The sequence below is a fragment of the Heloderma suspectum genome, chromosome 10 (genome assembly GCF_057233095.1).
Source record: "Heloderma suspectum isolate Gila_16-S chromosome 10, 16-S_ref, whole genome shotgun sequence".
Classification (NCBI taxonomy): domain Eukaryota; kingdom Metazoa; phylum Chordata; class Lepidosauria; order Squamata; family Helodermatidae; genus Heloderma; species Heloderma suspectum.
The window spans coordinates 35,917,477-35,988,812 of NC_139467.1; the positions used below are offsets into that span (position 1 = coordinate 35,917,477).

The following is a 71,336-nucleotide window of genomic DNA, read 5'->3' on the forward strand; positions in this document are numbered from 1 at the left end:
TGGAGATAAAGCTTTGAGCGATGAGGAACCTATGCAATGTCATCTCACGGTCTTTGAAGCTGCACAGCTTTGAAGCTTCAAAGATGCTAGCAGCCCCCCCCCCCCGCAAGCCGAGCGCTGGGTGCCGTCGCCACTGCCCCTCTTCCTTGAGCTGGCTGCCAAGGGCTGGTGTGGGGAAAAGAGCATCAGCAGACACCCCCCAGCCTCTTGCCCTGGCCTCCAGCAGGTGGCAGGGGGGAGAAGAGGGTAGGTGCCTCCTTCTTCCCTCCACCCCCATTAGCTACAGCGGTGGCAGCAAGGGACAAGCTCTCACCAGGCTTCGAGCCCCAACAGGATGCTTGCACCATCCTATGCACGCGCGCGTGCGCGCACACACACACACACAGAGGGATAGAGGAAGAGAGGGATGGTGGGTGGGGAATCAGCAGAAACAGGGAGAGTTTCTGGTCCTTCAATGAGAGCCGCCATCTTTAAGAGCAGGAAAACAGCACCGCTCTCGAGCGTGAACCAAGCTCGTGCATTCGATCAAGAACCGCAATGGGGAAAATGGATGAGTGTGGATAATCATGTTTTAATGCGAGTGTGTTTAACCCGTCAGGACCTCGACTTTGTTGCGATGGCAGGCGCAATGTAGATCGGCCCATTATTGTATGATTGATAGGACTGCAACCTGATTAAAGAACAGTTTAACGAATACTGCTTTGTAGTGGATAAGTTTAATGATTAAATCCGCATCAATTAGCATATGAGAATAAACAATGTTTTTGAAAGATGAGGCACACGTATCGCAGCTGACACCAACTTAAAAGGGGCATCATTCTCTTGTGTGTGTGCATGTGTGTGAGAAGGTACTTTCCATCTACAGATTTTGTAATACCTTCTATTAAAAGTATTGCATGTTGTAAAAAACCAACTTCCTAATCAGGGACAGCTTTTTAATTGGCCGATCGATTCATCTAAGCAATTAATCAATTAAATGTTGGCACCCTAATGAATGTGTGTTCTGCTTCAAAGCTATCTTGAATGTTTGTTATGACCCAAAAAGGGGATATGATTTTTAAATCGATAACTACAGCGGAGTGTGATTTCAGAGCACATTGATGTGCTCACCCACAGCCTTCCATGTTGCGTCACGAATGTAAGAAACCATGAGCCACACAACCAGTGGCCAGAACGTAGATGCTCAATAGTCACATGGACCATGAGGGTGCAGAAAGCCTCAGTTACAGACTGGATGAAGCCATCACCCTTCTTCCTAGAGGCTGTGCTGAGCACCTTCTTTAGCAGCTCTATCACTCTGGGGAGAACATGGGGGGCTGAGACTTGAGGATGTTGATGACAAGCAGATGCCTACATCTCAGGTTCATCTGTGGAAAAAGAGGTGGCTCTGTTCAAGTACCTCAGAGGTCCAACAATTTTTTCTCTGTGGATAAGCTCTCTGCCAGCAGCTAGCTAGCACTTGTCAGGAGGCCCTAGCCGGCCTCTTTCAGTCTACTCCAGTAGCCAACTCCAGACAAAGGCAAAGGATTCTTTTCAAGGCTTTACTCCTTTTACAACTTAATAACTCTATCACCAGCAACTAAGCTATGAACAGCAGAGTAATCTATGCCCCAGGTTGGAAACAGTTGTTCCCCGTTTGAATGAGAATCACTTGCAGACCCTGAACTTAGGGGCTAGGGAGAGTCCCTCCCCTTTTCCCTTGGGTCCTCTGGACGCAACCGTTGCTTGTGCGCCAAACGGGCGCCACGCCTCCTTTCCGTGCCCTCCATAGCTCGTCGCTCTCTGCGTCTGTGTTGAGCATCCAACCAGTCCTCCTCCCACGCTCTTTCACTCCCAGGACCACTATCTATCTCTGGAATGCCGGCAGGAGGAATCTCTGCCAGCTTCAGGGCCTGGGAGGGATGAGCGCGCTCCTCTCCCACAGACGGCTGTTCCTCCTCAGAATCAGAACTGCTCTGAGGTTCTATGGGCTCAGTGTCCATCCTGACAGCACTGACCACAGCTCTCTTGTTAGAGATGAGGATCCCAGACTCGTAACTGCAATGGAAAGAAAGAGACAGAACCTGCCACATATGACTGAGTCTAAGCTCTGGTCCATCTAGCCCAGGACTGGCTGGCAGTGGCTCTCCAAGCCCTCCAGCACAGGTCTCTCCCAGCTCAGTTAAGGAGAAGGGAGGTGCTGGGGATGGAAGTGGGGAGCTTCTGAATGCAAGGCAGGTGCATTCCATTTTCAGAGGTGGCACCATGTCCACCTCTTGCCAGTCAGATGCAAACACAGCCACAGAGGCTGGCCAAGAAGAAATGCTGCTTCCACTGGATGATCCATTAAATAAAAATGAATGAATAAATCCCTACTTGAGCCATCGGGAGCAAGCACAGCGATTGTGCAATCCAGTCCACCCCCCACCCCACTTTTGGATCAGAAATTCCCAGTCCTGGCCATAGCCACATGGGAGCACTGTGTTGGTAGCCACGTGAACCAATATCAGGTTGACTGAGTGGCCTCCTAATAACTGGGGTTTGAAGCCAGTGTCTCCCACCAGGCCCTGTTAACCATGGCTGAGGAGTTGCATTCTTATACCTCTGTACTTCGAGGATCAGTTACCACCTTTGGATTGAAAAGAAGGCAGGTACTCCTTTGAGGCTGAACTGTTGCACCCTCAGGCGCGGATGGTGAAGCCATTGCAGGAGAAAGCTGGTGTCCTCCAGGCGCCTCTCCTGCTCCGCCTTACGGTTCAAGAGCACCTAAAGGGCCCAAAGAAAAAAAAATCTCAGAAATCACATAGGTAGAATGGTGGTGGTGGTGAAAGAAGGAAGGAAAAAGAGACTTGATGTACACTTCACTTCTCCCTGCAGGTTAGTTTACCAACAGAAGATGATCAGGTTCACCACCCTATGTGATTTCAGAGGTCTCAGCTACACCACAGGCTGAAAGTGGTTCAAAAAGGGAAATTCCTCGTTCACACAGCCTAGTTTCAAACACACCCCTTCCCCATCTTTTGGCCTGGGATGATGGCAACAAGCTGTGTGTTGATGAAACGGCCCTTTGGAGAAAGACAGACTATGGGGCTGAGGGTTTTTGTGGAGCCCTGGAAGCATCTTTAAGATGCTGGCTGTTCTCTTTCGGCATCTAGTGTGGGAAGCCATGGATCTGGGGACATCTGCTTGAAGGTGAAATCTGTAACCTCCACCAAAATTCAACATGCTGCCATTCCAAGATAAGGAAGAAAGGAACTCATCCCATGGATGGAGGCTGGCCACCATGGAGGAAGGAACAAAGAGCTTCTGCTTTCCAAGCTCCACTCCTGGAGATATTTTACTGACCCTTAGACGTAGCCAAGGCAGACATGAGCATGGAACTTAGGATCCAGAATTGGGGACTCTCTGCTTTCAGTAGTAGAAAAGCAATGACGGAAATTTCTGTCTGGCAAAGCGGGGCTGGAGCAATATTAAAACTCACAGCCAGCAGCTTGAATGGTCAGGCATGGGCTTCGTTGCTCTGCTTATATTTCAGTTCTTCCCCTACAATTCCAGTAGCCCTTACTTCGATGTTCGACTACGGTGATGTCATAAAGGCCTGGATGTTCCCCACTGGCCAAGATTTCAGTGAGGTACTCTTCAGTCCCTGGGATCCAGAATCGGGGGCCGTAGTGCATGAGATCCCTGTAACTGATAAGAGGAGCTCTTGGATGAAGCAAAGGGCACAACCCGAAGTGGTGCAAGAGAAAGAGATGCATGCTCAGACCCAGGTCCTGAGCACTTCTCACTTCTCATCTGCCTTAGCAAAAGCAATCTCTCCCATACCTCATCAAGTTGGAGACCCCCTTCCAGAACTGCCCAGGACCGCAGCCCTGAGACCAGTAGAGTATTCCCCCGTTCCTGCCTGCAGTGATGTTCAGAAGGACATCTAATGTTTGGATGATGTCTCTGTAAACAAAGAAAAGCAGGGTTGGGGGACGACATAGCTCAGTGCTTTGCATGCACAACATCCCATGCTCAACCTCTGGGATCTTCAGTTCAAAGGGTAGCAGGGCTGAGAATGACCACTACATGGGATGCTCCTCACCACTCAGAGTAGTCCTCAACTTCAACTGAGGCAGAGACCTGCCACAACGAGTTGAGGAGCAGCTCTGGGAATCGCTCCTTCATGGCAGGCATGAAGGCTTCAATAAGGAGGAGGTGGTACATTGCTGTGTTGTAGCTCGCTAGAAGAATGGGAAACAGAGATGTGACTTTCCTCTTAGTCCTGGATCTGGACACCACGCACCGAATGGCGATGTTCTGTGTGTGTGGAATTGCACTCTCCACACTACTCTCTCCAAAGCAGGGGTTGTCTCTTATGGCAATCCCCCTGACACCCCTTGAGGATCAGGCTTGAATTGTCCCCAAAGTTTCTTTGCTCTTAACTACTCACAAGTTTGGATCCTATTAGTGTATAACAATATTTCACACTAGTTCCTTAAAATGAATGCTGAGATTTTCCAGGATCAGGTATTTTCACATGAATTTTGCAGGCAGTACCAAATTCTTTGTTCCCTACTTGGGGGGAAACAGGAATAAACCCCTCTCTGGGTAGGATGATGCAGGGGTAAGGAACTGTAAGTAGAGCAGTGCCAAATATCCCCCTTTCACATTTGTAGGGATATTTGTGACTGGTGAAAGTAGTAAGGTTTTGGTGATTTTTGGGGGGTGGGGAATGCCAAATTTGGGGGAAGGGATTGTTTTTACCAGTCCTGATTAGCTGCCTTCCCACCTGATGCCTGATGCTGAGGGGTCCTCAGAGCAAGGCATTGGGTGGACTGCCACTCCTGACTGATCCAGGGCCTTAATATTTTCCAAACTCTCCTGGCTCATTGTCCCAACAAAGTAGGAGGCTCCTTACCCAGCAACTTCCTGTAATTCTCCAGCGTTACCCCCTTGTAAAAGGTTCTTTGGTCTGCATCCAGCAGGGCCCATTCCTCCTCAGTGAAACGCACAGCCATCTCTTCAGAGGTCACCAAACCTTGTAAGAACACAAGAGCCTCTCACTCAGTCTTGCCCTATCCCAGAAATCTTCTCCATAGTTCATTCACACAGCATAACAGGGTGGGAACGTGAGCTGCTAAAGGTGGTCTTGCAAGAACATAAGAGCAGCCCTGGTGGACCAGTCAAAGACCTGTCTAGTCTAGTATCCCAATTCCCACAGTGGCCGGTCAGAGGCCTCTGGGAATCCCAGAAGCAGGACATGGGAGCAATAGCCCATTCCCACTGTTGCTCCCCATCAACTGTGCCCAGGTTACACTTATCCATCCATAATAATCTTGGCACCATCTAGCAGCAAAAGTGCCACAGTCATGGAGGAAATGCCATCAGACACAAGATTACATACAAAGATGTACTTTTCTGTATTTCTCCTCTGTTGCTTAAAAACCAAAACAGAGCTGTCACATGAAAGATGTGGAATATCTGATTTGCTACATCTTGAACACATTTTTCTTTTCCTTAAATGAAACCTTGGCCAAACGTTTAACCTTACCTTTCTGCAAGGTTGGTAGGGCTGCCAAGGGTCAGCTAATCCTCTTGTAGGGACCAGATCATCCCTCCCAGGCCCTGAAGCTGGCAGAGATTTCTCCTGCCGGCATTCCAGAGATAGATAGTGGTCCTGGGAGTGAAAGAGTGCGGGAGGAGGACTGGTTGGATGCTCAACACAGACGCAGAGAGCGACGAGCTATGGAGGGCGTGGAAAGGAGGCGTAGCGCCCGTTTGGCAGGGCTGCCTCTCGATGGGCCCTACCTTAAATGGTCTCCTGTCTCATTAAGCGACTGCTGCCCAGCAAGTAAAGCAGAGGGTAAAGGCTTCTGCACCTACCTGGAGGAATGGAATAACCGCCACCAGGAAGAAACAGGTTTTCTGAGCGAGCCCCATAGATCCCCAGTGCTTCAGCCAAATGGGTATGAGCCCCCTACCTGAAATGATGTTCGAGGAGAGAATCAAACATCTCCTCAAGTTGGCTGACTCAACCACCTCAATAGCCCGTGCTGCCACACTTTCATTTTCTGCTGCTCTCCTCCTCGTGCTGCCCCAGAATAAAATTGGAAGTAGCTCCTCCACCTATTAAATAAGAATAACATGGCTTATCTTGGAAGCAGGGTTGGTTCTGTGGATTTTGCTATCCTAGGCAGAGTGAAGGTAAGAGCACCCCAGAACTCCTGTCTTCATCACAGAGAGTTGTACGGGAAGACTCTAGATTGTGCATGCCGCTTACAATGCTGAGAGCAGCATTCAAACCCAAATTGGATTTGCCAATCTTTGGCCTTTTTTCCCATGACCTGCCATTTCATGCCATTTGAAATGAACATTTTATGACATTTGGCCACTGTGACATTGCAGAGGACTGTGGGGCACACTCTCCGTTCACTCAAGAAACTGAACACAGCTTTAGGCTCCCCTTGAACCTAGCCTCGCTTTAGGGTAGAGCTGGCCCCATTCAGCAGAGATGTGACCCTGGACTTTTTGGGGTGGTTCTCACCCTGTCATTATCAGGCCCCTCTGAGTAGGTAGTGATCAAGCATACAGGCTCTGTAGGGTAGATGTGCTAATGTTGGATCTGTAAAGTTGGAACTACCTTTGACTCAAGTCATGTAGGCATCTCGGTAAAACAAAACCCAGAGCCCACATTTAATGTCTGGCAAAAACTTTCCCAGTGCTTCATATTTAATATTACATCGTGTGTGGATGTCCGTCATTTCTAGTGAACATAATAATGTCCAGATATTGGACATCACAAATACTCCTTGTGAAGAAGAAAGGCATCCACAAAGGGACACAAGAAAGATAGTGAGGCTAAGGCTTATTTGAAAGCTTATAGGCCAGAATTTACAAGACTGGTAGAGGCCTGTATGGAATTCGGTTTCTCAGGACAACTTGGGTCAACAAGATGACATAATTCTACTATGTTTTATCTAAACAAGGACTTTAAAATCTATTTATTTATCTTTTGGTAATGCCATTCCTAAAACAGGTCCATCTTTTAAGGTATAACAGGCTGCCTTTTAAGCATACAAATTAGTGCTAAGCTTAATTGGCTCACTTGGCCACCTTGTTTTTGATCTAACAATGCACCAGAATGACATCTTGTCAGGATGTTGCGTCACAAGGTAGAGCTGTGCATGGGAGGCATGGTGGGGAAGAGATGGCTGCTGAGCTGATCATGGGAGGGTCACAGGATGGGCCATGTTCAGGGTGCTGGGAATGCCAGCCTTGTCAAGAGATCAGGGCCAAGACTGAGATCCTTCTCTACTAGCCTTGCAGTAACCTACTTTGACAGCTTTGCCGCTGATCGCTATCAGTTTTCGGACAAGAAAGTACACATCTGAAAACTCAAAGCTGTCCTGTCCTGGTCCAGCCAGGAACTTCATGGCCTTGAGGCTGTTTACTGGACAAAAGCACACCGAAGACCTGAAACAGCAGATGAAGCATGTGAATGAAAGCACTGCTGGTGTGCATACACTGCCCCCTGTTCATATGCCTGGCCCAAAATAGTGGCAGAAAGAACCCTGGTCTGGGACAAGGGCAGAGATGCTCCCATGGATCAGCTGAGGGAACTGCTCTATACGAAGCCAGAAGACACAAGGATGCAAAAATGGCCCTGGTCGATCAGGCCAAAGAGCCATCTGTTCCACTATAAGCTGGCCTGATACTTCTGAGAAACTCAAGAGCAGATTGGGAGGCAAAAGCAGTCCCCTGAGATCTGTTACATCATCTGATACTCAAGGGTATATTGCTTCTGAACATGAAGGCTGACCATTATGTTGATCTCCAGGTACTTTTATGCTGCTTGTCCATTTAAAAGAAAAGGTCCAGAGTGTCAGAATCTACACTTACAGTATTTTCTGTTTCCAAAGAGTTTTAGCTGCCTTCAATGCACATGACGCTTCCCCTGTGTCGTTTCGGTGCCACTATTTTCAGTCGACTTTTAACCATTTTCATTACCCTCACATAGCGTAAAATAATAATAGAGTGCCATTCATGCGTTCCAAGTTCGCGCTTTGGTGACCGTATTTGGGCGTGGGCTACTCATAACCCTGTCCTTATATGGATGAGTTCGTATTTCCCCACTGGCCCAAACACACCACACAGCGCCTCCATTCTGATCTTTAGGCGGCTTCTTACATCACTAGCTCGCTTCCCCACGTGTTCTCCATGAATTCTCTCTCCTCTCCCTTGTAGTTTTTTAAAACCTTAATTATTTTCGAATCTTCGAAGGATCATAGGTGCTGAGGGACAATCAGACTGTATCGGCATGATGGCTTGTTTGTGAATCCACATGGTAAGAATATTTTTTATTCTCCTCCCTGGCCCTTTGAAATTCATGTTACGATACCATGTATCGTTCCATGTTTTTTTCTTCAGGTGTTTTTCTTAACAATGAGTTTTTTCACATTCCTCTTCTTTGTACACTGTTTCCACCTTTCTTTTTTGAAAATCCCTTTCATTGCATTAGTTTCAAACACACCCCTTCCCCATCTTTTGGCCTGGGATGATGGCAACAAGCTGTGTGTTGATGAAACGGCCCTTTGGAGAAAGACAGACTATGGGGCTGAGGGTTTTTGTGGAGCCCTGGAAGCATCTTTAAGATGCTGGCTGTTCTCTTTCGGCATCTAGTGTGGGAAGCCATGGATCTGGGGACATCTGCTTGAGGGTGAAATCTGTAACCTCCACCAAAATTCAACATGCTGCCATTCCAAGATAAGGGAGAAAGGAACTCATCCCATGGATGGAGGCTGGCCACCATGGAGGAAGGAACAAAGAGCTTCTGCTTTCCAAGCTCCACTCCTGGAGATATTTTACTGACCCTTAGACGTAGCCAAGGCAGACATGAGCATGGAACTTAGGATCCAGAATTGGGGACTCTCTGCTATCAGTAGTAGAAAAGCAATGACGGAAATTTCTGTCTGGCAAAGCGGGGCTGGAGCAATATACTCACAGCCAGCAGCTTGAATGGTCAGGCATGGGCTTCGTTGCTCTGCTTATATTTCAGTTCTTCCCCTACAATTCCAGTAGCCCTTACTTCGATGTTCGACTACAGTGATGTCATAAAGGCCTGGATGTTCCCCACTGGCCAAGATTTCAGTGAGGTACTCTTCAGTCCCTGGGATCCAGAATCGGGGGCCGTAGTGCATGAGATCCCTGTAACTGATAAGAGGAGCTCTTGGATGAAGCAAAGGGCACAACCCGAAGTGGTGCAAGAGAAAGAGATGCATGCTCAGACCCAGGTCCTGAGCACTTCTCACTTCTCACCTGCTTTAGCAAAAGCAATCTCTCCCATACCTCATCAAGTTGGAGACCCCCTTCCAGAACTGCCCAGGACCGCAGCCCTGAGACCAGTAGAGTATTCCCCCGTTCCTGCCTGCAGTAATGTTCAGAAGGACATCTAATGTTTGGATGATGTCTCTGTATAGATATAGTTTGTATATCTATATTTGTATATAATGTTTGTATAGATGTCTCTGGCCCTTTGAAATTCATGTTACAATACCATGTATCGTTCCATGTTTTTTTCTTCAGGTGTTTTTCTTAACAATGAGTTTTTTCACATTCCTCTTCTTTGCACACTGTTTCCACCTTTCTTTTTTGAAAATCCCTTACATTGCAACTCTTTCCATGGCTGTGCTCTCGGTGTTTTCCTGCCAGTATTATTTTCCTGCTGTAACTGCAGCCCATGGCTTGTGTTATAATGAGGGGCTTGTATTCTGCCTTCATCCAAGACTAAACTTTTTTCCTTTTTGCTCACCACATGTTCCCCCCAAACCTGCACCCTCGGAAAAACCAACTTTGCATTGAAAATAAGGATTGTTGCCAACATATCTTTGTTTCATTTGCATTCATGTCACTCTTACAACATTTTGAAATCCGCCTCTCTCCTTGTCCTTTGCTCTTTTCCCTCACATTGTGGGCTCCTTCACACTGAGCTTTTATCCAGTTGAGATTGTTCCTTCACAGAAGTTTGCAGGCTCTTTACATGATGCAGTGATCATTCAAAGCGTCTCCTGCACTAAATGCCCTTTGTTCTGTTTTTAAATATATCGCTGATAATGAGCTATCAAATTGCCCTGTTGTGTTCTGCTTCAGTTTCCTCCATGAAAAGAGTAAAAGCGGCAAGAAGAGGAGCGAGATCAATGAAAGATAATGGAAAGCTCAGACACGGGGAGAAAGAGGGGGAAGGGGGTGGGGGGAAAGGAAGCACGTGAAAAAGGGAGTCGTTGTGATCCTGCATTTAAAACGGAAGCAGAAAGCCCCATTTTAAATGCAGGATTTTAGGCTGGTGTAGAGATGCCCTGTGTTCCGCCCGCCATGTGTTATACTGAAATATGGTGGCAGATGTTTTCTCCCTTACAAAAAAGAGAAATACTTTATCTTATCTGAGAAACTAAATTTTTTCCACAGAACCAATGTAACACACTGCAATTACATATATATGTCTAGCTTGGGGGCTGAAAATCTGTACGGAAAAGTAGGATACAACTACTGTTGATATATGTGTATTTTCAATGCGTGTAACACCTTTTCTAATAATGTTTGCAAAGACCGTTCTGAAAAAGCAGTCCTGCCCGTTCATTGCAATTGCATCTCCCAAAGCACCCTCACTTGTACTGTGACAATTAGATTTCCCCAGTAGGTTTACACACACACACACACACACACACACACACTCTGGTTCCACAGTACCGTGTGTGTTTGTAAACATAAGTGGCTGGTAAGGCCAGTCCTTGGGAAAGAAAAGAAAATTCTCTTGCGTTCAAGGGCATGTGTGGCCATTGGAAACATGCTAAAGGTCAAGTGCGGGCATGATTACATTCTCAGCTGCTCTCTGTTTTTCAGAGGATCTTTCTTTCTTTGTATGAACCCATGCAAGGGGAGTTCTGGACAGTGGGTGCTACACACGTCTAATTGAGAATAACTAGGGTTAACTAGTTAGGGGCCGCGGTGGCTTAGTGGTTAAGACGCTGAACTGCAGACCGGAAGGTCGGCAGGACGGCAGTTCGAGACCCGAGTGCCGCGTGACGGAGTGAGCTCCCGTCTTCAGTCCCAGCTCCTGCCAACCTAGCAGTTCGAAAGCAAGAAATTGCAAGTAGATAAATAGGTACCGCCTCGGCGGGAAAGGCAACAGCATTCCATGCACCTCAGTGTTCAGTCATGCCGGCCACATGACCACGGAAGCGTCTTTGGACAGCGCTGGCTCTTCGGCTTAGAAACGGGGATGAGCACCGCACCCTAGAGTCGGGCACGACTGGTTGGGGACACCTTTACATTTTAGGGTTAACTACATGACTTCCAGTACTTCATTGTTGCTTCTTCTGAAAGAGATGGATGTGTTTTGAATAGATTACTATTCAGGATGGGAATACAGAATGGATTTCCAGTCACACATCAACCGCAGTATGCCTGTTGGTAATGTTAATGCCAGTGCTTAGTATTGTAAGTGGAAAGTTTAAGTAGTATGTGAGAATACAGTTCGTGCAGCAGTAAGTTCAGCTAACAGTGCCCCAGGGTTTCTTTGTGGTTTTCCTAGCTTGAAGTTTATCCTATTCCCAAGTAGGGAGTACTTGCTCTGAGCAATTCCAATGAAGACTTTCTTCGTTGCATACAGATCGTTCAAGGGAAGAGTCACTCTCTTGGTCAGTGCAGTCAGTGAATCTCTTCCTCAGCAATCAACAATGTCATCTTCCAGTAAGGGCAGAGGAGTATCCTGGAGGCATAATGAGATAGAGGGCTTGCTGGACATTTGTGGGGAAGAGAAAATTCAGGAACAACTTTGTAACACTCACCGCAACTTTGACTTCTTCGAGCAGATTTCTAGACATACGGCCACCCAAGGACACAACCGCAGAGCCATTGAGTGCTGATCAAAGACGAAATTAATGCAACTGGAGTACCACAGAGTGGTGAACCACAATGCCAAGTCTGGCAACAATGTGGCAACCTGTCCCTATTACACTCAGCGACACAGTATTCTACGTGGGGATGCCACTATTCAGCCAAAGTGTGTATCTGGAAGTCTGCATATCACGCTCAGAGTGGCACAGTCTGACCCAATGGAGAGCAACATCTCTGGACCAACTGGGTATGATCCCTCAAAGCTTTACGTAGACAACAATCTGATTATCCAGGTTAAGACACGATACAACTCCAGTATCACAGAAGTGACATGTAGTGCATGAGCATCCTTTGTGTCCCCTACTTACCCCTAATGCTCCCAAAATATTGAGCATAGACCTGCCTTTGTATTACATAGGAAATGAGAATGTGCGCCAGGAAGAAGTCCCAGAAAGAAGAGTTGACTGCCCAGATGCGAACAGTTCCTTGGGGAAAGGAAGTAGTAAGTGACACTGCTCTATCTCTTAAGTTCTACCTTCTCCATGCATTTAATACAGCAGTGCGCTCAAAATATTGTGCATTAGTTTTGGGGGATAACATGCACTCCATAGTGACAGACTCCATTACAGCACATGCTGATCTTTCCCCAACCATTTTGCAGAGCTCATTGTTCTCTGCCACTACAGAAAGTAAAGACTATGCAGGGCATTGCATTACTAGTGCTGATATAGTTTTACATCCACCAGTGACAACTGAATGTCCTCTTTGCCTCAGAGGAAAGGATGGAACAATTATGAAACTTATAGTTTTGGTATACAGTGTATTTCCAAAATGACCTTTTTAATATCAATACTGCATTTTCAGTGGAAACAACTTCCATGAGTGGATCCACTACAAGAGTAACTGTGTTGGAGGACAAAGAAAATACAGGTAGGCAAAGAAATTGGTTTCATGAAAATTGCGGAATGCTGAGAAGCCGGAAATGTAAGTAGTCTACAGTGACTGTTACGGTAGCCCTGTATGTATTTTCAAGCAGATGCTACAGAAGGATCAGTTCCTCAAATGTCCCCCTGTCAAGAAACAAATACAGGAGCAACAGCGGACATGTATTACTTACTGCAGATGTCAGCTCTACATTGATCGGTTTACTGCATCCAGATACTGCTTAATGCACACATTAATTAGGATTGCTCATTTTGAAGTGCAGGTTTAAAAATTCTGTCTTATGGACTCCATGCTGTCAAGAAGTCCGTACACCATTAGTGTCAGGAGCGCCCTTGCTGCCTCTTACAGTCACCTCCAATAGCCAACTCAAGACACAGACGAAAAGGATTCTTTTCAAGGCTTTATTCCGTTTACAACTTAATGACTCTTTCAGATGCTAATCACCAGTGACTAAGCAAGGAATAGCCCTGGGGAAAGATAGCAGAGTAGCCTAAGCTCCAGGTAAGGCAGTTAGTCCCCATTTGAAGGAGAATCACGGGAAGACTCTGAACTTATGGGCTAGGGAGAGATCCTCCCTCTTTCCCTTGGGTCCTCGGGACGCGACCGTTGCTTGCGCGCCAAACGAGCGCTACGCCTCCTTTCCACGCCCTCCATCTGTCGTCGCTCCCTGCGTCGGCACCGAGCATCCAGCAAGCCCCCCTCCAGCGCTCTCTTGCTGCCAGGGTCACTATCTATCCCAGGAATGCTGGCAGGAAGAATCTCTGCCAGCTGCTGTGCTTGTGAGAGAGGAGTGAGCTCCTCTCCCACGGATTGCTGTTCTTCCTCAGAATCAGAACTGCTCTGGGGTCCTATTGGCTCAGTTTCCACCCTGACATCTAGTCACTTGGTGGACTCCACAATACTTGTAATGTGTGGTTTGAAACAGCAATGTCTGGACTATTCCTCCAGCAATTACAAGTCCAAAACACCACAGCATGCAAATAAGATGAGATGCAAATAAGGATGAACACTGCTACCTCCTCTAACAAAAGCAAAATGAGTTTCAAGAGATACCAGGGGAGCATGCTGAACCTACCTAAGTGAGCCACTGAGATGACAAGGGACAACTGTGGGTGCTGTAGCTATGAATCGTGTTATAATGTTGCATCTCTAAATCTGCTTATTGTGTTCTGTTCTGTTCTGTATGGAAGTAGTGGTATTCAGATATTCCTAATGCTTCTTCTAACACATTCTGTCTGTAGTCTGCCTAGCCAAGTACTAACATTGGAGTACACATTAACAGGATGTAATATGTGCTAGCAATCAGTATCGTGCTGACACTTCCTTTGGCATCACAAAACAAAAAATTAAAAGTCAGCTGTGCATGCAACCACTGACAGAACTGCTGCACACTGAACAATTTGAAACCAACTGGAATAATGGCTCACTGCAATCTTTTACTCTTGTTGGAACTGTCAATCGATATCTACTGGGAGTTATCCGTTGTATATGTAACACCGTCTATGCTTTATCTTTCAGACACTGGGGTTCCCAAAAGACAGGCCACGTTGTCCCCAGCTATATGGTTGGCCCAGATAAGAAATAGGAAGACTCAGAGGGCCGCTAATGATATTGCTGAACTCATAATACGTCATGCCAGAGCGGAGAATGACTGTATCCTTGCAGTCTTGGAAAGAGATGCTGAGGTCTTCAGGGAATATGTTAGAAAATCAGCTTTGGATGATGAGGTGGCTAGTAGGGACAGACAGGCACTTATTCAATCCATTGACAATGCTGCCATTTTTAAATAGATCAGAGATAACGAGCTATCAAATTACCCCGCTTGTGTTCTGCTTGAGTTCTCTCCATGAAAAAGGAAAAGCTGCAAGAAGAGGAGCAAGATCAATGAAAGATATGGAAGACTCAGAGAAGGGGGAGAAGGAGGGGGAACGGGGAGAGTGAAAAGGACGCATGTGTAAAGCGAGTCCGTCGTGATCCTGCATGTAAAATGGAAGCAGAAAGCCCCATTTTAAATGCGGGATTTTAGGCTGGTGTAGACATGCTCACGGTGTCAGGTTAAATATCAGGGCCGAGCACATGTAAGAGACTTGCTCTGTTGGTGCCCATTCACTTCTGAGCATACTTCAAGGAGCTGGTTATAGCGTACCTGAACATAATACACTCCTGTCTATTAGGTTCTTTGGAAGAGGTGCAGTTCTGGGTGCTCTCTGGTCATGACATAACATCTGTTAGGGCACAGAATGTACCCTTTCCAATACCTCTGCAGCTTTGGACTTCGATTGGATCATCATCATCAGATGTTCCCCAAAGGTGCAGAAGGTGCTACTCGGCACAGATTTTAACACTGCGCTTGTCCTCTGTCTTCTTTCTTTCTTCTTTAATAAAAGCAAAATTCTAGCCCTTATGGCTGAAAAAATGTGCTTGGAACTTGAATGTGCATGAGGAACCCCTGCTGAAATCTCAGATGCCAGAACATGGCTGAAGGAGGTTTCCAGTCTTCAGGGGAGGGCCCTCGCCTCCTTGGCCCTTGCCATGATTGGCAGAACTGCAGTGAATTGTGCAAAACAGTTGTTTAAAAAACCCTTGTTTTGCATAATTGCACAGACAATTCAAAGAGTCTTTAAAAATGAGATTATCAGAAAGATGCACATGAAGAGGACATTGGTTTTGTTTATTTAATAATAGGTGAGGTGGGAGTGATTTTCATCAGTACCACATGGGTCCCACACTGGGGGAGGGGGAGGTTTAATCCTTCCCTCCCCAGCCAGGATATCAATGAGAATCATTCCCCCTTTCTAAACTGCCATTAGCCTAAGAAAAATAGCTCTCATGAGTACCAATCCATAGCAATAATAAAGAGTCACAGAAACAAAGTAGATAGATACCTGGTGGGGGTGGGTGGAAAGACAGAAAGACAGGCAGGCAAGTGTGGGGTTTGGCTGCTGGGGGGAGAGGCAGGAGGAGTGGAAGCAACCATCTTGGCACCATCCTGTGCTTCTGGCAGGAGCAGATCCTTGCTGTTGCGGAGGGCCGGATCCTGCAAAGAAGAAGAAGAAGAAGGAGAGAAACTACAGTGATGTTGCATTTCATTGTTGCCTGGTACTTCATATTTTGCCACGATGTTAATTGTCCTCTTAGTTGTATGTTTTCTGTACCAGTGGTTTGTCATTTCCTGTCCATTGTACTGATTTCTTTCTTCTCCCCTTTTGTAAGTCAGGAAATGTTTTGGAAGTGCCTCTTTCGGGGCCGTGGGAGAGTTTACCCCCACCCCTTTGTGGGACTGGAGACCCAGGCTCTGCAGGAAGGTGGGATGCAGTAAGCAACGGGCAGAGCCACATCAGTGGTCTGGAAAGGCCCGCCTCCCCGCCTCCTCCTCGCCCAGAGGTGTGCAACTTCTGGCCCTCCAGATGTTTTGGCCTGCCACTCCCATCAGCCCTTGCTAGCATAGCTGAAGCTGAGGGATGCTGAGAGTTGTAAGTCACAAGATCTGGAGGGCCACATGTTGCCCAGCCCTGGCCTGGAGTGTTTCTCGGAGGAGCATCGCCCCCCCATGCCCCCGGTCACAGCATGAGATCAGCCAGTCACGGGCTGAGTAGGAATTTGGGGGCATCTCTCACAATTGGCCTTGCGAGGACACCTTTTCCCGCCTACTTCATGCTGTAATGATCTAGTGGCGCTACAGGGGAATTCGGGTTGACTGGCACAGCCGGCAGCTTCGGTGCGGGAGGGAGGGAGAGAAGCAGAGGCTCCCCTGGTGGGCATATTTTCCCATCACGTTAATTCTTATCTCAGTTGCCTGTTTTCTGTGCCTCTGATTTGTAATTTGACGTTAGTTGTAGTAATCTTTTTTCATAATGTAAAACACGTTGTGCTGAAGAATGAATGTTTTGCAATCTTTTCCCTCTGTTTTGGGGCAGTGGGTGAATTTGCGGGAATGGAGACAGAAGTCCTGTGGTGCCCAGTGAGGTGCAGCTTCCAATGGGCAGAGAGGCTCAGGTGCCCTGAAAAGTCTGGCTGTGCCCTGCTCCTCCTAACACATCTCTCAGAGCAGCAGCATTTCCCTCACTCCTGCAAAGATTACAGCATGGGATTAGCTAGCTGCCATACAGGGGCAGTGGCAGATTCAGTGTGGGAAGGGAGGGAGCCCCCCAAGGCATCTTTTGGGGGATGGGGTGCTCACCCTCCAGTCACCTGATGTTCTGATGGCCTCACTGAGGCTTTGTAAGCCAGTTGCTCACATGGTTATTGCCCATTGCATATCTTGGTCAATAATAAAGAAGCTGCACCTTTATACCATACAACGTCTCTCATCCGTTCTGAAACTCATGGTGGCAACAAAGTTTGCAGTTTGCTGCTGAATTTATTTATTTCATTTTTATACCGCCCAATAGCCGAAGCTCTCTGGGCAGTTCACAAAAATTAAAACCAAACGGCACACAATAAAACAATATAAAATACATAGAACACTAAAACCACAATATAACAATACAACCACAATAAAACCTAGCAGCAGTGCAGAAATTTAAAATACAGATTTAAAACAGCAAAGCTAAAAGTCTAGAAAGCTAAAAATGCTAAAATGCCTGGGAAAATAAAAAGGTCTTCACCTGGCGCTGAAAGGAATACAGTGTAGGTGAATTTCGAGGGTAAACCTCCATGGAACCCTAAAACGAACAAATTTAGCTTGTTTTGGAGCTAAACCTGGCTGTTTCCATCTTCCATAGCAGTTTGCTGCCAAAAACCACCAGGAAATCACCTCCCAACCACCACCTCTGCTGTCACATTCTGCAATGTGGCAGCATAAGCGAGCCCGTGTGTGTGTGTGTGTGTGTGAAAATGGCCCCTGGACGCCCCCCACTGAAGTTTCCCACCCCTGTTGTAATACTGTGGATCTCTGCTGATTATTGGGGAGGCTGGTATACAATGGTTCATGTCCAGGCCCTCCTCTGGGGTCAATCCTATGAAGGTTTTCTCCAAAGTAAGTCATCATGTATTCAGTGTGGGGCTTATTCCCAGGTCAGTGTGTAAGCGAGGTGTGCAATCCCATACATCCTTCCCTGAGAGTAAGCACCACACGGAATATAGTGACTTACTCTAGAGTAAACATACCTGGGCTTAGGCTGCACCACACTCTGCATCTATGAACTCAGGATAAGTTGTCTCTTTTTCCTTTAATTATTTATCTAGAGGATGAGTGGCCAACCAATTGAGAGCAATGATTGGTTCTCATCCTAATAAGAGGGTGTGGCTCACCAAGCTTTAGATCTTAGGTCAGATTAAAAAGGACAATGGAGCATATTATTATGATTGCCTGAGCTTTCTTTTCTAAGCCTTTCAACATAGGTGAGTATTTAATAGTGTTAATGCTTTTCTACTATTAAGGTTTTAGCTGGTTACTTTTATCATGCATGTAGGCAGTAAGAAGAGGTGGATTTTTAAATTAAAAATACAGCTCTTTAATTACCATCCTAAAAGGGGATTCACCTGTGAGTTTGGGAATCTTTAATATATGCTGCATTGTGAAATGAAGAGGTGACTTTATAAGAGTCCAAAACAGTGGCTCTTTCCTAGACCAGGGATGGATAACAAGGAAGATAGGGATCTCTTGGTAGATCTCTGGATGACTTGCAGTAGATAAGCAATAGCATGAATAGCTTACCTCTTGGCTTTTCCTCACCTGTAAAACGTGAGTATTAATTAGTTGACTCTGACCAGCTCTTTATGCAGCTCTAGAGTTTTGTGTTAGAATCCCTGATCTGTCAGAGCTTGGATGTAGACTGGTACTTTGTGTATGGCTCATGGGATAGAATGTGGGTGGGATTAGATTTGGTGGTAGAGTACTTCTTTGCATGCTCAAAGGTCCCAGATTCAATCCTTGGCATCTCCAGCAGAAAGGGTTGGATAGCTGATGATGGGAGACGCCTCTGCTGGAGAATCTCTGCCAGCTAGACTAAACAGACCAGCCTTCCCCAACCTGGGTCCTCCAGGTGTTTTGGACTTCAGCTCCCATCAGCCCCAGCCAACCAGCATGGCTAATGGTCAGGGATGCTAGGAGTTGCAGTCCAACTGATTGGGAAGGTCCTAGGCTGGGGAATGCATCTCTTGCACATTAGCTTATGCAAAAAGCATACATCCCATGGCAATTCCTTGCGGCAAATGCATTGAAACAAAAGGCTAACATCTTAATCTGACTGGACACCAACTTGTGCTTAGTCAACCTTGTGTGGTGTTGGCTGGAGGCTTTCAGACTCAAGGACTTGCCATTTACGTTACTCACTTGGTGCTTATGTTCTAAAAAACTGGGACAAACTCCGGCCTTGTGGGGGTTACCAACTGGCTCCCCAAGAAGAACCCAGCATTGCTTCTCTTGTGTCTTGAACAGCGGTATTGCCAGAAATTGGTAGGTGAAGCTTTTTATGGCATGGAGCAAAAAATTATCTCCTGCTTTTAACAGCATTGTTACAGAAGCCATTTTGAAAGAGTTGGCCATCTCTTTCATTAAAATGTTTCTGTACTGTTACCCCCCCCCCACACACACACACACACTCAAAAGCGGTGTACAACCAGTCCAACCACCACCTGTGCACAATATTTAAAAATACATTATTGTGCAATATTCGAAATGCCTTGGAAAACCAGAATTTCAGTGAAACTCATGATGAAATAGATGTTTTACAACCCTTGTGGAAGCATAGTAGAGAGGAAGCTTTCATCTTGCCTTCTGGGAGGCGATTCCATAGTTTAGGGGAAGGGTTCAACCCCAGCTGGACCAGTTGAATAGATAGCATGGACCAGCCCTCCCCAGCATCCTCCGGATGTGTTGAACTACAACTCCCATCAGCCTGGGTCACTGGTCATGTTGGCTGAGCATAATGGTGTAGAGACAGTGTGGTGTAGTGGCTAGAGTGCTGGACTGGGAGTCGGGAGATCCGGGTTCTAATCCCCACTCGGCCATGGAAGCTCACTGGGTGACTTTGGGCCAGTCACAGACTCTCAGCCCAACCTACCTCACAGGGTTGTTGTTGTGAGGATAAAATGGAGGAAGGAGGAGGATCATGTACGCTGCCTTGAATTTCTTGGAGGAAAAAAGGCGGGATATAAATGCAATAAATAAATAAAGGAAGGAAGGAAGTTAAAGTCCAACACATATGGCACCAGGCCGGGCAGGGCTCGCACAGACAGTGGGGTCAGCTGACATGACTTTAGCTCCTACTGCTGAAGAATATGGGTTTTCTCTTGCTTTGAAATGGTCAAATGAGTCAGTTTTGCATGTTGGGTTGTCAGTATTCAGACTGATGCTCTCTTGCCTCTTCAGGCTCCTTGGGTTGCTGCCATGGGGAAAGAAAAGACCCATATTAACATTGTGGTAATTGGCCATGTGGATTCTGGGAAATCTACGACCACCGGACACCTCATCTATAAGTGCGGAGGCATTGACAAAAGAACCATTGAGAAGTTTGAAAAGGAAGCAGCAGAGGTCTGGGGCAGCGATGCTCTTTTACTAAGGCTGGGTGGAACGGCATCTTCCTAGAGTGAATAATGGGTCCAATTGGCCCAAGGTTTTCAGCTGTCCTCGGAAAAACCTTTACAATTTCCTCCAGTGATTAATAGCCCAATCCTCTGCGGTGATAGGAAAGTCTAAGGGCATTGACTTCGATTGGGTATTGCATGCCTGATTCTGCACTGGACTGGGCTATAAATGGTCAAAGAGTTGGTTGCTACTTCTTCAGACTGGGACCCCATTTCATCCATCAGGATACATTGATGGTGTGAATCACCCAGTGCCAGCTCCACGTTTTGTAGGGCCCTTGGGCAAGACACCCCCAATGGGCTCACTCCGTCTGGCCATCCACCTTCTCCCCAGTTGCTCTTGCTCCTTATCCTTGCTGCAATTCTGACCTTCTAGACACTTGCCTTGCTGGTTTCTATACTTGGGCTGGTCCTGCAAAGGCCCAGTTCATGCAAGTGGCAGATAAGGTGGTAAAGTTCTTCATGGGTTGCATGAAGAGATGCTGCCCCAGTCCTGCAGGTGACTGAAGACTTCTGCTGGTGGGGAGCCTTGGCAAAACCATTAACTGATTAGAAGCTAGAGCAGCCAGTGACAAGTTTCCAGCCCCTCCTCTCCCTCCCCGCACCCTGGTGTTTTCCTAATACGGGGAGCTTTGGGAGAAATGCATCAGTTTTTGGAGGCATGTCTGCATCCCTCTGAATCCTGAATCTTTAGGAGTGCTCAGATTCAGTCCACATCAGAGCAGCCCTGCTTTGATTCAGACATCTCCCAAATCTGTCCTAGTAAAAAAAAAAAAAAAAAACTTTCTCAAGATGGATTGCCATAATAAAACATCAATAACATAAAACTAAAACCAGAATTAACTAAGGAGAGCCAACAGAGAAATTAAAACCAGCGTAACCCCCCATTAAGTTTTCAGTAACCAAAAAGCAGTTGTGGACCCAATGTATATTCCTCACAGATAGGGAAAGGCTCCTTCAAATATGCCTGGGTGCTCGACAAGCTGAAAGCGGAGCGGGAGCGTGGTATCACCATTGACATCTCCCTGTGGAAGTTCGAGACCCCCAAATACTACATCACCATCATTGATGCCCCCGGCCACAGGGACTTCATCAAGAACATGATCACTGGGACCTCTCAGGTAACGGCCCCCATCTTATTAGCTCTCTGATACTGTTGCTTTTCATCTTGTGTTGATGTTGTTACTAACTTTTTATTTTGGAAGGGTTTTTTTCTGCTGGTTTCATATATCCGGCACTTTGAGTAAGTCCCTTGGGGTGGGGTGGAGGAGATGCAAATTCCTAAATGTTCTCAAACTCTGGGTTGGGAATGCTCCACGTGGTAGTGGTGGTAGAGAAACTGTTACCTTTGTACAGTATAAAAAACCTGAAAATACCTGTACTGGTCCATGAGGGGAAAAAATCCCAGATCCATACTTGGGCAATCCCTTTATTAGAATCAATGAAAATCCCACAAAATTGTGCAAGACTTCAAGTTATCCAGGGGGATGTCTCCACCAGCGATTTACTCCGAGCTGGCTGTGTGTTGAGGTCATTGGGGATACATGATGTTGTGGCCATCCGGCAGCCACCCCGGAACTTATCAGGGAAAAACTGGATTTCCTGAGACTGCCTAAAGTCTGATTCTTTTCCTTAAGTAGGGTTCTCCATGATATAGTTGTTGTGTGCCCCAACCCCCGTATTTACCTTGGGTATGCTAGCCCTGCCCAAGGGTATGCTTTTGACCGTGACCCTGGTCAAGGGGTGCTTCCTGTCCCCTGAGTAGGGGGAAGTAGCTCCCATTGTACTCAATGAGGCTTGTTCCTGAAATGCGCGCTCCAGGCGTTACTGCAATTATCAAGACAGAGGAGGAAGATTTTATTGAAGGAGAAATGGGGTGGGGGGAGCCTGGATGAGGGAGAAGCCTCTCTTATTGGTTGAGCAGCCCCTGCCAGTCAGATGACATTCGTGCCAACCCCCACCCCGAACGATGTTCTGTATAGCAACTGAGAATGGTGCGATTCACGTGCCTGTGGAGCCTCGCATGGACCAAAGCTGGCTCCTCGAAAAATGCGTGTAAGCCACTCCTTCTTTCTCCTTCTGTTGTCATGGAGACAGGGCCCAGGACTCTTCATCAGGCTGGGTGGTACAAAAAGCAGCAGATGTGGGAAGAAATAGGGTCTGGGGGCATTAAAAACACCTCCAAATGTGCATGAAAATATGAACTGCAGCTGTGGCAAGGGGTAAAGCTTGCTAAAGAGAGGCAGGTCATGAGCTCTGTTAAGTATGGATTGCCATTAGCAAAATGTTGGTGTTTAGCAGGTGATGCTTTTGCTAGCACGGTGATGGGAGAAGATCTTCCCACAAGCCCATGGAAGCCAGTGTGGTGTAGCAGTTAGAGAGTTTGTTCTAGTCTCCACTTGGCCATGAAGCTCACTTTGGGCCAGTCCCCGATTCTCAGCCTAACCTATCTCACAGGGTTGGTGTGAGGATAAAATGGAGAGGAGGACCACTATGTAAGCCACTTTAGGTTCCTTGCAGGAGGAAAAAAGTGGGAAATAAATGTAATAATAAAGCCTTGAGCACCAGGTGACTGTTAAAAGTTTCTTTGCCCCACAATGCCCACTTTAAGGTCAGTGACAAAGAGTGTCCTGGGTGGCTGAAGTTTACTGGTTTCTGAATATTGCCATTTCTGATGCCAGATTTGTGTCCATTTAAACTTTTTTGTAATGACTGGCCTGTTCGCCCTGTGTAAAATGCGGAAGAACATTGCGGACAGATTCTTATTTCTTTCTTTATTTTAACTATAAGCTGCCTTTCTGAACAAAGTCCACTGAAGGCAGCAAACAAAATACAAGTAAAGTACAATACAATTAATATAATAATAATAATAATATAAATAATATATAAAATATATAAATCTAATAGACTTCAATATAATGTATATTATAATACACTTTAAAATAAAATATAAAATGCAATAAAATTATAATATACTTTAAAATTAAAAAATACAAAAAGTAATACATTAAAATACAATTCGGCTAGTACAAAAAAATCTATATTCAGAGTCACAGCAATAAAAGATCAGTAAAATGGCAGCGTGACCATTAAAAGCACATCAGCTCCAAGTCATTCAAAACAGGTTAGTTTTTGAATCCTGCATCTGAGGGGGACAGCTACACATCCCTTGGGAGGGAGTTCCCTAAGATAGGGGCCACTACTGAGAAGGCCCTGTCCCTAGCTCCTTCCAATCTGACTGGTCTTAATGGCAGGTCAGCAAGTAGGGCCTCCAACTACTACACCCAATCGGTGTTCCGTAATTCTCACCCCATAGCAAGACTCAAGACTTGTTGTGCTCCTTTCCAGGCTGACTGTGCTGTGCTGATCGTGGCAGCTGGTGTGGGTGAATTTGAAGCTGGCATCTCCAAGAACGGGCAGACCCGTGAGCATGCCCTGCTGGCTTACACCCTGGGGGTGAAGCAGCTCATCGTGGGTGTGAACAAGATGGACTCCACTGAGCCCCCGTACAGTGACAAGCGCTACCAGGAGATCACCAAGGAAGTGAGCGCCTACATCAAGAAGATCGGCTACAACCCAGCCACTGTGGCCTTTGTGCCCATCTCTGGCTGGCATGGGGACAACATGCTGGAAGTCAGCTCCAAAGTAAGATGCTCGCTTGCCTCTGTCTTCATGACAATCCTTGCTCTGATATAGAAGGACTGGACAACAACTACATTTCCTGGTGGAAGGTTCTAGTCTCTATGGTCTTGCCCCCAGGCAAGTGCAATAGGGAAACCCCCATGGATGGTTGGGTTGTATAATAAAGCTCCCTTCCCCAATCAGGGTAAGCATGGCCAGGCACCTGCCAAGGGCCCACACCCCAGGAGGGGCCCACTGACCAGAGCCCCTTGGAGTTGCTCCTCCTCTTCACCATTGCAACCTGCTTGTTCTCTTGCCTCTCGCTCTGTCCAGGACAGCGGTGGTGGTGAGAAGGAAGAGCAGGGGATGCCACAGCTGACTTGCTCACTGGCTCTCTGCTTGTCAAGCAAGCAGGTAGTAGCAATGATGACAGAGAGAGAGAGAGAGGAGATAAGGAGCAACAGTAGCAGCTGGTGACAATGGCGGTGAGAAGGCAGGCACTGAGGGAAGGGACCCATTGGGGGTGTCTTGCCCACGGACCCCCAAAAACCTGGAGCCAGCACTGAGGTCCTGAGGAGCAAGTTTCTTGCAATATCCCTCTGTAGCAGCAGTCCTCAGCTTTTCCAGAATGCGCAGGAGAGCAATACAACGAGACACGCCAAATCTCTCTTGACCCTTGATTGAAATCTGTTATTTCACTGTTGTTACTTTTGTGGACTGGATCTGTCCTTTGGGGCTATTTGTTTACAACCCCTATCCTAGGATACAGATCTCCTGTTTCCATAACTTCACAGGGGCAACCAGGAAGTGACAGCTGTTTGCTGGCTCCTGTTCTTTGGTCTTCAGTGAGTGTGGTGTTCCCCAACATAAGCCGGATTCCGTCAGTGGCACCACTGCAACTCTTTGCTTGGGTTCTTTAAGAAGCTGGAGGGGAGATGTGGGAGCCAGGGAATAAATGAGGTCTCACGTTTTGGGGTGGGCCTTCAAGCAGGCCCCAAGCCCTGTTTCCAGGTGGCCAGCTCCCAGCGCCACCCATCCAACAATGACATGGTGCAGCTATTCTGTCTCTTCCTCCATGGATTTTTCTGTAGAGAGCAAAGATGGGAGAAATGGTGGGAAAACACGGGAGGGTTCCAAGTGGAAGTCGACAATGTCTGGACTCCCCATAAAATTCTGTCAGTGAGGCAGCCGGGTGGTGGTTCAATAAAAGCCTCATCTGGAAACACCGTTGATCTGAAAAGGCTAAATACTATGCTGCAGGGACTAAGGGCATCTCTACACCAGCCTAAAATCCTGCATTTAAAACAGGGCTTTCTGCTTCTGTTTTAAATGCAGGATCACAACGACTCCCTTTTTCACGTGCTTCCTTCCCTCCCCACCGCCCTTCTCTCCATATCTGAGTCTTCCATTATCTTTCATTGATCTCGCTCCTCTTCTTGCTGCTTTTACTCTTTTCATGGAGGATGGGAACTGAAGCGGAACAGATAGCTCATGATCTGCGATTTAGTTAAAAACAGAACAAAGGGCATTTAATGCAGGAGACACCTTGAATGATCACGGTGTCATGTAAAGAGCCCGCAAACTTCCGTGAAGGAGCAATCTCAATCGCAGGATAAAAGCCCCGTGTCAAGAAAGCCTAAGAGTGCAGAGATCTCCTTGGACATGGATATGCAGTAGCTCTTAGCCCCCAGTGCAAGTAGTTTAGGCACAGCTTTGACAACCTAGCTGCTGTTGCAGTACTGCTGCTCCCTGCTGGACTCTTCATGCTGTCCTTCAGAAAATGTAGGCAGCCGATGGCTATCAAAACCCTTTCCTGTAGTTGCTAATCCAACTTCTTGATCAAGTTGAGGCCACTGAATGTAACTAGTCCTGGGATATTTTTTTAAGCTCTTGTTGTAAACTACACAAGAAACAAAAGGAAGCCATCTCGGTCCATTCGGAAAAAAATCCACAGTTGGGCAGTACCTTCTCATTAGGACTAAACAAAGTCTCACAAAATAGTGAGCAAACTTTCAAGTTGCACAGAGCTCTTCATCAAGCTGGATGTTGAGGAAAGCAGGGGAGAGGAGAGGAAAAACGCTGGCTTGGTGTTGAAGAAGCAAAAGCTTACATTTAAGCAATATTTAGGGTGGAACGTAGCTGAAAACTAGTTTTCCAAGCCTGTTTTACTGCTCTCTCAACTAAGAGACCCTAGAGATTCTTGGTACTTGCACAAAGGTTGGATATCAGAGTAGACAGATGGAGCAAGGATGGCCAACTGAGAAAAATCTAAACTGGTTTAAATGGGCATGCCTTCAGTGTTCCTCCTGCCAGCCCTCTCGGGGTTTAGTTGGTGACACTGCTACATCTACTCCCTACTTATTCTTAAGGGGGCAGATTTTGCCTTCTTAAGAATAACTAGGGAAGAAAACTTGTCCCCCCTTTTAAAATATGCATAAAGACCATCTAGTGATGAGTCCTGTAACATCTGGTCCCTGTTTCACCTGGCCTGGGAGGGCGAGGTCCTGACTGACTCCATCGACAAAGGCTGCCTGCTGATTGCGCTGTTGGAGGAGGAGGATTTCTCCTTAGTTTGCTTTTAGTATGAATAGGATTATTTAATTTCAGTGTACTTGTATTAATGTGAGATGCTTCAATTATTTCTTTAAACTTTTTATTATATTTCTGTACTGCCCAATAGCTGAAGCTCTCCGATTAACCTGTGTGCATGACTATTTTAAAAAATTGTTATGACTTTTAGTTGTTGGAAAACAATCTTGGAATGTTGTATGTTTTATTTTTCTGAAGTTGCTGTAAGCCGCTTTGAGTATGTTTTTACATGGAAAAGCGGCATATCAATATACATGATTATGATGCATGGTGAGAACGCTAAAGCCCTGTTAAGCTCTTCTAACAGGAACCCTGAGCTCCTACAAGGACATGCTAGTTTGGTCTTAACTGTGAACTGCCCATGGCTCAGAGAGGAGTGCGGGGTGGGGATGAATTCCAAAGCTGGCATGAACATTTTGTTTCTGTTCTCAGATGCCATGGTTCAAAGGCTGGAAAATAACTAGGAAGGAAGGGACTGTTGCAGGGACAACTCTGATGGAAGCACTGGATTCCATCATTCCTCCATCCCGACCTACTGACAAACCTCTACGCCTGCCCCTACAGGATGTTTACAAGATTGGCGGTGAGTCTAGACTGGGGGGATGACCAGCTCTATCTGTCTGTGCTGCCTGGGTCTTGCGCTTGGGGCGGGGGGATCCATTCAGTTCACATTTTAATGTGAACTTAGCTAATTTTGCATTCTCAACCACTATGTGAACTGAAATTCACACATTTCCAAGTTTTGCAGTGGAGTTCTTCAATCAAAAATGCAATAAAAATAATTCATTAGAGAAAATAATGTTCAAATATGCATTCTGTTAGGAAAACTGCTTGCAAAAATGTGTATATTAGGCAAAAATGCACGTATTAGGATAAATGTGCACAAAAATGCTTCTGAGTTTTCATGCAAACTTTTAAAAAAAATTGTCAGAGCTCAGAATGATCTTAAGACTGGAGAAATTCTCCAAGTTCAAGATGAACTGATGTTAAGATTGGGGGGAAAAAGATACTGAAATTGATAGATCCCTCTCCCACCCCTTACTTGCACAATAGATGTCAAACCAGTTGCAAGCCTGACCACCTGGGTGACTCCCAACCAAGGGATCCTGGGAGTTGTAGTATGTTCTAGCAGTACCTTGTCCTTTCAAACGGCTGTTGGATATAAGGGCTGCTGAACCTTACTGGACCTGTGATAGCTTCTGGTGCAGCCCACAGCATCCCTATCGCATTCCGCACAAACTACTGACGCATCAGGCTAGGAAGCTCATATCCTTCAGGTGAAGAGGCTGGTTTGATAGCAACTACATGCCACAGTGTCTGACTCTGGTGTATGCAACCTGACGACCCCAGGGCCAAAACATCTCCTTTTGCATGACAATGGGGCGCCACCTGCCTCATCCTTTGTAATGGAGCGTTCTAGCAGACCACTTCAAATGGGGGTCAGGATTGGCCTTAACCTCCTTAGTTCTCAAAGTGGCACTCACAGCAACAACAACACCCCACAAACTGCAGATGTGGCATCTCCCCCTTCCATCTAAATGTAGAAGCTGGTTGTTAAGGAACATGCCAGGTAAAGGAGAATTGCTTACCTCAGGGTGGCAAATCTAGGTAATTTTTTTTTCATCCTTTGTTGAGGAAACAGTTGCGGGGTGTAGTCCTTCCCCTCTATGGGCTGTGGAATTTGACCCTCCAAACCACCTGTGTTAGATGTCCCATGCAACGTTCAGTGTTACCTCACAAACCTATTGTTCCCACAGGGGGGGGCTGTCGCAGCTCAGCTTGGGTGTGCAGTCTCTTCACCTGTCTCTCTTCTTCCTCCACCAAATTTGATCAGGCATTGGCACTGTCCCGGTGGGCAGGGTGGAAACTGGGTTCATGAAGGCTGGCATGGTGGTAACCTTTGCCCCCACCAACATCACCACGGAGGTGAAGTCGGTAGAAATGCACCACGAGGCCCTGGCGGAGGCCTTGCCAGGTGACAATGTTGGGTTCAACGTGAAGAACGTGTCGGTGAAAGACATCCGTCGTGGGAATGTGGCTGGGGACAGCAAGAATGACCCTCCCATGGAAGCGGGCAGTTTCACAGCCCAGGTGAGTAGCCAAGATGTATGTAATGGGGCTGTAGTCCTTGGTCCTGTGCTTGCCACAAACGAAGTTCTGCTTCAAAGTAATTTATCCTCTGTGTTTGGGAGATTACCCTTACTGAATTGCCCATCCCCTTTCAACTAAAACTTAAGTTCATTCATCTTAAAAACCTGCAGCCTTAAGTCTCTCGAAATGCATGGGATGTTTGTACCTGCCCCTACTGAAAATGTAAAGTGCTTTCAAATTCTAATTGCTTCCTTAAACATGCAGACCTCAGGAATCATAGGGTTGTAGCCAATGGTGGCTTCGCACTACTGAAAAGTGCTTCCTTCCTCTTGCCTGAGGCACTTGGAATTTGCTGATTTTCAATGCATACTGTTCTGGAGGGCCCCCCAACCCTCAGGGAAGGATGCAGTATGTTGGCCAAAAATCCGGTGCTTCACCTTGTGTAAACAGAAACACTTTCCACCTTTGGATACAACTTCAGAAGGTGTGGAGCCCTCACCCTCTCCACTGAACTAGAATTCTCGAATTCCTACTTGGCTAGGAATAATGGCAGGTTGTAAACCATCATTTCTAGAAAACTAAAGCTGGTCCCTGTTTGTTTGTGGTGCGTGTACTTGACTCACTTTTGTGTCAAAGTGACTACTTCCGTCCCACTGTTTCTGAACAAATTTTTTGTGGTTTATTGAAATACAGAAATGTGTGTACAACCATGGGAAGCAATGTCTTGGTGAAGCCACTTTCAGCTCTTAAAGTATTTCTTCATCTAGTACACAAGGAGGACTGCATACTCTGAGGCTGGGATATTTTTTCCCACTAGCAACACAATACAGGTGGTTCCAGACAAGACTTCTGTCACACTATTGCCACGTCTCATGGAATTTTATGGGGGTCCAGATAACATTGTTTTCCACTTGCAACCCTTTCTCGCAAGTTTCCCACCACTACTTATATCTTTTTTTTTCTTACCACACATAATCCATTAAGGAGAGAAAGATGGAATAGCTGCATAATGTCTCTTCAGTTGTAGCGCTAGGAGCCCTCTGTCTGGAAGCATCCTTAATCTTTTGGCCTTCCTTGGTGGGATGAAAACAATAGAGATGGGAGAACGAGCCATGTTTGAGTGTGTCAAGGTGCCCTGTTTTCCACCTCAGTGCTCATCTCGCCTTGTTCATGACACAGAATGCAGGCATCTTCTCCCTCTTTTTTTTTTTTTTTTTGCAACAAAGTTTGAAAATGCGAACATGAAAAATGTGGACTTTTTCCAAGCATGCACCCCAAATGCACACTTTTTCCCCATAGGATAAAGCATGAAAATGCAGTGGGCTTGGGGGAAATGCCCATTTCCAGAAGTGCGCACTTGTGCAACTACACACTTTTGAATGTGAACATAAGCTTAGGAAATCAGAAAAAATTTCCCAAGCATTATGCTCCTGTGCATATTTGGGGTAGTGACTGGGCCATGTTCACATGATTTGCAGGCAAGAACGAAATTCTTGTATGTTCCTAGAAAACAATAAGCAATGCAGATTCCTGAACAAAGGAAAAAGCTGGTGAAGTGGCTACCAAGGGGGAAGACAAGGGCCTCTTGTGGTGGCATCTGCAGCAGAGCGCGAATCTACATAGGGCCTCTCTGAACATTCCACTAGCGCAAAACCTGGGCTTACTTCATGGCAGGGCACTGCATCGAAGACGAAGCTGGATCTGTGTGTGTGTGTGTGTGTGTGTGTGTGTGTGTGTATATATATATATATATATATATATATGACCCTTAGGTGTATGCCTAACTTGCTTGTAATGTGTAATCAATGGTCTCTCTCTGGAAAGCTTTATGATATGTAGGTATCTGGATACCTATATATTGTTGCATACAAATGCAACAGAAGAAATGGTCTGAATTGCTGAACAAAAGGAATCCAAAAGGCCATCTTCCTTCACCCTTCTAACAAGGCCTACTTCTGCATGCAGGTTATTGTACTGAACCACCCAGGGAGAATTCAAGCCGGCTACTCCCCAGTGCTGGACTGTCACACAGCCCACATAGCTTGCAAGTTTGCTGAGCTGAGAGAGAAGATTGACCGCAGGTCTGGCAAGAAGTTGGAGGACGATCCCAAAGAACTGAAGTCGGGAGATGCAGCCATTGTCCAGATGATCCCTGGTAAACCCATGTGTGTGGAAAGCTTCTCGGACTATGCTCCGCTTGGTAAGGATTCCTTCTGTCTTAAGAGACGAGCGTTTCAACCCAGGCCTAACAGCCACTGTGCCTACGCCGTTTCTTCAAAACTTCACCTTTGCCTGAAGTCTATAGCACAACCCCCTTAGTCCTGTTACTCTATTCCAAGGGTGAAGAGTAAGTAGATCAGGATCGAAAGGTAGATCTCTGGGTGACTTGCAGTAGATCAGCAAGGGTTTCTGACTCTAAATTATTTAATAGTAGCAACAACAAAATCATTTTTTCCACCTCAGTTTGGTTGTTCAAATGAACAAAGCTTGGGATAACCAGGAGTAGACTTCTATGTGAAAAGGCTGTGAGCTCAATTTAATTCTTTTTACATCAATTTTTTATTGTACGTTTCAACAAAATAAAACAAACAAACAATAATTTTTAAAAATCACAAGTCTAACTATGTGCTTTAAAGGCCCCAGTTTCAAATATTACAACATCCTAAAAAAAGAATAGATTACACGTGAACTTCAGTAAAAGCAGACCAAATATCCAAATGTAAGTCCATTCGCGAGCGGCACCTATATACCACTCTTTCAAATGTTGCTAGTGTTGTTAGGTCTTCAATCCATTGCATTATAGGTGGTAAGCTTTTATCCTTCCAGTGTTGTAGTATCAGTCTTTTATCAGTCAAGAAGGTGCAAAAAATCCATTTACACTGACCACGTGTTACATTCCAAGAAGCGGGTAAATAATTTAAGAACATGCACATCCGTAAATATTAAAGAGCTTTCCAGTACAAAGTTTATCCATGTGATAACTTCCTCCCCAAAGGAGGCAGTTATTGGGCATTTCCAAAACATAGGAATAAAAGAAGCATTAACTGTATTACATTTCCAACAATTAGCTGAGTTAGGCAAACCTTTAAAGAGACGTTATGGCATCCAATAAACCCAAAACATAGGGTTTTGCTGAATAAGATGTAACCTGAGGTCCATAGACATATCGGGTATAGATCCAAAACAGCGGTTCATTGATTAGACAGAATAGGACATTCCAATTCCCTGTTCCATTCCTGCTGAAGACCCTGAGCGTCTCTACACCAAGTGGTCTGGAGCCTGGTTGGTTCAGTTGCTCCAGAACCGCTGGAGCATTCTAAGCCCTCCTGTGAGGCCTTGGCAAGGCACTTTGCAGATAAAATTGATCGGATTAGGAGTGTTACTCCGTGCGCTGTGGATCAGTTACTGAGCAAGAGGCGGTCTGTGGCACACCGGTTTTGTGGGATCGGTTCCAGCTTCTTCCTTTTGATGAAGTGGACAAGGTGCTTTCAAGTGTAAGGCCGACCACTTGCTTACTTGATCCTTGCCCATCTTGGCTCATTATGAGCTGCAGAGAGAGGCTGGGTGAGGGGATCAAGGCGGTGGTGAACACCTCCCTTGAGGAGGGAGTGATGCCATCAGCCCTTAAGGAGGCAGTGATAAGACCGCTTTTAAAAAAGCCCTCCTTGGATCCCCAGGTTCTGAACAACTTTCGCCCAGTCTTGAATCTGTCTTTTTTGGGCAAGGTGATTGAGCGGGTGGTGACGATGCAGTTGAAGGCACACTTGGGAAGAAGCCGATTATCTAGATCCATTTCAGTCAGGCTTCAGGCCTGGGCATGGGGAAGAAACGGCCTTGGTCGCCTTGGTGGATGATAGGAGGAGGGCTCTGGGTAGGGGCGGATGCTCCTTCCTTGTTCTCGACCTCTCAGCGGCTTTTGATACTGTTGACCACGGTATCCTCCTAGACCGCCTGGAAGGGTTGGGCATTGGAGACACTGTATTAAGGTGGTTCCGGTCCTTCCTCTCCGGCAGGTAGCAGAGGGTAGCACTGGGAGAGGAGGTTTCGGACCTGTGGCCGCTCACTTGTGGGATGCCACAGGGTTCCATCCTCCCTCCGATGCTATTTAACATCTATGTGAGGCCGCTGGGGGCTATCATCAGGAGGTTTGGGGTGCGGTGTCATCAGTATGCGGATGACACGCAGCTCTACCTCTCGTTCAAATCTTCACCAAGGTTGGCCGTAGAATCCCTGTCCAAATGTCTGGAGACAGTGAGTGGCTGGATGGGGAGGAATAAGCTGAAGCTGAACCCTGACAAGACCAAGGTACTTTTGGTGGGAGACAAGAGGAGGCTGGGGGATGTTGACCTGGTGTTGAATGGGGTACGGTTGCCCTTGAAAGACCAGGTTTGCAGCTTGGGAGTCATCTTAGACTACCAGCTGTCCATGGAGGCTGAAGTGTCAGCTGTGAGCCGGACAGCGCTGTACCAACTCCATCTGATACGGTGGCTGCGCCCCTACCTTCCCGACCATCAGTAGTACATGCCCTGGTCTCCTCTCGTTTAGACTACTGTAATGCGCTCTATGTGGGGTTACCCTTGAAGACTATTTGGAAGCTGCAGCTGGTACAGAACGTGGCAGCTCGCCTGATTAAAGGCAGCCGCCGGCGAGATCCTATCACTCCAGTGCTGAAGGAGCTGCACTGGCTACCAGTTGTTTTCCAGGCCAAATTCAAGGTGTTGGTTTTGACCTTTAAAACCCTATAAGGTTCCAGCCCAGCCTATCTCAAGGAGCACCTCCAGCAGCACCAGACAGGCTGCTTAACAAGATCAGCCTTGGATGGCCTTCTCTCTGTCCCATCAGCCAGGACAGCTAGGCTGACGAGGGAGAGGGCCTTCTCTGTGGTGGCCCCCACTCTGTGGAACTCCCTCCCTAGGGAACTCTGCCATGCCCCCTCTTTAATGAGCTTCCGCCATGCATTAAAAACATGGTTGTTCAGGCAGGCATTTGAGGTGGGCTAGGGTAATTTTAGAAATGTGATGTTTTTAATGTTGAATTTTATTGTATAAACTTTATTGTTGTACATCGCCCAGAGTGGCTGGGTGACTGGCCAGATGGGCGATTAATAAATTTAATACATACATACATACACACACACACCGGCCTAAAATCCTGCGTTTAAAATGGGGCTTTCTGCTTCTGTTATAAATGCAGGATCAGAACTCCTTTTTTCACCTGCTTCCTTTCCCCCTCCCCTTCCCCCCTCCTTCTCCTCCCCCCCCCATTGGAGTCTTCCATGTCTTCCATTGATCTCTCTTCTTGCCGCTTTTCCTCTTTTCACAGAGGGGACTCAAGTGGAACACAATGGGGTAATTTGATAGCTCATTATCTGCGATCTATTTCAAAAGGGAACAAAGGGCATTTAGTGCAGGAGATGCCTTGAATGATCACCGTGTCATGTAAAGAGCCCGCAAACTTCCATGAAGGAGCAATCTCAATCGCAGGATAAAGGCCCCGTGTGAAGAAAGTCCCTGTGTATCTTATTTATTCACTGATAATAATTCAATTCTGATACTGCTGAAAATAAATTCCTAGGCTTATGATGTGCTCAGAGACATCCTGTTCTTTAGTGGATGCTTTCAGACAGAGCTCTGAGCACTACCAAGGAGAAGGAACTGTGCAGCCATTCCATCTCCTTTTTTCTTAATGGATTTCCGTGGTAAAGAAAAAAGATGGAAGAAGTGGTAGGAGTACATGGGAGAATTACAAGTGGAGGAGGATGCCATTTAGACCCCAGGTAAAATTCTGTGAATGAGGGAGGGCAATTGCTTGTTAAAACCTCATCTGGAAGCACCTTAAGTCACAGCACCTGGCTGTGGTTGAAGAATCTTGGAGTCCTAGTAAACAAGTCACTCCAACAAACCTGACATCTACTGTAAGGAAGCCCGTATGTGCTTGTAACCGAACTCATTCTTCTCCTGTTCATGCCTTCCTCAATCTCTCTGTTGAATTTTAGATAGTATTCTCCTAGGGATAGGGACCTATCCTGTTATGTTTTGGAAAGTGGGTGCTTTAGAAGCACCCAGCAGCTTCTTCGTCTTGGCTGTGTAATGTTAAATCTCTCAAAAGTTCTTGTTACTCCCGAGAAGCTCAAAATGCTACTGTTTTGGGGGGGAGGTTGTGCCCCGAAACTCATTAGCAGCTACTTCCATAATTGACATTTTTCCCCAAACTTTCTAAACTGGGGTGGGGTGGGGGAGCTTCCTAGGACCCGTCACATCTTGCTCCACATTTGACACTGAACACTTGGAGGTTGGCTTCTACTTTAGCATGGGCCAGTTCTAAGGTTAGATCAAAGAAGGAAATTGTCAAAGGAGAATTGGACCAGAATGCTTCTCTTAACAAGTCTTTTCCCTCTCTGGTAGGTCGTTTTGCTGTCCGTGACATGAGGCAGACAGTGGCCGTGGGAGTCATCAAGGCTGTTGATAAGAAAGCTGGTGTGGCCAAAGTGACCAAGTCAGCAGCAAAAGCCAGCAAGAAGTAGATGTCAAGCAGAAAGCTGGACAAAAGTGTGCTAGTATCCTCCTCGTGAGTGGCAACCTTGACTTAAAAGGCCACTCACCAAGAGGACAGGATCTGATGTATCACCACTTAATCTCGTTCCCCATCTATCTTTTCTGGATAAGTAATATTCCTTGGAATATCTAATAAATTGCAAAAGAAGGAGAAAATCTGTATTCACTTGGTCTTGCATATTAAGGTTCTTGCACTGCCTCTACCTACTAGAACCACAATGGCTGGATGAGGGCTAGTAAATACGTAGGAGTTAACAAAACAGTGTTTAGCAGAACCTTTATATAACAAGTGAGTATTCTCTGGCAATCTTCCACAACATGGTGCCCTCCAGATGTTTTGGACCAGCCTGGCGGATGATTTACACTGGGGAATGGATGGGAGAAGTGTGACCCTACTGGTTATCCCAGGCCTCTTGGCGGCTTTCGATATCATTGTCCATGGTATCCTTCTGGACCATCTCTCTGGGATGACACTTGGGGACATGGTACTGGAGTGGCTCTAGTCCTTCCTGTGTGGGACATATCCAGAAGGCAGTGCTGGGGGACTTCGGTTCCACTCCTTTGCCATGGACTTATGGTGGGCCTCAAGGTCCCCCATGCTTTTCAACATCTACATAAACGCTTTGGGGGAAGTCATCCAGAGGTCTGGGCTGAGGTACCACCAATACATGGGTGACATGCAGCTCTATCTCTTTTCCACCATCTAGTCCCAGGGAGGCAGTTGAAACCCTGGTCAGATGTCTGTCCAGCAGTATTGGAATGGATGAAGGCTAACAAACAAACTTAATCCAGATAAGACAGAAGCACTGTGGGTTGGGAAATCTGGTAATCTGGATGGAGGTTTAGATCTGAATCTAGATAGTCACACTTCCCCTGAAGGACCAAGTATGTGGCCCAAAAGTGCTCCTGGGCTCACCACCTGTGTCTCCATAGACGGTGGTGTCAGCCTCTAGGAGTACTTTTTACCAGCTTAGGGCTGCAGCTGCCGAACTAGACCAACTGATAAAAGCTAACCTAGCCACAGTGACACATACCTTGGTTCCATCCAGGTTAGATTACTGTAATGTGCTTTGCATGGGGCTGCCCTTGAATACAATTTGGAAATTGTAACTGGTACAGAATGTGGCAGCTACAACACTTGTTGGAGCCAGGTGTTTGAATCATATTACTCCCATCCTGTGTCATTCACATTGGCTGCTTGTTAGTTTCCAGGCCCAAACCAAGGTGCTGGATTTGGCCTTTAAAGCCCTAAATTGTTTGGGGCCATGTTAGCTGAAGGACTGGCTACACCTGTATGAGCCTTCCCCAACGTTAAGATCAGTGTCCCCAATATTAAGATTTCTTTCTGGTTCACCACCAAGAGCCATTAGTGTGGCTAATGGTTGGAAATCCCGGAGTTGTAACCAAAACGATGCAAACTAACTTTAGAGGCGGCCTAAAAATAATTTTAAATAAATAAGACATCTGGAAGGCACCAGGTTGAGGAAGGCTTCCCTATGGCCAGACCTGTGTGAGCTGCCCCGAAGTATTAGCGTGATTGACCTAATAGTTGTCCTAGGCAGAAGGTATGGGAATACAGGACTTGGGCTACTCTACACTACTGCTTTATAGTGGTATTGAAGTGCACTGGTAACTGTTGGGGCACATTACACATTCGATATACCGCTTTCATGGTGTGATTTCCTGCTTTTATTCCACATTATCCAAAATACCACATCAAATGTCATTGTGTGTCCTATGAGGGATCAACGCACAACAGCGCTATAGCATTGCCATGATGGGATCGTAATGATATGACAGAAGGTGGCGATCTGGCCCCGAACGCTGTTTGCAAACGTAAAGTTCCAGTCTTGCTTAAACCTCCCCCCTCCCTCCCCCCACAAACCAAACGTCTGACCCTTCCTGTCATAAAGGGAAGCTTGGATGTACCAATGTTTCTTACCACTGCCTGGAGCCATGTATTCTCCCTGGGCATCTCTACACCAGCCTAAAATCCTGCATTTAAAACGGGGCTTTCTGCTTCCGTTTTAAATGCAGGATCACAACTCCCCTTTTCACTCACTTCCTTTCCCCCTCCTCCTCCCTGTATCTGAGCCTTCCATTATCTTTCATTGATCTCGCTCCTCTTCTTGCCACTTTTCCTCTTTTCACGGAACTCAAGCGGATCACAACGGGGTAAATTGATAGCTTATTACCTGCAATTTATTTAAAAACGGAACAAAGGGCATTCAGTGCAGGAGACGCCCTGGAGGGTCACAGCGTCAGGTAAAGAGCCCGCAAACTTCCGTGAAGGAGCCATCTCAATCGCAGGATAAAAGCTCCGTGTGAAGAAAGCCCCTGCCTCCACATTCTTGGAGTTTTAGAAGTGGGAAAAGGACTGTTCGAATAAATGCAGTCCTTCACTTGTGTGCTGGTTCACACCTGGCTTATCCTGGTGCAGAACTTGAAGTGGGCGCATTTCATTTGATATTTCATTTATTACATTTCTACACTGCCCCATAGCCAGAGCTCTCTGGGCTGTTGGCTCTAGGACAGCCCGTCTCGCATCCTTAGCGTGAGATCAGGAATGCTCACTCCTTAACATTCTAAGGGGTTTGGGTATGACTGTTGGAAGTGGGCAGTTGGTGAGCTCTGGGAAGGCCTCATGCTGTTGGCCTCCCTAGGCAGCCAGTACCACTGTGGGGTTTGGGGCATTGCAAAGACAGGTCAATACTGGTGAATGTAGAGCTATTTCAGAGCTGCACAACATCTAGCGAATTTTCCTGCGCTCTGGGGGTAAGTCTGCTAATGGGAGACAACTCCATCTTCACTAAGCCCTTGCAGTTTTATGTCCTTATTGTACCTCAGGCTGAGGGCTAGGGGATAGATCAGGGATGGACAGAAGGTAGACTGGATCTACTGGTAGATCTCTGGGTGATCTGCGGTAGGTCAGCAAAGGTTTTTTTCTGGCTCCCAATTGTTTGAAAACAGCAGCTACAAAATGACTCTTTCCACCTAACTGACATGAAGAAAGGTAACCAGGGGTGGAATTTGTGTAAACTCAGTTCCTAAGGGCGCAATCCTATGCATGGTTAGATAGAAAGAAAGTCCTACAACTCTCAGCATTCCCTAGCCAGCATGTTTCTGTCTAATCATGCACAGGATTATGCCCTTAAGCGTGGCTGGCTGGGGAATGCTGGGAATTGTAGGGTTTTTTCCAGTCTAAACAAGCAGAGGATTGTGCCCTAAATGTCTGTCTTATGTATCTGGCTGGTGGATCTTGAGGGGTTCTAGTAAAAAACAAAGTAGATTCTGCAAGTCTGAAGTCTCCCCACCCCTGGAGTAGATAACAGTAATATACTAATGTTTAAACCGCAGTACCTGACGGAGCATCTCTCCTGGCTTGAACATACCTGTACACTATGCTCAACATCTAAGGTCCTCCTCCGGATGCCTACTCCGAGGGAGGCTCAAAAGACAGCAACAAGGGAGAGGGCCTTCTCAGGGATGGTCCCACAATTTTGGAATGATCTCCCCAATGAGGCCCGCCTGGTGCCAACATCATTATGTTTTTTGATGCCAGGTCAAGACTTTTCTCTTTTCCCAGGCATTTGGCAGCATGTGATGACTTTTAATTTATCCTGGATTTGTTTATGGTTTTGCTGATTGCTCAAAGTTGTTTTTAGATATATTTTGTCATTGTGTATGCCATCTGTTTGTGTGTTTTCTATGTTTTTAAATTTTGCATATTGTATTTTTAATGTTTTTAATCTGTGTAAACTGCCCAGAGAACTTTGGCTATGGGGTGGTATAGAAATGTTAATAATAATAATAACAACAACAACAACAACAACAGCAGCAACAACCATAATAATGATCTCTGATTCAGTAACGTTTCAGCGGGGTCTCTGGCTAAGTGCCAAAATGCCATCCCAATGTGAAGAACTCTCGGTACTTTATAGTAGACAACTGTAGATTCTCTAGCCAGAGATAGAAAGCTTCCTAGTGCAAAAACAAGGGTTTGCTCTTCTTGGCAGTACCTAAGGTGGCCACTTATGTATCACTAAAAAAGAAGAGATCCATCACCCTACAAAAGGACACAGATTTGCATAAAACATGCATGTGCTAATTCATATGTATAGATGCAACTTTAGATATAAAAATTTAAATAGAAATACAGTACATCTCACCCTAGTGTGGAAGCGTGTGACCTCTGTACCTGCCTGTTCAGTCTGCTGTCCAATTGCTAGCTGCTGATGGGCAACAGTCCTTATGGTTCTTTATCTTTAAACTGGAATTGGACAGGGCAGCCCTTCAAATAGAGGATGGTCCTCTGGCAGCCCTTCAAATAGAGGAGTGCCTTCTGTAAAAGAGGACTTGGGGCCACCCTAAGGGTACCCAATAATGCAAGACAAACCTGCAGGAGGGATGTTGCCTCTGATTTGTCCCTTCTGGGGCTTGCTCTTGTCTTGCCCAGATAGCACTGATAATAGGTAGCCCTTTTGAAATTGATGTTTCAACAATGGTGTGGACTTTATTATTTGTTAAAATCCCACTTTTCTTGTAAGAAACCAAAGTAGTTAACTATTAAAACAATAAAAACAGTGGACACAAATAAAACAGCATCAGATAACAAAGGAATTGGCAAAAGGGATGTAGCCCCATCACAGCAGTGGCAGAAGCCAGCAAAAAAGCAGCAATAACCAGCAGGGAATTTTAGCCATATAGGAGAAGATGCATAATGATGAGGCCAAATGCGCTTCCCTGACAACTGGGGGGGGGGGGCAGGGAGAGCAGTGGTATTTCAGAAGGCTGGTGCAACTACTAAAAAGCACCCCTAGTCATAGCACCAAAGCAAGGAGCATCCCAGGCAGCAAACCTGCATCATCAGGAATACGCCTATCTCTGGGTTGCATGGACCCTTACCAATAGTACTTCCATCTTAACAGGCACAAATTAAATTAAGTTTCCATTTATACCATATTTATTTATTTACAATGTTTGTATACCGCTCCATATCAAAGAGCTCAGCGGTGAACAGCAGACAGGATAAAAGAATAAAAACACCATGTTAAAGTAATATTTTTTTTAAAAGAACAGAGCTCTGACAAACCAAGTTTTGATAAACCATGGCTGGTCACTCAAGGAAGGCCTCCTGAAATAATGATGTCTTCAGGAGGTGCCGGAAGCAACATGACGTTGGTGTCTGCCTGACCTCCAAAGGCAGGGAATTCTATAGGAAGGAGGCCACCACACTGAAGGCGCTTCCCCTGGTGGACTCCAGTCGGGCCATAGGTCCATGTGGAACCAGCAGGAGCGAGCCCTCCGATGACCTCAGTGACCGGGCAGGTTGGTAAGGGAGAAGGCGCTCCCTCAGGTATCCTGGTCCCAAGTTGTTTAGGGCTTTGTACACTAGTACAAAAACCTTAAACCTGGCCCGGTTGTGAATAGGTAGCCAATTTGCCCCTCGTACTGAAGTATTTCAGACAAGTCTACCCTAGCTGGCTGGTAAAATAACATCTTCCTTACTTTGCTGCTCCATCTAATAATTTAGCTACTATATACTGCAGGGGTGGGCAACTTGTGGTCCTCTAGATGTTGTTGGATGTGCATCATCCCTCACCATTGGTGGCTAGGACTTATGGGAGTTGCAGTCTAACATCTGGAGGGCTGCAAGTTGCCCATCCCTGATATAGGTGGTGGTGGTGAAGATGACAGAGTTTGGGTGACATTAGTAGTATCTCTTCTGGACCGCTGTATATCTGGTGTGATCTGAGAACAGACCCACGTTTATTTCCTTTGGGACTGTTTTTTCTGAACTAAACTGAGTGATGATGGAACCTACACGTTCAGAAGGTATCTCTCTGAGTACTGGATGCTGGGGACAAAACAACAGAAAGTAGCCGTTGCGTTTGTGCCCTGCCTGTGCGCTTCCAGAGGCATGATGCTGGCCATAGTTTCTGGGCAGAATTCGAAGTGTTGGTTATGAACTATAAAGCCCTATATGTAGGCTGACCATATTTCCTTGAGACAAAAATGGGATATTGGGATGACAAAACCAGGACAGAGTTATGTAATATTCCGTATTCATGAAAAACAACCTAAACTCACTGCAAAAGAACATGGAAAGGGGCGCAAATGAATAACACTAATTTATTGCATATACACAAAAAAACACTCATAAATATACAAATATAAAATACTTATAAAATATCACATGAGCAGTAAACAAATCTGTATGGCATACCACACTGAACACTCTAATGCAGGACTGCAGTGGCCAGACTGCAAAAAATCATAAACATACACCAAAAAAAAAGAAAAGAAAAAAGGAATGAACACCCCGACTGCTATCACAAGCCGGTATATGCTAATGTCCCACCAGAGAGTTCCGCTGTAATAAAAAAATAGCTAACAGCCTGTTGAATCGAAATATGAGTCTGAAAAGTCCGAATCAAACTGAATGTAGGGCAGAAAGAATCTCTATGGGCGGTAGAGTCTCTATGATGGTAGAATAACAGTAAGACTCACCCTCCTGGCTCCGACATGCTGAATGGGGCTTAGCGGCCGCCTCTTGAATTCCCCGCCACTGCAGACAAGCAAGGGGGCGGCGTCTGATCGTCACCAGCTCAAGAAGCTGACTGGACAAAGGAAATGGAGCTTCCTCTTTCGTCACACTAGTAGTTTTACTGCACGCATTGATTAGCATAGCGCCTTATGATAAACGCGTTCAGTTTTTTTTAAAAAAATTAAAAACAGGACAAAATTGACATTTATATTAAAATGATGGGACGGTCGGGAAATATGAAAAAACCGGTACTGTCCCGTTTAAAACGGTACGTATGGTCAGCCTACCTATATGGCTTCAGACAGAAGCCTTTCTACAAGAGGCTTTTTTAAGAGTGCACTCATGATGGCTCACTCACGGTAGTTTGTGGGTCTTTTACACTGTAATATTTAGAAATAGCAGAATGACAGTCTCATGTAATTGCACAATTCCACCATACCACTGCGCCATCTAGTGGTTGTATAATGAAACATATAGAACTGCGGAGAAAGACCCCCCGCCCCAGCACATATAAAGGAGCTTATCTTAATCTTACAAAGAATCTAGAAGCAGAAACCTTGGTAAAGGTGTGAGATAAAAGCCTCATGTAGAAATGCTCCAGGTGTCCTGAAAGACCACCTTCTCCCATACGAGCCTGCCCAGTTCTTAAGATCTTCTTTCGAGACTGCCACCTTCAGAGGCATGTTTGGCGGTGACCTGAGAAAGGGCCTTCTCAGTGGCTGCTCCCAGGCTCTGGAATTCCCTCCCAAGGGAAGCTAGGTTTGCTCCCTCCATGTTGTCCTTCCGCCAGCAAGCAAAGACCAATTTATTCAAGAAGGCCTTTGGCCTGTGAGTGGGTTTGTTGGGTTGGGTGCTGTTTTTTTTTTTCATTTTTTATTCTGCAATTGTTATGTTTTTATTATATTTTAATTATTTCATCATTTTAATCAATATTAATTATGTCTGTAAGCCACCTTGAGTGCCACTTTTGGTAGAAAGGTGGGGTAGAAATCAAATAAATAAATAAATTGGTAGAAATAGAAGGGTGGACTTGACAGACCTCTGATCCGATTTAGCAAGGCAATTCCTGTGTTCTTGCAGAATAAGGACTGGGAGTTTAGCCTTGCAACTGGATCCAAACTAGGCCCTGTCCTGTTCCCTTCAATCTGCATCATGCCTGTCAAGAAGGGTGAGGAGGTGGAGGAGATGTCTCGGAGTAAGAAAAGAGGGAGGGCATGCAGAGAGCCTAGCGATAAGGCGGAGCATGACTGCCACACACCATTGCTACCAGCAAAAGGACCGGCCGACTGCAATCTGCAAAGTCTCGAGATGGCTGGATCCCAAGTCTCAGAGACTGTGGAACTTCCTCGGACCCCTGTCCCCTGGTCTAGATGGAGGGCAAACAGACTCAGCCTGGAGCCTGCAGGTAGGTATCACCTGACGTAGTTTATTCCCCAGCATGGCTTGCTGGGGAATGCTGGGAGTTGTAGGCCTTTTTTTCTGTCTAAACATGCATAGCATTGCACCCTTAATTGTGTATAACACGTCCCACACTCTATTAACCCACTCATCAACTGATGGAGAGTTAGATTTCTTCCCAAAAAAATTCATTCAAAAACTTTCTGGGTTTTGATCATTTTTCTCTCTTATATGAGGGCTGAGTGTGTGATTAAAAACACACACACAAAAATTAAGGATGCAATCCTATGGACTTACTGCTGGGATGCTCCTGAACTTGGAGGCCTCTGAAGCTGGCAGAGCGGGAGGAGTGGCAGAGGCAGTCTTTGCCTCCCTGTCCTCCAGTCTCCTATATTTTTGCCAGATGGGATTTTCAGCCCATCTGGTGAGAGTGCTTTGGAGGGGAGGGAAGGAAGCTGGAGGAGGATCAGGATAAAATATACCCTGGCCTCTCTAGTCTCCTCCCCTCCCTGCCCACCAGAACGCCCCCTTTCCCACCTCTCTGAGGTCAATTTTCCAACCATGGAGAGGCAGCTGGCACAGTTCTCTCCACACTGGCTGTGAGGGGGTGGGGGTGGGAGCATGGTCTCCGACCTTGGACAGGGTTTTCAGAGCCATCCTATGGTCCCTGGGATGCTCGCCCAAGGACCCTAAGATTCCTGTCTAAAATTTCATGCCACAATCACTTTGATTTTTTTACTAGGAAAAGCCAGACTTCTCAACCTGCAGAAATGACACAGATCTTGGTGGAGTTCAATGGGCCTTACTCCCAGTACAGGATTGCAATGAGCTGACAAAAATAAATTCCAAAGGCACTTTATTGCATCTGGAGAACTGACGCTGCTTTGCAGACTGGCCCAGCCTGTCTGATTCCTCTGCCCCCCGCCCCCTACCCAACATGTCTACCTGTAAATAAAATGGATATTACAGAAACGCCATTGGTCTGTAATATCCTCTCCATGTAACAAAACTGATCATGTTTTGCAGGGGTGGGCAGAAAGCAGATCTTCAGATGTTTTGGACTTCAACTCCCAGCATGCCTGGCCATTGGCTGTGCTGGCAGGGGCTTCTGGGAGTTGAAATCCCACTCATCTGGAGATCTACCTTCTGCGAACCCCTGATGTAGTGGCTTCCCCTGGAACGTCCCACCACCTTGCAAAGCGTGGAATGTGAAATGAGATGCGAAATAAATACTTCCGATCACAACCCTAAATGCTTTTATTCTAGCAGGTGAAGGAAGGACATCTTTCCACTCCACCTCCACAAATCTGTGCGAAGAAACAGAGACTGCGGCAAGGGGAGGAGGAGGTGACCAGCAAACCTGGCAGACAGAGAGCATCACGCAGGTTAAAAAGAAGGCAACATCTCTGTACCTAAAGCCACCAGACAGAGCTCAGGTGGCAGATATTCTCGGGAACTTCCTTGGTCACTTTCTCACCTATCTGCATGAGTGCCTGGACAGACCCTACTTCAAGGACACCAGGGAACTGGTCCCAGGCACCAGCTATGAGTATGAAAAGGTGATGTACAGCAAGTGCCAGTAGAGGGTGTAGAAGCACGGGTGTAAGCTGGGGTGGCTGGCCACGAGTCCTCTTTTACAGAGGACCACCCTCTATTTGAAGGTGCCCTCCATTTGAAGGGGTATCCTGACAAATTCCAGTTTAAACAGTCCTAAGAACTGTTGCCCATCCACAGTCAGCACCAGGCCAGCAGACTGAACAGATGGGCACACAGGCCACCTGGAGCTTTTCTACACGGGGCTGTTAACTGGCTGTTAATCCGCTGTGTCTACTTTCGGTTTCGTCGTAGAATTGAGATCCGAGAACTACATGACAAGCATTTCCTCTCCTGTTTTTCTGTTACACAACCTCTTGGTGGCACTGTGGTATAGAACCATTGCACAAATACACCAGATGAAATTGTGCTTCTTTCATGCTCACAATTAAATGCCTCATTTTCCCTGCTCTAAAAAATACTCTTAGAAAGTGCTGGTTAGACACACAAGCAAAACTGGAGGGTCACGGCGTTGTCTACAGAATCCGTAAACAGTAGGGAATGACAACTGCACAATAAATGCCTCGTGCAGAAAATCCCCTGGTCATGATCTTCTCCACTATATATTTTTTTCTATTTATATTACAACATTTATTTCTAAATTTGCATCTCTTGATATAGATCATCATATGCAAATTTCATGCAAACTGGTGTCCTCTTTTGCGGGGGGTGCATGTCCTCTTTTTATTGTTTCATAAGTGGCAACACTAGCATAGACTAGTTAGGGCAGGGGTAGGCAATATCTGGCCTTCCAGATGTGGCTGAAGTTGAACTGCATCTCCCATCAACCCTAGCCAACATAGCCAGTAATGAGGGAACATGGGAGTTGCAGTCCAGTCACATCTGGAGGGCCACACGTTCCCCATCCCTGAAGCAGGGTAATGTACAGGCTAAGTAAAGACCAAATTACATAAGATACGGGGGATTCAGTGAGCAGATCCCCAATATTTCTATTTTGCGGTAAAACCTGGAGATTCCATTTTTGATCGCAACAACATTGCTGCTGGGGCGGTTGTGTGCTGTGCTTAATCCCCCTCCCCGTCATTTTCTCAATTTAAATCACACACACACAGCTGTTATTTGCCTCATGGGTGTGTGTGCAGCTCCCGTATCCGGCCTGCATTTTCTCCACTGCAGGGCTATTATCAGTTAGGGATGGAAAAAACTACAAGGGGGAAAGAGATAGGGCTAAACTACATGGAGGGTGGACTCAATGGCCTTGTAGGCCCCTTCCAACCCTACCGTTTCATGATTCTATGATTCCACACACTACGTTCATTCTGTAGTGTGCCGCTAATTCACACTGTGTTAAAGGTGTAGTGTGCACCTGACTTTTTCCTTCAAAGTTAGTGCGTGGGCTTACTTCTAGACTGGGACCACTGTATGCTTGCTTTGAGGTAAAAGAAGAAGTGAGGATCAGCTGCACCCTGTGTGTTTAACGGGGTGAACAGTTCAGCCTTAAACTGGTGCTGCTGCTCTGACAAGCACCGGAGTCATCCCCCCCCCTCCTTGCCGCTCTTCCAATTAAACACAGAAATGTCAGGAGATCCAGTCTCCAGTCTCCCGCATCTTGTGTAGCTGCTACTACTACTTTCTGAGGCCACATAGCTAGGTTAAGAAAGTAAAGCTAGGCCTGGATGAGGAGGGATTTAAAGCTGGAGGAAGCTGCAGGAGGTGGCCAAGAAAGGAGCAGACGGTAGAGAAACAGCAGAATCTGTGCGACAAGCAACAAGTGTTGGTTGCGTCCAGGTTTTTGAGAGACCTGGAGTAAGACACCCTCAGTGGTCCCATCGTTGCTCCCACTTGCTTGCTTGACAGCCATGGAGCAAGGAGGCCGTGGCATCCCCTGCTCCTCCTCACCACCACTGCTGTTTGGGCCAGAGCGAGAGGCAGGTGAACAAGCAGGTTGCAATGGTGAAGAACAGCTACAGGAGGCTCTTGTCAGTGGGCCCTTAGCAGATGCCCAATCATGCCTACCATTGATGCCGGTTGCATTTTAAGGAAAGGCGCCCCGCTCCCCTCTTCTTCAACTGTGTTCACAGAATCATAGAATAGTAGGGTTGGAAGGGGCCTATGAGACCATCGAGTCCAGCCCCCTGCTCAATGCAGGAATCCGTCAGAGCATCCCTGACAGATGGCTGTCCAGCCTTGTCTTGAACGCCTCCAGTGTGGGAGAGCCCACTGCCTCCCTAGGTAACTGGTTCCATTGTTGTATTGCTCTAACAGTCAGGAAGTTTTTCCTGATGTTCAGCCGGAATCTGGCGTCCTGTAACTTGAGCCCATTGTTCGTTTGCCTCCAGTTTTTGAATCCAGGTGTGTTTGAGGTGCTGCTGAGCATACCTGTTCCAGATTATGTCCAGTACACCGAAGTTGAAGGATACAGCGGCCTCTTTTATACCCTAACTCTCTTGAGAAAGTCTCGTAGCTTCCCAGCAGCCCTCCTCCTGGAGGATGGGAAGACCATATCTCCCAGGAACATCATGGAAGAATTCTGGAAGCACGTGGACCAGTTCATTAAAGTTTTTTATTCAGGTGAGGTCACCAATCAAGGATGGGGAGGGGTTGCAAACAACAAGGTTTATATACACATATGTGGTGGTCATGTCTTGCCATGTTAGTTTTGGAATGTGATATTCTCAGAAATGGCAAATCAAACTATATATCCTACATCAGCATTCATTCATTCATTCATTCATTCCATTCCTAAACCACCCAACAGCCAAAGTTCTTGGGGCAGTTTACAAAGATTAAAAAACTTAAAAATACAATAATATAAATAATATAAAACCATTTACATGCAGACATATAAACAGACAGCAGTACAGGAAGAATGAAATGCAAAAGTGACCTCTAAGGAATTAATTGTGTTCATGATGATGGCAGGTTGCAGGGTAATAGCTAAAAGCTGGAAAACTGCAGAACGTCTAACACTGAAGTCTTGATACACAGCGCTGTGGCAAATACCCATGGCATAAAAAATTGACTTACCAACTGAAATTAGCTAAAGGCAAAGTCAAAATACCTGATTTTCATAAAATATGGCATGATTTTATTTCATATACAAATCAGGGCCATACGCAACAATGTCTGTCAAAGCCTTTCCTCAGGTTACGGAAAAGATCCTGAATATAATTTGTTATAATGAAGAACCATAAGGAAAATCAACAAGCAGCCAATGGATTCCACTTAAATTTTTGCCTGTTGATGGCGAGAATCGTTAAACGGACTACTCGCTGTGAGCAACTAAATTTAAATTCAGTGTATTTGTTTGTCAGTGCAATAAATAAATAAAATTAAACCCATTTTGAAATCATACTTTTGGCAAAGTTTTACCTCCAAAGGGAACAGGCTAAGAGTCAAGCCGTTCCTTTCGCTTGCCTAGGAGATTAACAATAAAGGGATTCCAGCGGATAGGGAGACACTAAGCAGATAGCAGAAGGGCTAAGCCTGGTGTCAGGGTTGCAGCAGGTCAGGGGGCAAGGCAAGTGGATGAGCACGGCGGCCGTTGTGAGAGCAGCCTTTGCTCAAGAGACAAGTCGCACGAACTGAGGAGCCGCGCTGGAGCCTGAGGCTTTATAAGGCCAGCCGAAAACCTATTGGCCCCTCTGGGTCACATGATAACCGGTGGACTAGAAGCTGCACTGCCGCTTGTAGGCCAAGTAATAGAAGCAGAGAGCAGGCCAGGTTGCTAGGTAACTGCAGTTTGATGGCCTTTCCACCCCCAGACCCAGAGCGAAGGGTGGAGAGCGAGGAAAACGCAGAAGGTGCGGATCCCAGGAGAACGTGGGAGGCAGCATTCCACAGAACACCGTTGTTCTCTAGTGCAAGATGTGAAGCTGTACGGGAGAGTAAGGAGTGCAGGAAAGGAAGCGGAGAGCCAGGAGTGGGGTTTTGTTTACAGGCCTAAACCAGTTTCCATGGCACCGATGCCCCAAAGGCACAGTACAGGGAGACCTGGGAGCGGTGGGGAGATGCAGGGCCCTGCAGCCCAGAGGCCGCCAAATGACCACCCAAAGAGTGGCAGGTAATGAGGAAATCAGGGCAGCAGAAGCAAACTCCATTTTGTTTCTGTAATCATGACGATGCTATAAGTGAGTTTAAAATGCAAAAGTGCACATTCTCAAAGGGTTTTCTTTCTTTTTTTAGGGTTGGCAGTGTTGTTTTTCTAACATATCGGGGATGCAGACGCAGTTTTAAAGCATGGAATGGTGGTTGGACGGGGGGTGGGGGAAGAGAAAAGTTAGTTGTGCCATCTCAGTCCCCTCCTCCACCCCGAGACCAGTAAGTCCAGGGTCTAAAATTACCTAGCTGCGCCCCTTCCTGTGAGCACGGCCACACAGCACAGTTCCAAAGACGGAGGCAAACAAAGCAAGTGCCCAGGGTGCCAAAATTCGGCAGGCGCTCCCTCAGCTAGGTAAATATCATGGATGGGGGCGGCCGGAAAGATGCTTGTAATTTTTGGAGGAGACAACTTAGCAGTTTGTCAGGTAAAATGCAGATATCTCCTGCATTTCAGGGGCAAAACTGGTCAGTGCATGGATCAGAGCTAGGCAACCTGCTGCCCTCCAGATGTTTTGAACTATGACTCCCATCAGCTCCCACCAGCATGGCCAATAGGGAATTATGGGAGGTGTAGGTCAAAACAACTGGAGGGCACCAGGTTGCCCACCTTTGGCATAGATTACAGCTATAAAATGGATGAAGTAAGGAAGTTCTTTAACCATCACAATGGAAAGTGGAACTAAACGAAAGTATCTGCTTCATCCCTAAGGAACCATATCAAAATAGCCATGCAGTTATAGCCCCTTTGCACTTTAAATTACACTCCCAAACACACTTTGCATGTGGCTGGGCAGACCTGCATTTTGCTTCGTTGCAAGTAGCTTGGCCCTAAGCCGGTCTTCCCCAACCTGGTGCCCTCCAGATGTGTTGGTCTGCAACTCCCATCCATCCCAGCCCAACGTGGGCAATGGCCATGCTAGCTGGGATGATGGGACTTGTAGTCCAACACATCTGGAGGACACTGGTTTGGGGAATGCTAGCCTAGGGTAAAAAGTCCACCCCTTTTTTAGTCTCGTAGAAATCCATCAAAGGAATTTACAGTTCAAAATCTGCAACGAAATATTCCAATCTAAAACAATTTCTATTTAAGATTAAAAAGAAAGAACAATGTGTGGGTTGTGTTGCTGTTAGGGATCTGGAGGGCCCCAGGTTGGAGGAAGCTGCCCTAAGTTGTCTCGTTCATTGTCAGTCTCGCTGTGTCTCTCAGTGCCTTTTCCAGGTTGGCAGATGAGGCTGGAGAAGAAGAAGCCCCACTGTCCTGCGGTTAGACTGGTGATGCTGGATAGCCAAGGGGCCAAGTTCATGTCAGTGAACCTTGTCCCTGCCCTGGAGATGGTTGGCCAATGGCCGTGCATGAAGGCGGCCAAGGAACTGCTTGTGGAGAAAGAGCTGCTGCATCTGATGCGGGTCTTTTATTTTGTAGCCAAACAGTCCCCTGGGAGACACAACAAGGGTAACTAACTCCTCTTTCCTTGGTTAGTGGACCCCGAAGAGCATTTCACCCAGGGCATTTCTACATGAGGCTTTTATCCCACACCTTTTCTGGGGCTTCTGCGGGATTAAGCTTTGCTCCTTTACACGTGCTTTTCCCTGGGGTTTTTCTTTTGTGGCTTTCTATATGTTTCAATATGCAACCACTTGATGGCGATGTGGTATAGCGGAACTGCACAATTACACGCTGTAAATATAACACCATTCAGAAAAATACTGCACTTTCCTTGCTCTAAATGTGATAATGGTTGTAAAGCACAGCAGAAGCCTGGGAGGATGCCGACGTCGTGTAAAGGACCCGCAAATTACCATGAGTGAGCAATCATGAGCGCACAATAAAAGCCTAATGTAGAAAGGCTCCCAGTCAAGCAGCCTTGTAAATAAGCTCACAAAAGTTACTAGACCGAGAAAAAAAGTGTTAGCTTGCTGGGTGCTGGCACAGGAGGGGTGGAGATTTCTGTCTCTCCTCCGGCACCCTGCTGGGTTTCTATGCTGGTGCAGCAGAGGGGCGGAGAACTCTGTCCCTCTTCTGCCTAAATGGAATTCCACACACTCGCTTGCATGCAATTTCTTGTCACCTATGGCTACCAGTCTAGTGCTTTGCATATAAGGCTGCAATAAAATGTTACAGGCCTGGAGAGCTAGTGATCAAAAGGATGGACCGTCTTCATTAAAAAAAAAAAAGCCTGAAACAGCTTGGGAGGTAACAAAGAGAAAAGAATTGAGGGCAGCACTGCACGTCCTATCAGTAAATACAGGTTCCTAGCCCTATGTTAGCTGAATAAAGAGAATGTGGGGGCAGAGGAGCATTTCTAGAAAGTATCAAGCAGGTAGGAGGGGGTGCTTAACCCTTTCCCTCCTTCTGCTTCCTCCCCAATCCTGCTTCCTAGGCTGTTTTATCCCACTGGAGCCCCACTGGTGTAAAACAAGGAGCGAAATGGCCAAGGGCGGGGATACAGGAAGGAAAGTGGCAGCTGTCATTGAACTTAATCAGCAAGAATTTAAAAATAGGTTTCTTTTTTGAAAAGACCCTCAAAGTCAGAAAGCAAGGTTTTAATATATCTGAAAATCACAAAGTCAAATTCCAGTTCTGAAAGTTTCAAAGTTGTGCCTTTTCATCTGTAGTTTGGGCCCAGATTTCACCTGGTGTCTCCATATAAGTAGCACAGTTCGTCATACTGGGCAGGATTAATCTATATTGATTACTGATAGAATGGCTGGGTTCACATAACACGACAGCCCACACTCAAGTTTGCGTATGGGTTGAGTTTGGTTGTTGTTGAACCGTGGGGTGCTGTGGGTTGTGAATCCGGCCACACTTACAAACTATGGTTTGTTAACCACGAACAACCCATGAAGAGAACCCAAGGTTTGTTGTTGGGTTGCGAACTTGGGTTGTTTGTGGTTAACAAGCTATGGTTTGTTAGCACGGCTGGATTTACACAACACAACTCACGGTTCAACAACCCACACTCAACCCATACTGAACCTTGAGTGTGGGTTGCCGTGTCATGTGAACCCAGGCAGTGACTCTGTGTGTGCGTGTGAACTGTATATTTCAGAGACCTGGAGAATTTCTTTCTCCCATGTGGAAAAAGAGATTTTGAACCGCCACAGGAGTTCCGAAGTGTGCTACAGATACCACAGGATGGAGTGCTGCAGGTATGTGTGTCTGGCAGTGTCATCTTAAAAATCTATTGTTGGGATCCAGTAGTTGGTGGGAATGATGAGAGTTGCAGTCCAACACATCTGGAAGGCACCAAGTTGGGGAAGGCTGAGTTATTCCTACTCTCACACACAGGAGGAGACACCTCATCTACGGTGCTTGCCATCTGCAGTTTTTATAAGTACTTACCTTCAAAATAATTTCCATTGAAAGAAAATCTACTGACCAATAGATTGGGGGCAACATTCAGTCAATCAAAAATGTCTTTACTTGGTTGATCCACTGAATGATCGACTAGACATTGCAATCCTAAGAACAGTGTTTGTCACCCCCCACCCCCACCCGTAATTGTCTGGAAAGGCCCTTAGAAAAGCCTTGAATGAGTTGACAGGCTGAAGACATTTTCGTGTGTCCATTCCAGGAAAGACTGCCTGAAGATGCTGGAGGACCGCGTGGATGCTCTCAAGATGGAATACCCCCAGATGTTGGCTCACCTGAGTTCCTACCACACTCGGACATCCTTCCTGCACACCCTCTGGGAATGGAAGACTGATGCAGACTGGAGACCCTCCGATGTCACTCAGTGCTTTGAGAGGGTCCTGGCGAATTTCATGCACGAGGTGGCCACAGCTCATCTGACTCACTTCTTCCTTCCCAAATGCAACCTGTTTGGAGCCAAGTTCTTCCCACCCACTAAGCTGAAATTCTTGTGGTCACACCTGAAGGGGAAAGAAGGAACTACAAAGACGTTCACTGTGTCCCGCAAGAGAGGCTGTTCTGCCCTCACTGTGAATCCTGACATGACTTGGCCTCTCATGATCACTTTTGGTCTGATTGTTCTGGTATCGGTTGTTCTTCCCCATATGGCAACTTAAAGATGCAGAGGTGCCTGCCTCTGCTGTATTTATAGTGGGAGATAACATGCGTTGGAATCGTTGTTTGCTAGCAGCTGAGCAAACTAGTCCAAGTCCTGATGTGACTTGCAAGTGAGAGCATTTCTGATATAACGTTTTGCATCCACATCTTTGGAATGATTTCCAAGGAGAAATGCATGTGCAAAAATGAGACCTTGGACTGGAAAATCCATATGGAATTTACATAAGAGATCTGTGAGCAGGACAGTAGGCTCTTGCCAGCTCATGCCCTTGATCCTTCCTGCGAAATCCATGGCAATCCATGGTAAGCGTACATGCATTTCCCCAACCTAAATCCCTCCAGATGTTTTGGACTACAAATCACATCATCCCTGACCATTAGCCATGCTGGCTGGGGTGATGGGCCTTGTAGTCCAAAACATTGGGGGGCAGGGGTTTGAGGACGTCTGTGCTGGTTTTCCTGTGACATATTTGACCCTTTTGGTTTGCCCTTAAATTGTGAGTAGTAGGGACAAAATATGCACTGAGTATATGGCCTTTCCCCATATAGGGTGATTCCATTTCAGCCTCAGTTTTGAGCACACCTTTGTTCTCTCTCCAGTTAGAAATTGCTCCCCAAGAATGTTGCCTTGTGAATTCATATCCTGACCTTCGAAGTGATTTCCAATACACCAGTGAAGACTGTGGCTCTGATTTCGGTCGGGCTGTGAATCCTTCTGGGTTTCAGACAGAACCAGCCAGAACTCTGAGGGTGCTATCCAAGGTGTGAACCCATTGTGAGGATAGCTCCTTTAGAGTTCTAGCTGGTTCTGACTGAAACCCAGAATGGATGCACAGCTCCACTGAAATCGGAGCCACCAGCCTCCACTGCAACATGCATTCTGAGGGTCTCTGCTCATAACATCCAGCCACCGACTCCCTTTTTATCAGGGAAGGCTGCATCCTTGGACTTGAGCTGCTTACCCCTCCCAGTCTAAACATGCAGGATTTCTGAATGTGCGGATCTGGTATTGTCTACATTTTCGCTGAGCAGTACCATCACCGTCTGCTTGTTTCAGTATTACTTGAGCCACAAAGGGCCCGTCCTAGTTTTGACGGTTCTTCTCCCACCATATGTTTAGTTAGGAAAGATTTCCAAGTTAATAAGTCAAATAAATACAGCTTGTGTTTCCTGTGGGTTTGTTGATGGGCTGTTATTCAGCATTGGTTGTTCTGAAGGATTTTGTTGCTTCCCCCCAAATGAAAATAAATAGATTTTCAAAAGTTTAATCTGAAGGCTAATTTTTTCTTACATTTTAATCCTGCCCTTCCTCTAAGTAGCTCAGAGAGATATACGCGGTTCATCCCTTCCCATTTTATCCTCACAACAACCCTATGAGGTAGATTTAAGCTGAGAGACAGTGACTGGGCCGAGGTCACCCAGGGAGCTTCATAGACGAGAGGGATTTGAATCGGAATCACCCCAATCCTAGTCTGGCATTCCAGCCACTACACCATGTTAATTTGGTGGTCTAATCTGAGTTTAAATTTGCACCTATACACCCTGCCACAGACTCAAGCTCTGATCGGCTCACTGATACACAACTCCTGAAATGGATACTATCTTCATCTAGAAAATAGTATTATGAACTTGAAGACAGACTTAGGGAGCAATCCTATGGCCACTAGACAGCCCTGTCCTGCGCGCTCGCAAGAGGAGCGTGGAGCCACACCAGGAAGGGGCGTGGCTGGGGGTGTTCCGGGGCAGGGAGATCGTTACTGCCTGTACAACACATCCTATGTGTCCTATGTGTCGTACAGCAGCCTCCTCCCCCGCTCGCCCGAAAAAGCAGGGCAGGAGAAGCGTGGAGGGAATGATCCCCTCCGTGCTTCTCCTGCCCTGCTTTGGATAGGCGGTCGCCTCCGAGTTCGAAGGCGGCCGCCTATCTAGATAGGATTGCACCTATAGTAACATTAATATTTAGAAAATATTAATACATTGCTGGTTTGCTATTGTCTTTTCTAAGTTTTATGCAGTATTTTACTATCGGTGAGAAATGTCTTCTTAATGCAAGTGTTTCGTAAATATCAGTAAATAAAGGAATGGCCAGAGATGGTCATAAGAAAGCAATCAATAAACCAACAAGGCAATCTAAGGGTGCAATCCTATGCCTGCTTAGACAGAAAAAAGTCCTACAACTCCCAGCATGCCCCAGCCAGCATAGGACTTTTTTTTTCTGTCTAAACAGGCATAGGATTGCACCCTAAATGTTTTAAGAATGGTATTGAAAGGTCATTGAGAAAGCCATCAAAGCAATGTGAAGAGTAATCCCAGGCCTGCATCTCCTATGTCTGACATTTCTTGGGTGTTTCAAACTATTCCACTCTGATGGGCAAAATTCCTATCTGCCAGTCCAGTGCAGTGGGTCATGGATCTTCAGCAGAGCTGTAAAAATAGAAAGCAAAGCAAAGCAAGGGAGAGGGGGAAATGGGGAGTATAAAGATCAACTTGGACCTAAACAAAAGTGAATATGGGAAATGGGCCATCGGGGTGTGTCACTCATGCAAGCCCCTCACATGACTTCTCTACATTTGATTACTTGACACTGTTTAGTGTGTGAACTGACATGTTTCAAAAGCATCATATTTGAGGTGACATGAAAGCTCTGTCTGAAGTGTTTGATTTGAATGAGAGAAGGATATTGTGAAAAAAGAACAGATGCAATAAAAAGGACAAATGATATTGTACTCATGTTCTACTTGTGGGTGTCTTGTGGGCAGCTGATTGACCACTGCATGAACAGAATGCTCAACTAGACGGACCTTTGGTCTGATCCAGCAGGGCTCTTCTTATGTTCTTAAGGGGTATATTTAGAGGAAGAGGGGGGCAGTTCCAAATGGGTGGGGCCAACCAAAGGAGGCTTAAGAGCCCACAAAACTGGGAACCAGCCCTGTTTATTGCAAAGAGTTGAACAGCAAACTGAGAACAGCACAAGAACCCAGGAGAGACATTGGAGCAGAATGTCCAAGGCTTTCGATGTCTATACACTGGGCTTCCCCAACCTAATACTCACCAGATGTTTTGGACTTCAACTCCCATCAGCCCAAGTAAGCATGGTGAATGGTCAGGAACTCCAGGATTTGTAGTCCAGGACAGTTGGAGGGCACGATCTATACACTGATGCGCAGAGCACAGGAAGTACAGAAAATGAGCATGAGCTCTTAGAACTGGAAGGTACTTAGAACTTGATAGGTATAACTGAGACTTGGGGGGTATCTCTACAATGACGGAAGGAGAAGCCAATCGTGGCTTACTTCACTTTTTCAAGGAGCTGGCTTTGCTCTGTGCAGGGCTCCACAAGCGAGTGTATCACACCAGTAAAAGTCGCTTCGTAGAACATTCCAGTCCAGGGAGTCATCCCACCAAGGGGGTGTCTCCATGAGCGATTTACTCTGAGCTGGCTGCATTTGGAGGTCGTTAGGGATATATGACATCGTGGCCATCCAGCAGCCACCCCGGAGCTTATCAGGGAAAAACTAGGGAAGTACGAAAGTCACTTACCTTTTCGAAGGGTGACATTCGCAGTGGGGGGGGAGGCGCTCTGTCCCTCCCCCCGAAATTCTCCCCAGCCGGCTCCGCTCTACAGCAACTCTGCTGAGCTGCTGGCCGGGGCTGCCTGCAGCCGGACATTCAGCCGCTGGGCTGCACAGGGACGCAAATGGCGGCCGCTGTAGCCACCGCCATTTGGGTCCCTGTATTTTGCCATGATAGGCTACGTATATATTTACGTAGCCTATCACGGCAAAAAAAAAAAAAAGGGAACGCAAATGGCAGCGGCTGTAGCCGCCATTTGCGTTACTGTTTTTTGCCGTGATAGGCTGTGTAAATATTTACATAGCCTATCATGGCAAAAAAAGGGAACGCAAACGGCGGCGGCTACGGCGGCTGCCATTTGCGTTCCCTTTTTTTTTGCCGTGATAGGCTACGTAAATATTTACGTAGCCTATCACGGCTATAATGAAGAAGCGAATGGCGGCCACAGACGCGGCCGCCATTCGCAAAGCAGCGAGAACAGCGGCAGGTAAGTACTCCATTTCACGCGCCTTTTGTGGGGTGGGGGGCTTCATTCCGCCACGGATTTCGGGGGGCCGAATGCACTGGCATTCGGCTTCACCAAGATCCGTGGCGGAATTCTCTGACATCCCTAGGAAAAACCGGATTTCCTGAGATACCCGTGAATTGAAATAGCCCATTTAGAGAGCCTTAATGTTGAACATTCGTGGGGGGGAGGGGTTGGGGGAGGAGGAGATTGTTCCTGTCACCCCTGTGTTTCTCAACACAAACCAATTAATGTCTACTCAGAAGTAATTTCCATTGTGGTGAATTAGGCCTGTTCCCCGAATGCGGGGAGCCTCTTATTCTCAAAGGAGAAGGGGGGGAGAGCCTGGAGGAGGGGAGCCTCTCTTATTGGTTGAGTAGCCCCTGCCAGTCAGATGACATTCACTCCAACCCCCCCACCCACCCAGAGGTATGTTCTGTGAAGTAACTTTTACTGGTGTGATACGCTCGCTTGTGGAGCCCTGCGCAGGGCAAAGCCAGCTCCTTGAAAAATCCAGGTAAGATTGGCTTCTCCTTCCATCTCCTTCCGTTGTTGTGGAGTCACCTCCTCAGGAAATCCAGTTTTTCCCTGATAAGCTCCAGGGTGGCTGCTGGATGGCAGCTGACTTGATGCTCTCACTTGGATTCCTGCATTGAGCAGGGGGTTGGACTCGATGGCCTTGTAGGCCCCTTCCAACTACCATTCTATGATTCTATGATTCTACGACGTCATATATCCCTGACAACCTCCAAACGCAGCCAGCTCGGCGTAAATCACTCATGGAGACACGCCTTGGTGGGATGACTCCCTGGATTGGGATGTAGCCATTGATATGAAGGATATCACTTACTCAAAAAGGACAGATGCAACAGAAAGGGAGAAAGTAGCATTTAATGTCAAAAATATACATTAAGTGGTTCAGGTCTGATATCTTTCTTTTTTAAAGCTCCAAAAATTATATTTTCCAAGAGCTGCTTGATGATTCAAAGCATGTTCACCTAAATACACAGGCTGTAATATTTACAGCTTCTTTCTTGCTTTCCATCACTGCCACCTAGTGGCCCAATCTATTAAAAAAAACTAATAATCGATATAAAACATTTCTCTTTTGCCACCCATCTCTATGAGGCACTCAATTTAGTTAATAATCAATGGCATACAAATATAATTTTAAGCACCATTTTAATATTTCTGAGTTACACAATTTAAATGAGATAAGGAATAAGCTCACTAACTAACAAAAAAAAAAAATCAAAGGTTAGGTGTAGCCAAAATATAGACTGTTTTAGTTGTTCAGGTAGTTTAATAAATTAACATGAATCCCTGTTGACTACCTATTAATCAGGGACTCAACAGGGACTATGATTTCTCTGCACATTATAAAGACCCTTAGGACACAATCCTATGGAGACAGACGTCAGCTTCCGCACCTGGAGCTTGACACCTATCCAGTGCAAGGTGGCCAGAGCACGGAGGCAATCCTTGCCTCTGTGCGCCTGCCACCCTGCATTTTCAGCTAGATAGCCGATTTCAGGCATCTAGCCCAGAACTTCGGGGCAGGAGAGGCTGCATGCCACTTAGGAAACCTTGTAAAGGAGCGCGGTTTCTGGGAAAGGCTTTGACCTCAGTTCTCAGATACTGAAAAATCCTATGGTCCTCTAGACAGTGTCTACTGGCCATAGGATTTCTCCCTTAGTGCATCTTGTAGTTTGCAAGTAACTGTAGCTTTAAGGGAATGGAATGCTCCCTGTAGATCTACCTGTTTAACTGTCTTTTCAGACTCAAAGCCTCCAGTTCCACTAACACCATCTGATGAAGTGGGTTGTAACCCACAAAAGCTCATGCAAATTTATTAAACTACCAGAACAACTAAACCAATGAGTCTATTTTTGTGCTACATTTAGCCCTTGAATTTGTAAACAAAAGGCTAACACAGTTAGACTATAATATTATTAACAAAACAAAGGTATATGTCATTTAACTTTATGCACCCTTTCCCCCTTTTTATACTGTTTAAAGTAATATAAATAGTAGCAATAGCCAGGGGTAAATCAGTGTCCTAACTGGGTTGGGTCCCAAGAGAAGCAGCCAGGCACTCAGGTGCTCACAGGGAAGTCACATATGGCGAGATGAGGGTCGTGTCCAGTAGATCAAGTCCCTGTCCTGCTCTAAGCCGAGTCTTGGCTCTTCGTTCAGCAAACACAGGGATGTACACAATAGAGAAGTCTATTTAGCAGGGAAATGGGCAAGCACAGTTTTACCAGGCACGTAGGGCTGTTTTCCCACAGAGAGGTCTGAGGCACAGCCAAGGTCAAACGCCAGAAGATCAGTCAAGTATAAACACAGTCCAGTAGCAGAGTCAGGTAAGAGTCTAGAGGTCAGTAGTATGAAGGTCCAAACATATAGCAAGCGGAGGGAAAAACAGGATACCCAAGAGAATGGAGATGAAGATAAGATGTTGTTTCCAGCAGATCACAAGTTACAACTGAGAGTTGGTATAGCTAGAGCTACCAGAGCCCAACCCAGGTCTCAGCTCCATCACATTAGAGGCTCGTCAGATGTCCTCTTCATGAGGAGAGCCCAGCTCATGAGTAGTCCTCTTCAGTAAGCAAGCTCTCGCCTGGCCAGCATCCTATCATAAATATTAAGGTGCCTGCATTCCCAGGGGCTAGGTGGTGGTTCAGCATCCCCCCGTGCCTCAGAAGCTGAGGTTCCTGCCTCTCCAGGAGGCAGATCCAAAGGCATCATCCCTGAGAGTCCTGGACCATCTTGGTAGTGCCAAGGTCTTCTGAAGCAACCTGTTTCTGGGTTCACCTGGCTCTGAAAGTTCTGGCTCCTCCTCTGAAGATGGCTTCAGTGGCGGCCTGACACCTGGCGCCATGACAATCACATTTGCTACAGCAAGGTCACATCCAGTAGTCAAATTACATTTAGCAAGCAAGGGCAGAAGTCCTCAGAAAGTGCTGTGCAGGAGCTCCTTGGCTGGAGGTAGTTCCTCATAAAGCGAGCCGTTGTTCCAGCAAGGAACTGCCAGCAATTGAGGGCTTAAGTAGTAGGCTGGTCAGCCCAGGTCCTTCAGAACCTTCACCTTCACTTGGTTCTGATGGCAAACCTTAAAGGGCCCATGCTCATCTTTGTAGCCTTGAGCTCCTACAAGGCTGAAAGACATGAGAGGTTTTGGGAGAGCAATCCTTGCAGGCTGAGGGGAGAGCCAAGTCCTTAGGACTGGGTTTGTGGGGTGCATGAGGTGGTGTTGAGGGTGACTGGTGCTTTGTCAGGTTCAGAGTACTCTTTGGGAGGGATGTTGAGCTTTTGAGACCAGAGACATGACATTCAGCTGGTGTCATGCCTGTTCATCTGCTGTAAGCACAAATTCAGTTTGATTCCCACTTTGTCAGTGTGTGGTCCTCCCCACACAGTTGTGGTTTCCCCTCCCCATTAATTTCCAGTCAGCAGGGATTCAGATGAAGTCACCCACATTCACTTGCATTCAACAGGAATTCAGCTGGATTCATCCCTATTCATCTGCAGTCAGGATTAATTCAGTTGGATTCACCCAGAGTTAGCAGTAATTCATTCGCTCTCCCATCATCTGCAGCCTGCAGTAATTCACTTGGATTCACCCCTTTTAATTTTTAGTGATTCAGCTGAAGTGAAGGCTGTTCATCAGCATTAAGCAATGATTGACTTGGAGTCACCCCCTGTTCATCTACAGTCAACATCAATTCAGCTGGAGTCACCCTCATTCATCTGCAATCAGCAGTAACTCATTTGCATTCATTCCCAATAATGTGCAGTTGTTCTATTCTGCCTGAGCTGTGATGAGGGCTTAGCACTGTTTAGGGGCTGGTGAAGTCTGAGCTGCAGGGCTCACCTATGGACTGGGTTTTTTCAGCAATGTTAGGTTTCAGGAACATGAATACAAAAGCACCATGGATAGCTCTGAGTGGGGCTGGAAGCCAGACAGGCTTGCCTGTATGTTGCTTCAGGTAGGAGCAGAACCAGTCTGAGGCTTCAATAAGAGTGTAGCTGAATTTGGGTTGATCAGTTGTGCCTCCATACTGTGTGAGGCTTGGTCTCTTGAAGGGGCCTGACCTGTTTTTGCAATCTCAGGCTCCGATGACATGGGAGTGGCTGTGGCACGTGTCGTATCCAGCATGGTTCAAAGCGGCCAGAGGTGCCGAAATCAGCAAGGCATGTTATGTGCAATGAAGCAGAGTTAAGGCAAATTTGTCACATCAGGTCAAGTCCGGTCATGTCAAATCAGGTCGGGTCTCATCAGGTCAAGTCCAGTCAGGTCAGGTCAGGTCAGGCAGGGTCTTTCAGAACCTCGGACAGCTCCAAGTTAGCTGAGACTCGGTCAAGGAGAGCTGTTTACTCAGTGACAGTCAGAGGCTTTCTGAAGCCTTACAAAGGCCAGCAGCTCTAAACGTGAAATTAGCTCTGCCCACTCAGAGAAGCCATTTGTTTGCCTGATTTTCTAGCCACTGGCTCCTATGGGGTGGAGGTGATGATGGCTGTCATGGGGGAGTGTCCTCTGCATCTGAGGAGTCAAGTAAAGCCACATCTTCTGGCCTGGAAGGCTCTGGCATAGCAGGGTTGGGTTAATGGAGGAAGTCTTCTCTCCCCCCAGAGTCCTCTTCAGAGCCAGAGGGGTGATCGAGGCTAGGGAACAGGACAGCATGCTGGTGTCCTCATGGCCTGAGTCCTCAGAGTCTGAGGATGGTCATGGAACCTCCTCTGGATGCAGGGAAGCCAATCTGTGGGGTCTCTCTAGAGAACTGGGTCCTGAAGAGATGGAAGCCGCATGACAAATCACAGTCGTTCCTCAGGAGTTAGCATCCAGGAGTGTCACCCCAGCTCATATCTACTCAGCAGCACTCGATACATGTCTTTGCAGTACATCAGGCATCAGGAGCAATTCATTACCACTCACTCCAGCTAGTCAGAAACAATTCAGCATGAACCACCTCAGTTCATTAGGAGTCAGCAACAATTGAGAAGAAGTCACTCGAAGTCTTCTGAAGTCAGCACCAGTTCAGTATAACTTCACAGTTCATCAGGAGTCAGCAGCAACTGAATAGGAATTGCCCCCAGTAGATCAGGAATGAGGACAATTCAGTATGAGTCACCTCAGTTTATCAGCAGTCAGAATGAACGCATTAGGGATCACTGAATTCCATCATGAGTGAGGTCTAATTCTGTACATGTCACCTGATCTCCTTAGCAGTATTTCAATAAGAATCACCTGAATTCATCAGGTCAGAGTAATCACCAAAAAGTGAGGAAATTTGGTATGAGAGAGGATGAGGTTGACTGGAGCCCAAAAGTTCTTCCCAAAAATGCAAAGGTGGGAAGATAATCAATAACGGTGAAAGAGAGAGAGAGAAGAGGAGCAAGGGAATGGGAAGGCTGTGTGGGGAGATTATGGCTTTCTTCACGTGGAGGTTTTATCCTGTGATTGATATTGCTCCTTCACAGACATTTGTGGGCTCTTTACATGATGCCGTGAACCTCCAATGTGTCTCCTGCACTAAATACCCTTTGTTCCGTTTTTAAATAGATAGCAGATAATTACCCTGTTGTGTAATCAAATTACCCTGTTGTGTTCTGCTTCAGTTCCCTCTGTGAAAAGAGGAAAAGTGGCAAGAAGAGGAGCGAGATCAATGAAATATATGGAAGACTCAGATACAGGGAGGAGGAGGGGGGAAGAAGAGGGGGGAAAGGAAGAGGGGTGAAAAAGGGAGTTGTTGTGATCCTGCATTTGAAACGGAAGCAGAAAGCCCCGTTTTAAATGCAGGACTTTAGACTGGTGTAGAGATGCCCCCAGTAAAAATCATCTCAGTTCAACAGCCGTCAGAATTAATTCATTGGGAATCACTCTTTATCATGAGTGTGGTCTAATTTTGTACATGTCACCCTTTTTACTTCATTAGTTGCCACACTGAGTGACATTTTTTGGTAGAAAAGCAGGACACAAATTAAAGAAATAAAGAAGTAAAGAAAGAAATAAGTCAGCAATAGTTCAATAGGAATTACCCAAGCTCATCAGGAGAAATCACTGGGAGACTAAGGAAATTTGATATAATAGTGCTAGGGATGTCAGAGAATTCCGCCACAGATCTCGGTGAGGCCAAATGCCAGTGCATTCGGCCCCCCGAAATCCGTGGCAGAACAAAGCCCCCCTGCCGCCTCACCCCACGAAATGGGCCCGGAACAGAGCACCTACCTGCTGCCGTCCATGCTGACTTGTGAATGGCGTCTGCGGCCACCATTTGCTTCCTCATCATAGCCGTGATAGACTACGTAAATACTTACATAGCCTATCACGGCTAACGCAGAGACGCCATTTGCATCCCTGCGGAAGCCGTGATAGGCTACGTAAATATTTATGTAGCCTATCACGGCTTAACTAAGAGAACGCAAATGGCGGTGGCTACGGCGGCTGCCATTTGTGTTCCTTTTTTTGCCGTTTTAGCCTATGTAAATATTTACGGCTACTACGCCATTTGCATTCCCCTTTTTTTTTTGCCGTAATAGCCTACGTAAATATTTATGTAGGCTAAAATGGCAAAATAAAAAGGGAACGCAAATGGTGGCTGCCATAGCCGCCGCCATTTGCGCCTGCTGGTTTTTTGTTTTGCTGCGATAGGCTACGTAAATATTTACGTAGCCTTTCACAGCAAAATACAGGGACGCAAATGGCAGCGGCTACGGCAGCCGCCTTTTGCATCCCTGCAGGCTGCCCAGTGGCTGGATGTCCGGCTGCAGGGGGCCTCGGCCGGTGGCTCTGCAGAATCTCCACAGAGCGGAGCCGGCCAGAGAGAATTTTGGGGGGAGGGACAGAGTGCCTTCCCCCCACCGCGAATGTCACCCTTCGAAAAGGTAAGTGACTTTTGTACATCCCTAAATAGTGCAGCCTGAAAGCTCTTCCAGAGAATGCCAAGGGTGGGGTTGGTCTAAGCTGCATTGTGGCTCACCAGGTGGCAATATAAGTAATAAAGAAGGGAGGTAGGGGACGGTATGGAAAGGGGGAAAGGGAATGGGAAGGGAGGGAGAACATGTATGGAAGTGGAAGAGAAGGGAAGCAGGAAGGTAGGAAGGAAGTGAAGGAGGGAGGGAGGGAATGGTAAGGGATTGGGAAAGGACGGTACAAGAAGAAATATGAAACAAGTAGGAAAATCAGACTGCAGTTGGCTTATTTGACCTGCACAGTGTAATATTTACTTGTGACTGATGTTGTGCTACAAGGAATGAGTGAGATAAAGGAAAACCACGAGGGAAACGAGAGAGAGACAGAGAGGAAGAAAGGAAGGGAGCAATGCTGCACCTGGGTAAACAAGAAAAAGATGGAAGATGAAGACACCTGGTCATACAGACCAACATTTATTTGCATGCACGTGGTTCTCAGGTTCTCAGATAGCATCTCTCCTTCCATCTTTCCAGTGCCATATTTCCAAATGCACATGGAGAAACCAGGCAGGAGATGTTCCTCTTAAGGAGAGGCCTTTGGGGAATCCCTCCCAACTTTTCCATGATGTAGTAGTCTTACTCAAGCTGCTGTGACCTCCCCTTCCTCCCAAAAGAAACAAGACTGGTTCAGGTGTGGGGCCGTAAGGACAGCTTCCCACTTGCCCATCTAAACTGCAAGTGTGAAGTTCTGAACTCTAGGATTTTCAGTCCCAGGTAGTTGCAGAAAGAAAACCCTCACCATTGTCTTGCTGAACTCAGCGCATGGCCCAGGACACACCAAAGAACTGGGTAAGGGCAAAGTTCCAGGGTTGAAATCTCTCCTATATTTTCCAGTGTTGGCAGATAGGCCTGGCATGCGATTCCCAGTTATTCTGACCATTACAGAGTTTGAAGCACATACTTTCCACCACATACTCATCTCATGTACTCTGGAGGGTCCTTAACATTAACGGCACAGTGCCTCATACACCTCCATAGCATCCCGTGAAGGCCTCCCTTGGTCTGTGCCCAGCATACGTGTGTCAGCAGATCTCACGTGTGCAATCTGGTACTCTTGAGGCCTTCAAAAGCTGGGCTGAAGCCCTGAGTGAGTGAAAGACATAAGATCCGCCCGTGTAAGAAGCAATCCTGGATTATTTATGTATTAATTACATAAAGGAGCTAGCTTCTGTCCTTTTCTCTTGAAGAATACAAAAACTTGCAAACATCCCACCTCCCCCCAGAGCGCACTCAGGGAGAACAAAAACGCATATGTCTTTGGAGGGTTGGAGGTGCAATCAAAGCACCTCCAACCCTCCTTCTTCACATGTTGCATCTGCCTTTACCCGAGTGCTCTTCTCGGAAGAAGCCTCTTCCCTTCTTCCTCCCATGCAGAAAGGAAACTAGATTCCTCACTGACATTTGGTGCGGCATACTATATCCACCTTTCACAGGAAGCTCCTGTCCTTATGAGCTAGGTGTCCTAGAGAGGGGGGGGGGAGGGAGGGAGGGGGAGAGAGAAGGAGAGGACAAACCATTCACATGTGGAAAACCAATCTGAACCTGCTTTCTGGCTTGGGCACCAGGAATGACAATAGTTATGACTGGGCAGATGAGGCCCACTGGGAATGTACAGCATGCAAGCCTGAGAGGTTGCTGGCTGAGGAATACATCCTACCAAAAAGAGAAACGGAGTGACAAATAATATCTGATTCTCCAATGCCAGATTAGACAATGCAGAAACATAGGGATGCCTTGTCAACAGTTAAGTTGGGGACTGGCTGGTTGCTATTTTATAATGTATTGAAATTTTCCTCATGGTTAAGTGTTGGCCCACAGTCCATAATAGATTTTAACATTATTGTATGATTGGTAGGACAGCAATCTGATTAAAGAACAATTAAATGAGTAATAATTTGTAGCTGATTAGTTTAATTATTAAATCCACATCAATTGATATAAAGAATGTTTCTGAAACATTAGGCCCATATCTCATGTGTGTGTGTGTGTGTGTGAGAGAGATAGAGAGAGAGAGAGAGAGAGAGAGAGAGAGAGAGAGAATGGGAATGGGACTTGCCATCTACAGATCTTATAAGACGTTCTATTAAAAATATTGCATGTTTTTAAAAAATCTGCTTCCTAATCTGGGATGGCTTTTTAATTGACCAATCAATGAATCTAAGCAATTAATCAATTAAACGTTGGCGCCTGAATGACTGTGCTTTCTAGGCCCAAGAGACCCTGAGGTCTTGTTCTGAGCCAAACAGCGAATAGGATTTTAAAATCCATATTTACGGTGGAGAGCTAACGAAGAGCACACTGATGCGCTCACCCACACTCTTCTGTGGTGTGTTAGGAATGAACCATCAGCCACACAAACCGTGACTAGGATGCAGACGCTCAGTATTCACATGGTCCATGAAGGTGTCGAAGGCCTCAGCCATAGCCTGGATGAAGGCATTTGCCTCCTCCTCAGAGGCTGTGCTAAGCACCGGCTCCAGCAGCTCTATCACTCCAGGGAGAGCGTCGGGGGCTGCCAACTTGAGGGCACTGATGACAAGCTGATGCCTACATCTCAGGTTCATCTGTGGAAAAAGAGGTGACTCTGTTCAAGTATCTCACCTTGCCAGCAGCTAGCTAGCACTGGCCACAGCTCTCTTGTTGGAGATGAGGATTCCAGGCTAATAACTGCAATGGAAAGAGAGAGACGGAACCTGCCACATATGACTGAGTCTAAGCACTGGTCCATCTAGCCCAGGACTGGTTGGCAGTGGCTCTCCAAGCCCTCTGGCACAGGTCTCTCCCAGCTCAGTTAAGGAGAAGGGAGGTGCTGGGGATGGAACTGGGGAGCTTCTGAATGCAAGGCAGGTGCATTCCATTTTCAGAGGTGGCACCATGTCCACCACCAGTCAGATGCAAACACAGCCACAGAGGCTGGCCAAGAAGAAATGCTGCTTCCACTGGATGATCCATTAAATAAAAATGAATGAATAAATCCCTACTTGAGCCATCGGGAGCAAGCACAGTGATTGTGCAATCCAGTCCACCACCACCTCACTTTTGGATCAGAAATTCCCAGTCCTGGCCATAGCCAGTGTCTCCCACCAGGCCCCGTTAACCATGGCTGAGGAGTTGCATTCTTATACCTCTGTACTTCGAGGATCAGTTACCAGCTTTGGATTGAAAAGAAGGCAGGTACTCCTTTGAGGCTGAGCTGCTGCACCCTCAGGCGCGGATGGTGAAGCCATTGCAGGAGAAGGTTGGTGTCCTCCAGGCTCCTCTCCGGCTTCTCCTCATGGTTCAAGAGCAGCTAAAGAGCCCAAAGAAGAATCTCAGAAATAGCTAGAATGGTGGTGGTGAAAGAAGGAAGAAAAAGAGAGCTCGGGCTCCTTCACATGGAGCTTTTATCCTGCAATTGAGATTGCTCTTTCTCAGAAGTTTGCAGGCTCTTTACATGACGCTATGAACCTGCTGCGAACCTCCAGGGCCCCATCTACACTGGGCTTTGACTCGGGTGAGTGCGAGTTGAAGTCCCTCGTGATAGATGACGCAGCCGTGACTTCGCAGCTATCCGTGGTTTTCATCTGGAAAAAGCGGAGTTCCAAGGAGTCATTTTACTGCGATATTTTGGGTTTGCTGCGGGTTTCCCCACAGTTGAAGGCCATCTGTTCCTTCCCTGAACTGACTTCATATCTTACAGTGGGAGTGTTGTATACCCTCAAATACAAAACAGCCACTGAAGCGTTGCACCCCCACACTCACGGGACTGCACAGCTGTGCATTTCAGTAAAATGGCCAAAAAAAAGGGCACGGCGAGTCTGTAAGGGAAGCGCGCAGTACATCATGAGTGTATTGCAGGGCATGCTGACTCGAAGCCAAATCGCTGCACAGTTGCCACATAGATGCGGCCCAGGGCGTCTCCTGCACTAAATGCCCTTTGTTCTGTTTTTAAATAGATCGCAGATAATGAGCTATCACATTACCCCATTATGTTCCGCTTCAGTTCCCTCTGTGAAAAGAGGAAAAGCGGCAAGAAGAGGAGCAAGATCAATGAAAGAGAATGGAAGACTCAGATACGGGGAGAAGGAGGGGGAAGAGGAGGGGGGGAAGGAAGCACGTGAAAAAGGGAGTCGTTGTGATCCTGCATTTAAAACGGAAGCAGAAAGCCCTGTTTTAAATGCAGGATTTTAGGCTGGTGTAGAGATGCCCTTTATGTACTCTTCACTTCTCCCTGAAGGGTAGTCTACCAACAGAACATTAAACTATTAAAAGAGCCACTAGATGGCGCTGTTTCATTGAGTTCTATGGAAGCTTGACAACGAAACGCTTCCCCACTCAGCAATCGCGTAGTCGCCATCTGGGAGCCCACTGTAAACGCAGAAAGGCTCCACAACGGGAGGACTGCAGCTTTAATGTAAAAACAGCCTGAGTAAAGGGCGAGGGGGCTGAGGGTTTTTGTGGAGCCCTAGAAGTGTCTTTAAGGATGTTGGCTGTTCCCCTTTGGCATCTAGTGTGGGAAGCCATGGATTCAGGGACATCTGCTCAAGGGTGAAATCTGTAATTTCCACTAAACTTCGACCTGCCTATCTGTATAAAAATGCAAGTATTACAAAGGGCCATTAAGCATCCAGTGACCTTACTCCAAAGGAGACCAAACCCACCCAGGGATGTACTGCACCCGAAACCTCTCACTGCTTAGAGAATAGGGAGGGGGCATATGTGACAGTATGCATATTTGTACGGACCCCAAAGCGGCGTTTCAGTCCTTCCTTTGACCATGCGCTATAGAACGGCCTCTCAGTGAGATTATATTTTGCACAAAGGAGGGCTCCCTCCTGTTGTTGAGGCCACTCTGTGCATCCGCAAATCTCCCCAAGGCAGGCAAACACAGCAAACTGACTGGGACTGGATAGGGCCTGGCCAACTTGTGAGGGAGGGCTTTGATTCGAATTTGCCTGCAGCCATTCCAAAGGAAGGAACTCATGACCAAAATTCAACATGCTGCCATTCCAAGATAAGGAAGAAAGGAACTCATCCTGTGGATGGAGGCTGGCCACTGTGGAGGAAAGAACAAAGAGCTTCTGCTTTCCAAGCTCCACTCATGGAGATATTTTACTGACCCTTAAATGTAGCCAAGGCAGATGTGAGCATGGAACTTAGGATCCAGAATTGGGGACTCCCTGCTGTCAGTAGAAGAAAAGCAATGACGGGAATTTCTCTCTGGCAAAGCAGAGCTGGAGCAATATTAAAACTCACAGCCCGCAGCTTGAATGGTCAGGCATGGGCTTTGTTGCTCTGCTTATATTTCAGTTCTTCCCCTACAATTCCAGTAGCCCTTACTTCGATGTAGGTGGCTACAGTGTTGTCATAAAGGCCTGGATGTTCCCCACTGGCCAATATTTCAGTGAGGTACTCTTCAGTCCCTGGGATCCAGAATCGGGGGCCGTAGTGCATGAGATCCCTGTAACTGATAAGATGAGCTTTTGGATGAAGCAAAGGGCACAACCCAAAGTGCTACAAAAGAAAGAGATGCATGCTCAGACCCAGGTCCTGAGCACTGCTCACTCCTCATCTGCTTTGGCAAAAGCAATCTCTTCCTCCTTACCTCATCAAGTTGGAGACCCCCTTCCGGAACTGCCCAGGACCACAGACGTGAGACCAGTAAAGTGTTCCCTCCTTCCTGCCTGCAGTGATGTTCAGAAGGACGTCTAATGTTGTGATGTCCCTGTAAACAAAGAAAAATGGGGTTGGGGGATGACATAGCTCAGTGTAAAAACATGTTGCTACTGCTTCGGATAGAGGTGTTCCAGCTCAGCAACATTCCTTCTTAGAGTTGAAGAGAAGTGCCCAGAGATAGCAAGAATATGTCATGGCACTGCATTGTTCTCAGGGGCATTATTGGCGGGGGGGAAATGCCCCCCTTAACCAATTGCATTACATTCTTCAGGGGCTGTTTTCATGCAACCAGTGAAAATGCCTGGGATGAGTGTTTGGTCCAGATTTAAATGCAGGACAGTCTCTTCTTCCTTACTCTGACTGCCTTTGATTCCATCTGCACCTTCCTTCGACACCTGGTGTTGAAGACAGCCAGCCAGATCTTTTGGCAGTTGCTGTGAACTGAAAGACAGGAGAAAGTGTCAGATCCCTTAGACTAGGAATGGCCGACTTCTCTATAGGAAGGAGGATCTTTATTGTCCAGGCAAATTCTTCCAAAGCAGCTTAAAGAAAAAAACTAAAAATGCAATAAGGGCAGCATAAAGCATTAATGTTCAGAACAAATTCACACCATCCATGAGTTAAAATTTCAAAACCAGCCGAAACAGAAAGTACTGGCAACTTCAGCAGGGAACTCAAGAGCCAACCTCCACCAAAATGGATCAGGGCCCCATAGCAGATCTTAAAGCTTGGGTAAGTTGGTACAGTTGGGTAACTTGGGTAAGTTGGTGCTGGAGGAAAATTCTGAGAGTGCCTTGGTCTGCAAGAAGATCAAACCAGTCCATACTCCAGGAAATAAAGCCAGACTGCTCACTTGAGGGAATGATATTAAAGGCAAAACTGAAGTACTTTGGCCACCTAATGAGAAGACAGGATACCCTGGAGAAGATGCTGATGCTAGGGAAAGTGGAAGGCAAAAGGAAGAGGGGCTGACCAAGGGCAAGATGGATGGATGATATTCTGGAGGTGACGGACTCGACCTTGGGGGAGCTGGGGGTGGCGACGGCCGACAGGAAGCTCTGGCGTGGTCCATGAAGTCACGAAGAGTCGGAAGCGACTGACCGAATAAACAACAACAAAGTTGGTATAGGGGCAGACAGTTCTAACACCCAGGTCCCAACCCATTTTGAGCTTTGTAGGCAATATCAGCACTTTGAATTGAGGCTGGAAGCAAACAGGCAGCCCATTGTATATCGGGTCTGAACACCTTGCCTCACAAACATCCGGTCTGCTGCATTCTGCACAAGCTGAACCTTCCAGAGGGTCTTCAAAGTCATTCTCACATAAAGCCCATTGCAGAAGTCGCACCAGAGCAGATGTCTAACCAGAGCATGAGTAGCTGAGGTGATTTCTGCTCTATCCAGACAGAGTTGCATCTGGTGCTCCAGCCTCAGCTGATAAAAGGCACTCCTGCCCACTGCAGCCGCCTCCACATCCACAGGTAGCCCCAAGTCCAGGAGAATATGAACAGGAGCGCATGCCCTCCAAAAATGTTTCATGACTTGCCTTTGCGTTTGCTAAATGTGCACTTAAAAAAATGCACAACTTGAAAAATGCACGACTTTGAAAAATGCGCATTTCCCCCGTTCGATTGAATCAAAAAGCAGATCGCAAATGAGAATGGGAGTGGTCCAAAGCGAGCTTTCAAGTAAAGTTCTGAGAATTTCAGTGAGCTCAAGCCTCCCTGGCTCTCCCATCCCATCTAGAACAGGTTGAAAATCAAGCAACTCAAGTTGGCTGACTGCCACTGTTGCAATAGCCAGTGCCGCCACA

At 46.6% G+C, this 71,336-nt stretch overlaps 2 protein-coding genes across 2 annotated transcripts; both read left to right on the plus strand.

Annotated features, from left to right (window-relative positions):
* The first annotated feature begins 15,760 nt into the window (after positions 1–15,760).
* On the plus strand, positions 15,761–35,338 carry LOC146338128 (elongation factor 1-alpha 1-like). Its single transcript, XM_084814415.1, has 8 exons — positions 15,761–15,900; positions 20,117–20,278; positions 21,273–21,452; positions 23,680–23,976; positions 26,974–27,124; positions 28,376–28,632; positions 30,598–30,832; positions 35,037–35,338. Exons 2-8 carry the CDS (start codon positions 20,135–20,137, stop codon positions 35,153–35,155), a joined length of 1,383 nt encoding a protein of 460 aa, XP_084670541.1. The 5' UTR covers positions 15,761–15,900; positions 20,117–20,134; the 3' UTR covers positions 35,156–35,338.
* On the plus strand, positions 35,156–54,085 carry LOC146338129 (cyclic GMP-AMP synthase-like). The gene is made up of 9 exons (XM_084816357.1): positions 35,156–35,180; positions 37,419–37,432; positions 42,814–43,138; positions 44,401–44,690; positions 47,025–47,256; positions 49,994–50,239; positions 51,840–51,939; positions 52,365–53,538; positions 53,622–54,085. Exons 1-8 carry the CDS (start codon positions 35,156–35,158, stop codon positions 52,816–52,818), a joined length of 1,686 nt encoding a protein of 561 aa, XP_084672483.1. The 3' UTR covers positions 52,819–53,538; positions 53,622–54,085.
* Positions 54,086–71,336: the final 17,251 nt, after the last annotated feature.

Bases quoted from the DNA above. Each gene is read 5' to 3' on its own strand.
- LOC146338128 (XM_084814415.1), top strand. From the start codon at position 20,135: ATGGGGAAAGAAAAGACCCATATTAACATTGTGGTAATTGGCCATGTG. The intron at 23,977-26,973 runs GTAAGATGCTCG...TTCTGTTCTCAG, and splicing joins TGCTGGAAGTCAGCTCCAAA to ATGCCATGGTTCAAAGGCTG. The intron at 30,833-35,036 runs GTAAGGATTCCT...CCTCTCTGGTAG, and splicing joins CTCGGACTATGCTCCGCTTG to GTCGTTTTGCTGTCCGTGAC.
- LOC146338129 (XM_084816357.1), top strand. From the start codon at position 35,156: ATGTCAAGCAGAAAGCTGGACAAAA. The intron at 43,139-44,400 runs GTAGGTATCACC...TTATTCTAGCAG, and splicing joins ACTCAGCCTGGAGCCTGCAG to GTGAAGGAAGGACATCTTTC. The intron at 47,257-49,993 runs GTGAGGTCACCA...TGTGTCTCTCAG, and splicing joins CATTAAAGTTTTTTATTCAG to TGCCTTTTCCAGGTTGGCAG.